Source organism: Lactuca sativa, chromosome 3 (genome assembly GCF_002870075.4).
Source record: "Lactuca sativa cultivar Salinas chromosome 3, Lsat_Salinas_v11, whole genome shotgun sequence".
NCBI lineage: Eukaryota > Viridiplantae > Streptophyta > Magnoliopsida > Asterales > Asteraceae > Lactuca > Lactuca sativa.
Genome location: NC_056625.2, coordinates 119021044 through 119093132, shown reverse-complemented (window position 1 = coordinate 119093132; position 72089 = coordinate 119021044). Strand labels below are relative to the sequence as shown.

The 72089-nt window shown below is 36.3% G+C and overlaps 4 protein-coding genes across 5 annotated transcripts; 3 read left to right on the top strand and 1 right to left on the bottom strand.

Annotated features, from left to right (window-relative positions):
• Window positions 1-15966: 15966 nt before the first annotated feature.
• On the top strand, window positions 15967-19249 carry LOC111919613 (mannose-6-phosphate isomerase 1). Its single transcript, XM_023915176.3, has 5 exons — window positions 15967-16476; window positions 17151-17318; window positions 17387-17566; window positions 17713-17979; window positions 18816-19249. The coding sequence occupies exons 1-5, from the start codon at window positions 16171-16173 to the stop codon at window positions 19152-19154; spliced, it is 1260 nt and encodes a 419-aa protein (XP_023770944.1). The 5' UTR covers window positions 15967-16170; the 3' UTR covers window positions 19155-19249.
• A 2626-nt stretch (window positions 19250-21875) lies between these two features.
• Window positions 21876-23596, top strand: LOC111919615 (40S ribosomal protein S7). 2 transcript variants are annotated; one of them, XM_023915177.3, is made up of 6 exons: window positions 21876-22014; window positions 22532-22624; window positions 22713-22786; window positions 22872-22995; window positions 23066-23248; window positions 23320-23596. In XM_023915177.3, exons 2-6 carry the CDS (start codon window positions 22550-22552, stop codon window positions 23437-23439), a joined length of 576 nt encoding a protein of 191 aa, XP_023770945.1. In that variant the 5' UTR covers window positions 21876-22014; window positions 22532-22549; the 3' UTR covers window positions 23440-23596. The 2 variants fall into 2 exon arrangements, with proteins under 2 accessions (XP_023770945.1, XP_023770946.1); XM_023915178.3 differs by having other exon boundaries at window positions 21949-22010.
• A 10201-nt stretch (window positions 23597-33797) lies between these two features.
• LOC111919616 (uncharacterized) lies at window positions 33798-36415 on the top strand. Its single transcript, XM_023915179.3, has 8 exons — window positions 33798-34169; window positions 34369-34413; window positions 34497-34617; window positions 34715-34763; window positions 34848-34896; window positions 35696-35793; window positions 35879-36011; window positions 36088-36415. The coding sequence occupies exons 1-8, from the start codon at window positions 33828-33830 to the stop codon at window positions 36226-36228; spliced, it is 978 nt and encodes a 325-aa protein (XP_023770947.1). The 5' UTR covers window positions 33798-33827; the 3' UTR covers window positions 36229-36415.
• A 9-nt stretch (window positions 36416-36424) lies between these two features.
• Window positions 36425-38474, bottom strand: LOC111919617 (protein ABA DEFICIENT 4, chloroplastic). Its single transcript, XM_023915180.3, has 6 exons — window positions 38257-38474; window positions 37600-37795; window positions 37391-37491; window positions 37031-37159; window positions 36868-36956; window positions 36425-36656 (listed from the first exon to the last, which is right to left on the bottom strand). Exons 1-6 carry the CDS (start codon window positions 38299-38301, stop codon window positions 36506-36508), a joined length of 711 nt encoding a protein of 236 aa, XP_023770948.1. The 5' UTR covers window positions 38302-38474; the 3' UTR covers window positions 36425-36505.
• Window positions 38475-72089: the final 33615 nt, after the last annotated feature.

Sequence of the window (72089 nt, the reverse complement as noted above, 5' to 3'; positions counted from 1 at the left end):
TTATGACATATTCAGCCCCTCCACCTCTTTTCCTTTTTAAATCAAATCCAAATAATTACCACAGAGCCCCTGTCTTCATATATATTTACAAATTGAGTCCGAAACTTACACTTTTAATCCCCGACTTCTAAATTCGTGACAATTTGACTCCTCGAGACCAACACCTTGCTATATAATTATAAAATTTAGGCTACTATTCATTCATAAATTTATTTATTTATTAAATAAATAATCTGGGTATTACGGCTAGTCCCAAATCAGTGTGTTGGTTAGCCACACACGCACCACTAACGACTTGGCAAAGTGTAAAGTGCAATTTCATGGAATAATATCATTTTCACATTTTTCCTAAAGTAACTAAGATTGAGAGTTTATGAAAACATTTAGTTACTTTATAAGTCATTATACTTATTAATGAGGAATTAGTTTGTCATATCCTACCCGTTCGGCTAACGACCCTCCACCAATGAAGGAAGCAGTGGGTGAGAGTGGACACTCATTCAACCGCCATTTTATAGGCAATTTCCTTATACCCCCTTATAGATTGGCTTCGTGAATGAGACCTACTAACGGTAAGACCGACTCGTCTTATATATATATATATATATATATATATATATATATATATATATATATATATATATAATTATTAATCTTTTAATATTATAATAGTATAAGGGTATAATTTTAAACTTTTAAAACTCTAGGGTTTAGAATTTAAGCATTTCAAAATTAAAACCTTTTAATCAAAATTTAAATTCCAAAACTTGAGGGAAAGTTTTGAAACTCTTCAAAACCTTCTAGATCAAATTAAAATATAATTTAATTAATCAAATAATTTGTCATCATCTAAATTTGACCTAATTCAATTTATGGCAAGATAATTCACATCAAATAATACAAATAATTATCTTTATCATATAAACGAACAATTATCTTATAATTTGACAATTATCTTCTGATTGGATGAGGATAATCATTTCTGTATAATAAAATTCGAATTTTATTAGTCAAAAACATTTTTGGTAATTATCCTAATCCAATTCTGGTCAAAATCCCAAAAAATCTGCCAACCGACGAGCCGACTCGCCGAGTCAAACTTTGGACTCGTCGAGTAGCCCTGACTCGTCGAGTTCATCAAAGGACTTGACGAGTTCATCAACAGATTGTAGAATTTTGACTTTTTCAGCTAAGAACAATTAAGCAATGCATCATATACAATAGAAAAACGACATAGGATCTGGTACCATTGATGGATTTTGAGCATTACATCAATCATATGGCGCACATGCAACCTTAAATCTTTGGATCTAGGTTTTCTCTAATTGTACATGCAATAATCATCCAAAGCTATAACCCTAATCTAGAATGCATAAATCGAAATTTATATCTAAAACAAAGTTAGAATCTTACCTTTCAATTGTAGCTAGCTTGATCTTCAATCTTTGAGAACTTAGCACCTCAAATTTGATGCCTCTAGTATATCATAAACACCACAACCAATGGAAAAATATTAGAGAGAGAGGAAGAGGCACAAAATCGGCTAAAGATCTTCTAGGGTTTTTAGTGGCCGATTTCTGCATGCCAAAGGGTTCCTTATATAGTTGAGAACTAGGGTTTCAGTAAAAACCCTAATTTAGTTGCTTAGTCCTTAAGCAACCAATAGGATCCTTCCAGAAGGCCCCTTTAGACGAATTCTCTATGGACTCCCACATAAATGTTGTTCATCCCTTCCTTATGGACCTTAATCCCAACTTTGTAACTATCTTATAATTACAGTACCAGTCCCCTTAATTCAATTAATCTCTTTTGACCACAAAATTAATTATAAATTAATTCTTGACCAATATTAATTAAATAATATGATTTCTCTTTTAATATATTATTCCTATAATATATTAATAAATCATGATTAACCTCTTTCTCTATAATTCATCCAATCAAGTTGCTATGGTGAAGGCAACTCAAAAGGACCATGCTACTATCGGGTCAAGTACATACTAAATACAGTTATGAGCTTAGACACCTAATCCAACAATCAAACGCTGCCTGCTGCTCAGGGTCCCATCGAAAATCCACCATATTCATAGTCAGACGAGTGAGGGTACCACAATCTTGGAGAAATCTTGAATGAATCTCCGGTAGTACCCTGTCAAACCCAAGAAACTCCTGATATCCGAGGGAGATTTTGGAACCTGCCACTGCATCACCGCCTCGATTTTGGTCGGATCGACCAAAATCTCATCCTGGTTAACGAGGTGTCCAAGGAACTAAACCTGTCACAACCAAAACTCACATTTCGAGAACTTAGCATAAAGCCATTCTCACCTCAAAACCCCTAGAAGCTCGTGAAGATGCTCCTCATGTTGCTATCTGGTTTTGGAATACACCAAGATATCATCAATAAACACGATGACCGAGCGATCGAGCATCGACCTGCATATGCGATTCATCAAATCCATGAATGGCATCACCACGAACTCGTAATATCCATAATGAGTTCGAAATGCGGTCGTCTCCACGTCCTCCTCTCTCGCCCTGACCTGATGGTACCCAGACCTTGGGTCAATCTTGGAGAACCAAGATGCTCCATATAACTGATCAAAGAGATCATCAATCCGTGGAAGAGGATAACAATTCTTCATTGTTAACTTGTTAAACTCCTAATAATCGATTCACATCCGATGTAAACCATCCTTTTTCTTGACAAATAGAATCGATGCTCCCCATGGAGAACTGCTCAGACGGATGAACTGCTTGCCTAGCAACTCCTACAGCTGAGATGACAGCTCCTACATCTCAGGCGGTGCCAATCGGTATGGTGCCTTGGCAATAGAGGCCGCACCTGGCACAAGGTTGATCCTGAACTCGACCTGCCTCTCAGGTGGCACACTGGGTAACTCCTTCGTGAAAACATCAGCGAACTCGCTGATAACTGGAACATCAGCAACCAACACCTGATTCCTAACCTGCGTATAAGCCAAATAACCCGCACACCCGTGCTGAATATACTGATGAGACTTGGATGCAGAACGAAACCCTGAACCCATCCTGGTGGCCTCTCCATAAATAACCAGTTCTCCCCCACATGGGGTTTGAACTATCACCCGCTGCCCCTCACAGTCGATCATGGCACTGAAATGGCTCAACCAATCCATACCCACAATCACACAGACATCCCTCATGGGAATAGAAATCGAATCGATCGGAAAGGATACCCCGAAGATCTCCAGAACACAACCCTGATAAACCGAAGAAGCAGAAATCTCGTGTTCTTTAGCCTATCCGGACCGCTTGCTGGGTATGTTGGCCTTCAGCACAAAGCAAAACCGCCTCAACCCAACCCCCAATCAAACAACCATGTGCCATATTACAGATAATCACATAACAATCTATAGACAACAAACTGATCTAACATATCAATAGCATGTCAACATCCTATCTACCAGGATATTGATCTAACGGATCATAACAACATATTGTTGGATATAGTGTCTAAGTTCATAACTATATTTGGTATGTACTTGACCCGACCCGGCATGGTCCATTTGGGTTGCACTTCACCCGAACAATTTATGGATAATATTTGAGAATAGTACAAGTTATGATTTATTAATATATTATAAGTTCTAATATATTAATATAAGATCATATTATTTAATTAGTAGTGATCTATAATTAATCTAGGATTAATTTAGAGATCATAGATATTACTAATTAAATATGGGCTTCTATATTTATATAGTGTGGGCTAGTGCTTATTTGGAATGGGCTAGGCTTGCATGGAAAAGTCCATGGATACTCCATGGAGCTTTAACCCATGGATCTCATGGAAATGAAGAGACATGGGTATTAGGGATGTAACCCTAATCCACCACACTATATAAAGGAGGCTTTGGTTCTTGAAATCACACTAGTTGACACTTGTTGAGGTGAGGGCAAATTTCAAGATAGTAGTGACTATTCTCTCAAAGTTCCAAGTTTGTGGTGATTTGTGATTTCCACTTGAGGCATCCACACTATTGGTGCTAGGCTCTAAAACTCCAAGCAATCAACTACAACTTCAAGGTAAGTATTTCTTCTAGCTTTATTTGATTCATGTTCCCCATGTCATGCTAGTTAGGATATAAGTCTTGGAAAAATAATTATTTGCATGTATCTTATACAAACATAGATCCAAGGTTTATTAGGGTTGCATGTACACTTAGGAAGTGTTAGAATGCTCAAAACCCATCACATATAACATCCTATCTACTAGGAATACTGATCTAACATATCATAATAGCATATAAAATCCCATCTTCCAGGATACTGATTAAACGGATCATAACAACATATATCATCCTATCTACCAGGATACCGATCTAATAGATCATAACAGCATATAACATCCTATCTACCAGGATACCGATCTAACATATCATAACAACATATATCATCATATCTACCAAGATATCGATCTAATAAATCATAACAACATATAACATCCTATCTACCAGGTTACCGATCTAACGGATCATGCATATATCATCCTATCTACCAGGATACCGATCTAACAGATCATAATAGTATATATCAGGATAACAATCCGAAAAGGGCCCGCCTTGGTGCCTTAGACCCTTGAGTATAGTGAGGATAACTCACCTCGCAACCGTCAACTCGAAAGATAAGCTCAAACTCTCGGATCACCGCCACAAACTCCACCACCTATATTCACCATAGAACCATACTCATAAATTTCCAACTTCCCAAAATGCCCCAAAAGTCAAATAGCCAACCCTTGTTCAAGGTCAAATTCAACGGTCAAGGTCAACATTCCATGTTGACCTGACTCGTCGAGTGCAGTCACTGACTCGTCGAGTCCTTCCAGAACTCGAGCAGTCGTGAAAACCCCCACTGACTCGTCGAGTTTCCCTGCAACTTGCCGAGTCCAAGCGTGTCCAAATGTCAGGAAAAACCCAAGTTGACTCGTTGAGTCACCCCACTGACTCGCCGAGTCCATGCAGAAGTCCTTGTACGACAATCTTCATTAGACTCGTCGAGTTGGCCATGCAACTCGCCGAGTCCCTTCAGTCCATTATCCATTCAGATGCTTTTTAAGCCATGTTAAGGTCCTATAATGCAGATCCAGCTCCCCAAGGCATGTGTATCACGTAAAGTTGCAAACTTTATGTGCATGCAAGGCTCATAATGTCAAAACCAAGCTTGCAATGGAATTTTACACCTAAGGAGAGGCTAATAATTGCTAAAGTTGAAAGCTTTATGCACTTAGAGACCAAAGAGAGTTCAGATTTGAAGTTACAAATTCAGATCTTAGCTCATACCCAAGAATAACATCTTAATAGAAAAGCCCAAATCTTTAACCCAATGAGATCTAGAATGAAATGAGGTCAAGGAAACGACTTGATACCTTCTAAAAGATGCTACCTGAGGTAGATTTCAGATCCCCACACGTTCCTTGCTTCTAGCCACTTGCTCTCCAATCTCTACTCACTAATATCCACATTTCAAAGCTTAAAACACATGAGAGTAAATCACACACACACGTATTAGGGTTTGCTGGACTCTCAAGAGGTTGTGAGGGGGACTAAAGGAGGCTTATGGTCCTTTAAATAGGGTGCAAAACGCCAAAAATTAAGGTTTCATTCTTCAACTCCTACTCGTTGAGTCCTAACTTGGACTCGACGAGTATGTCACTTAAACACGTGGCCCAATTCGCTTCTACTCGACGAGTCAGGGCATCCAAGTCATCGAGTAGACCTTGCAATTTAATGAAAATTAAAGCCATAAAATTATCACCTGAGAGTCGGGGCGTTACAGACATGTTGTGTGTGTGGTTGGGTTGAGGCGAACCAGTGTAGACTGAAGGCCAAGAGACCCAGGGCGTCCCGGATAGACTGCAGGCCTGAGAGGTGTACTAGTCAGGCCGAAGGCCCAGAGAATGGTCCAGATAGGCTGAAGGCCCGGTGAGGCGTTCCGGTCATAATGAAGGTTTTGTGAGCATTTAAGATAGTCTGTAGGCCGGTACGATGTTCCAGTCAGGCTGAAAGCTCTATATGCATGTTGTTTGTTATTATGTTTATGTGGTGGTATTTTATGGGAACTCACTAAGCGTTGACTTACAATTTTTGGGTTATGTCTCAGGTACTTCAGATGACCACGGAAAGGCGAAGGTGTAACCATACACATCCTCTTGTTTATGACTTATGATTTTAGGCAACTCTGATTTTTGGAAAATGTTTTGAAAACAATGATTTGTAAACATTTTATGAATTTTGATTGATTTTAAAAGTTTAAATTTATTGTGATTTTATGGATGTTACATTAGGTTTTGCTTGGAGGTTGAGAGAGTGTGACGGAGGATGAGGGTGACCAACCCTAGCCATCACATTCCATTAAATAGGGTGCAAACACCGGATATTAGGACTTCTCATTAAACCACTGCCACACCGTGGCGTCCTTAAATGAGCTCGTGATATTTCTTGAAATTCCACACCATGGCTCTTTCCCCCAAGCCATGGCAACTCTAAATACTTAGAATTTTGAAATTTGAATTACCTCGGGATTCGGATGTTACAATTTCAGTAACTAGTAAAGCAACAACAAATAATTTTAATAGGTCACGATTTCAATAATTCGATATCAATAAACACACAATTGGAGTAGAGAAGGTAAAATTAATCGATTATATTATAATTCTAGAAAACAAACTTGATTGTGTAATGTTGATCGCAGAAAACTCTTCTACAAAACGATACAAATTGAAGCCTTTTCTTCTTGTTCTTGGTTTTTAACTGTGACTGTAATACTAATTTCACATGTTTATTTGTAGTGGGAGTCGACTGGAATTCCACCATTAGGGACTGGAAAGTGAAAATGGAATGATCGAACTCCCCGATTCCTGTACATAACACTGTATCGGTGATAATGTACAACTTATAAATAATAAATGTGTAGTTTAAAATTTTAGATGGGGCGGGTCATAAACGGATCAGATCAATGGTGATCCAAGCCCGATCCTTTTAATAAAAGAGTTAACAGGTACGCATTGTTAACGGGTAAACAAATAATAAAATATGATCCAACCCCATTAACTTTGCACCGGTTTGAAGCAGAACATGGTTAAAACCCGCTTCGTTTCTAGTTCGACATGGATCCCAATCAAAATAACTCACCAAGTTATTGAAACCGCAAGTCCGATAACACTTTTCCGTTAGATACAACTCCTTGCCAATATCCGAACATAAAATCACCTCAAGGTGATGTTATAAATTTGCTTCAAGGAGGTTCCCCTATCCAACAAACTTAACTTTTTCAACAATCTTATAAGCATTTTTAGTCGTATCAACAACCTTTTCCACAACAATCCTAATGTTGATGATAGGCTGGGTGGAACAAAAAATGCTAGATGTGTAACTTCGTTTCAAGACGTGCAAACGATGTTTCAAATGAAAAATGATTTGAAGATATTGAAAATGAAAGTTGACGGTTAATAGGACAAATATTTGAAAAAAATTTCTCGCAATGAAATAATCAACCCGAGCGAAATATATGAATAGGAGGTAGTTTTTTATGTTTAAATTTTGTCTTTTGTTTTAATTCTTGTTTTTTTTTAATGAATGAAAAGCTAGTTTAAAAAATCTATGTTTTTAATGTGTTTTTGATTCAATTTTAAATAAAAATGATGTGGAGTGGTAGATATACTAAGTGCTTATTGGTTGGATGTGATGATGAGATGACACCGACTACATTAATTAAGAGAGTGTTTGACAAAACAATTTATTGCTTATTAGTTTAGAAAGATGTAACTTATGAAAAAATAGTTTATTAGTGGTTTGCCACAACTATAAGTTGTTTTTATACAAACCCTTTGTTTAACTTATATTGTTGTGGAACCGTTGATAGACTAATAAGCTCATTTGTCAAACACCCCGTAAATAGTTAGCGGCTCCTTGTAGCTTTAGAGGAATACATTCTATAGTCTTGGGAAAATTATAATTTTCTTTTTTTTTTCGTCTAGACCACCGTTCCACCAACCAGTTGTGGGGAAATTATCAATAAACATGTTAGAACGATCATCTTTTATTGTGTTTATTTATGTCGGAAGATGTAATTAAATTTAAATAATACGAAATAGTTATAACAACATAAGAAAATATAATATACTTATTTATAAAGATATATTACCAAAAAATATCATAAAAGTTCAATGATTATATATTATTTATTCCTTATTTGAAAACCAACGGACTACGTTTCAAATATATCGTATATAATTATTCGAGCATATAAAGCCACAAGCAAACTTTAAGTATATATTCTCTTTCATCTTTGTATGATACTACAAATTGTGTTGATTATGTTCTAGTCTTCTAGATGATGTCACTTTCTCCTTTATTTATTTATTTATTAAGCTATTTTGCTACCATATATTATGCCATTTTGAAATTCACAAGAATATGAGTCTATTTAACATATTCTTTTTACAATAATAATCACTTCCCAGTAGGATGATTCAACGTGTAAACAATTATATTTCCACCCTAGGTAGTAGTGTTGTTCATCACTTCAAATCCGATATATTTTGATTGAATTCATCCAATTCGATTATCCATTGGATATCAAATTTTGTTTATCGATTCAATCAAATCTAATTTGGTATAGACAACCGCACCGAACCGAACCAATCCAATTAGATGTTTGATTGAATCCGTTTTATCTCTTGCATATTTTTTATTGGTTATCCAATGCCCAACAAAATTTTATACATTTTTTTATCCAATTAAAAAACCAAACATAAATATAATTATGATAACAGGATAATAAAATTGGATCGATTGAATAGTTTATCATTATTTTTATTGAATAATGATATTGGATATTAAATTGGACAAACGTTGGATCAGCTGGATTTTGTTATCCATTAAATTTCTAAGGTCATAAAAAAACAATTAAATTTTGAAATTTGAAAACGATCCAATCTAATTGTGAGTGGATAGTATAGTCGTCAATTTGTAATTGGATATGTCGGTTTGAATTGTATCACATAATTTTTGCACACCCCTGCTAACTAGATGGACTATTTACATATGATATGTAACATCCGAAAATTTTAAAACTTTTACATAAATCCAAAAACCATCATTTATTACATATTGTTTCTAAAATGGGTTTTACATCAGAGTTTTTCCTATAAATTATAACATGAAATACGAGGAGGTGCACGATCAAGCCTTCATTTTTCCACAATCATCTAAAGTACCTGAAACACAACCAAAACTGTAAGCCCAAAGCTTAGTGAATCCTCCCCAAAATACCAACAAATAACATAACCAACAACAACATGCACATATAAGTCTTCAGCTTGACTGGACCGCCTCACGGGCCTTCAGCCTATTTGGATCGCTCCCGAGCCTTTGGCATGACTGGACCGCCTCGCATGGCCTACAACCTATCATGACCACTCGTCGAGCCTTTGACCTGACTAGACCGCCTCGCAAGCCTAAAGTCTATCCGGGCCACCCTGGGTCTGTTAGCCTTCAGCACAAAGCATGACCGCCTCAACCCAACCACACATACACATGTCAACATATACATAACTCATAAATGAATAATCAATCAACGGGCAAACACAGATCATACAGATCAATAAGCATAACATCATCCTATCTATCATGATGTCAATCTAACAGATCGTAGTAGCATATTAGCATCCTAAGATAACCAGGATAACAATCTAAAAAGGACCGACATTGGTGCCTTCGACCCATGAGTATAGTGAGGAAACTCGCCTCACAAGCAGCACTGACTAATAAGATCCAGCTCTTAAATCTCAGCTCCTGACTCGAATGCCTTCAACCAACATGTGACCATATTTATCAAAACCCCGAAATACCCAAAAATGCCCTCAAAGTCAAACTTAGTCAACGTCTAAGGTCAACAATCCATGTTGACCTATCTCGTCGAGTGCACTTAGCAACTCGTCGAGTTCCCGTAGAACTCGGAAAGTCGGGAAAACCTTACCCAGCTCGTCGAGTTGGCTGGACAACTCGACGAGTTTTCCCCTATTGAGCACATTCGGATGATCCATCGATTCTAGGGACTCTAAGGCTCAGATCTAAACTCCAAATGTGTCTTAAAGGATAAAGTTTCCAACTTTATCCTTTAGGACTATCCCAAATGCTCAAAGGCTCTTATCCAAGGCTTGAAACTCAAAGGCTTAAAACATTAAGCCTAAATCCCTAGAGATCTGGAACCCATTCTTTCCAGGATAGGCCCTCACCTAAAAAACGTCCCAAAGATTGATGTTTTATGGACATGCATGTCCAATGCATGACTTGAAGTCAAAATGGGCCAAAAGGGGAAAAATATCCCCTAAAATCCATGCATGGCATCAAAGCTTGACAAAAACCCAGATCTAACCCACTATGAGGCCTAGAGATTCATAAAGTTGCAACCTTTATGAAGCCTATGCATGCAACAACCAAGAATAAAGAAGGAAAAGGGAAAAAACTTGAGATCTAGCTACACATAAAGATAAAACCGGTCTTGAATACTCACAACAGTCCACAAGAACGCCAAGCTGGAAACCAAAGGCTTTGTTTGCTAGAACCTTACTTCTTTTACACAATCTTCTCATTCTCTGCTCCAAAATGCCATACTAACTCACAATATGAGAAGAAATGAAGATTAGGGCTCACAAGGTCGATATTAGGGTTTGGGAGGCTGATAAGAGATCAGTCTCAAAGACATAAGGAGATTATATAGGGTGCAAACCCTAAAATTTAGGGTTTCTCATCCAGCCGCCAACTCGTCGAGTTGGTCCAAAAACATTCGCGGCCAAAGAGCTTTCTATACGTCGAGTTGAGGTCATCAACTCGATGAGTTCCAAGGGGATTTTGCCTTTCAATAAATAAATTATATACCTGGAAGTCGTGATGTTACATGATACCTCAAAAAAAAAAAAAAAAAAAAGACTCACACACAAAATTATAGGAAATGATTAGACATACAAATACCAGCAATAACTAAAATTAATCTTTGACATCTACTACTCAATCCTTGTTGATCCTATGCCCTAATTGCTTGAAATTTTTATTTGTGTGTAGAACATGTCCTTTAATCCAGAGTTTTGCTCCTTTCTAACGATAATTGTTGAATTGCACTAAAGATAGTTATATCTAATCTTTATAACTATCTCATCGAATTAATAACTGAGATTTGTTTTTTAATTTGACATAAATCCGAAAACACACAATGACATTTATATGATTCTCTCCAAAACTTTTTTTTTTTTTTTTTTTTTTTTTTTTTTTTTTTTTTTTTTTAATAAAAGTCGAAAGTTGGATTCTTTTAAAATGAGAAAAATACAAAATGCATGTTGAGCCTACACGATTGAATGCTCTACCACGTGATGCTCCCTCTCCTCCGGCCACATACAACTTCTTCTCCTAAAGTGATTAAGTGGCTGATTGTTAAACTTTTTGTCACCAAATCTTATTTCGTTAAAAAAACACTTTATTTTTGTTAAAAAAATTGAATATATCAAAATTTGTTTTTTTTTTTCAACAAATAACAACTATAAACTAACCACAACGTTTTTCTTTTGAAAATTATTGTTTAGAATTTGGTTTGTAGATTACATGTGAATCATGTTATTATTCGATCTTAAAATAATTGACTCACTGGTTTAAGAAAATAATTAACTTTTATTGAATCATTATTTTATTTCTGTTTCCGATGTTAGTGTTAAAATAACTTGCATCACTAAGTTAATGGAATTTTGTTATGAAACAAATTACGAAACTCTTGAATTTTGAAAAAGTATGCCAAAATTTAAATCGTATTTGTAGATAATCGAAATATATGAATTTTGGCATGTTTAGTGTGTGTTTTAATAAAAAGAAAAAAAAAAACATAATTTTAGATATGACTAGTTAACTTTAAAAGAAAATCAAAATAAAATATTTAAGATAACACCCATATCATGAAATTTAAAAGTTCTACATCTAGATACACTCTTTCAGGGTCATAAATATGTCACAATGAAAGGTAATTATAATAAATTAACCTTTTATATAGATTTGTCAAATTCAAAACCGAAGACACATTCAAAGTCAAAACACAACGAGTGGTAAAATAGAATATCTAATCGATTTATCTGATCACAAAACCACTTAAAAAATGTGCCAAACACCACATGTGATAGAATATATAGATATACTCGAAAATGGGCCTGAAAGTAGGCCCAATTGCATGATGTCGCCATCAAGTGGGCCCAACCGTCAAAATCCTAATTGCAACTGCCCACGCCATTAGAATACACCATCCCACCGCCACCACGTCCAGTGCACCACCCAGCCGCTAACTATTTATGGCTGCTCTCGTCACACGCCACGTCGGCGATTAAATGAAGTCATAAATACTTCAATCACCCTCAAAGTTTGATCAAATTGCAGTAACTACCCTTCATATTTATAGAGTTTTGATTGAACCCCTATCAAATTGGAGTACCCTCAAAGTTTGATCAAATTGCAGTAACTACCCTTCATATTTATAGAGTTTTGATTGAACCCCTATCAAATTGGAGTACCCTCAAAGTTTGATCAAATTGCAGTAACTACCCTTCATATTTATAGAGTTTTGATTGAACCCCTATCAAATTGGAGTGATATGTAAAGTGATTGATATGGGGATATTAATACAACTAATCATAATTTGAATTAATATTAAAGTTTTTTTTTTCTTTCTTTGGAAAAATACTAACAAGTTTGAAATGAGTAATTATATATCGACTATAATAAGAATTTATGATAAAAATCACATTGTTTGGAATTCTAAATTTAAGAAAAAATCTGGAATTTAAATAATTAGTTTGAAATACGATGAATAATTTTGAAGTTTCGAATATATATATATATATATATATATATATATATATATATATATATATATATTACTAAAATCTAACAAAATGTAAAATAGACATAGAAAAATAAAAATGTAAACAATAAAATTGCTTAAAATAAGATATTTGATTGAAAACTGTGATATTAAAAACACTTAGATGAAATTTTGAGATATTATTAAAAAATAGTATTTTCAAAAAAGAAAAAACTATAAAAAAAATACAAGAATTTCAATAAGAAGTCCAAAATAAGACATTAACTGAAATGATTATTTTTTAGAAACTGAAAAAATGATTATTTTTGTTAATAAACTCGATTATAAAAATTAGTTTTAATTAATATATTTTGATGATTGAGACGGTTGTTGCGATTTTAAAATAAAATAATTGATAATGTCTAGCAAATTGGGTTATACTTTGATAAACTATAAGTAATTTTTTATTTTAATTTCTAAAACCATAGTAAGCATGCTTGAAAGCAAAACATCAAAACGCCATGCAAATACTATATCATAATACTAGTTCGAGATTATTTTTCAACAAGATAATTATGTTTTGAAAGATTACTAGCTGTAAGACCCGTATATTATACGGGTTGGGTAAAACAAAAATTATATATGAACGTTTAAATAAAAATTTATTTAAATTTGAAATTTAAAATTTAAAATCTGAATCTAAAAGGAAACATATTAAATACAATATATAAGTACTAATATTGTAATTTATTGACTACTTTTAATTAAAGCATCTATTAATTGATGTGTAAATTTGATTTGTTAATTAAAAAAAGATAAAAAAAATAAGAAATTGACAAATGGAAAAAATATTTATTAAAAAATACTAAAAAGATGAAATGTGTCAAAGTTAATGTAAAAGTGACACGTGCCAAAAAAAAAAAATGTCTATCTATTAGAGTTAATTTGAATCTCTCAAAACATTATTATCTCGTTGAACCAACAAAATTATTCATTGTAACTTAAATTCAATAATAAATAATTTTGCAATATTTGACAAAATGATTATAATTATAAATTTCATCGGGGCATATTTAACAACGGTAAATCCAGAAAAAAAATCAAGGGTTGTACAATTTTTTTAGGGATTGAACTATTAGAAAAAATTCATTTTCGACGACAGGATCTATCACAAAATCGTTACTAAACTAAAGAATCTACATTATATTCACACCTATTAGACTTTGTGATGGATTTGTAATTGATTTTTGTTCACTAAATTCAAATTTGAAGGGAAATTTTAAGGAGTAGCACATACGACCCCATGCTATATACTAGATCCGCCCATGTTAATAAATAAAACTGAAGAAACATATTCGAAAGAAGATTATTTTTGTAGCAACATAATATTGCATATCCTCACTTGCAATTAAAATGCAAAAAATAATATAAAAATAGCATATTAATTACTATATAATGTTAGGCAACAAGTTTTTAATAGATTATAGAAGTTGTTCGTTTTTAAGAGAATCCAAATTTAAAGAGCAAGCTTTATGCGATAGTATGAATTTAAAACTTTTATTTTAAATAACAAAGCTCGTATTTAGTTTAAAATTTCATGTTTTAAATAACAAACTTCATATTCAGAAGCTTTTAGGTTTTTATTTTATGTTTTATGTCATTTTATATTTTTCAAAAAAATTAAATTATTTTTGTTGAAATCTTTTAAACAAATAAAAGCTAGTCTTGGCTTTCAATTTTCAAATACCAACTAATTTTAACAAAATACCATATATTTTTAAACTTTATGCGATAGTATGAGTTTAAAACTTTTATTTTAAATAACAAAGCTTGTATTTAGTTTAAAACTTCATGTTTTAAATAACAAACTTCATATTCAGAAGCTTTTAGGTTTTTATTTTATGTTTTATGTCATTTTATATTTTTCAAAAAATTTAAATTATTTTTGTTGAATTCTTTTAAACAAATAAAAGCTAGTCTTGGCTTTCAATTTTCAAATACCAACTAATTTTAACAAAATACCATATATTTTTAATTTATCATATTATAAACATGAAAAACCATAGTTGAATAATGAAACAATCATTTGTTTAACGTAAAACACGGTCATGTCCACATTTAACCTCAATGACATTTTTTCCACAAATTCCTACATGATTCTTTCAGTTTGATTGTTTCACTCTTAAAATATAAAAAGTAAACTAAAGTGAGTTTTTATCAAACTCTCAAAATTGAATACTTCAATATACAAAACAAAAAAAAAAAAAAAAAAAAAAAAAAAATCCAATGCACAATTGTTTAAAGTTGACATTTGAATACAACAAACTATGATTTATGAAATCAAAACTTAATTACTTAACGGCGTTACCAGATTATTAAGCGTTTATTAATTTATCATAGTTTGTCATATTAATAAGTGTTTTATAATATAAAAAATATTTATCAACTTAAATAAATAGTTTTTAATGAGTTGTTCTTTTTAATTTATAAAAATATTTATTATTAATAAAAAACCAATTTACATATTACCCACGTTTTAACCCTTAATTTATCAAATATATCATATCAACTATATTTTCTTTGTAAATAATATATAAATATAACTTTTGGTCAACAATTTACATATATAATAAGAACATCATTATATAATAAGAACATCATTAAATAAGTATATATATATATATATAACTTTTGGTCATTTCAAATCAAAGTATCAAACAAACAACTTCAAATCAATCAATTATATTATTGTCTTTTAGGGGTTATTTAATAGTTGCTGATAAAATTAGATTTGACTAAGTTATACACAATTATACGTATAAAAGATTATAAGACTGGACCAGATATTTTAACCTTTGATTCTGAAAATCAAATCTAACCTCTTATCAACCCAAGTTAAAATATATATCAAACAATCATTAAGATTTTAAACAAATCCAAACATTTTTGCTTAACCCCCTTTATACTAAAAAACTTATAATCCATTTATGTCAAAACCCAATCTAGGAGGTGCAAATTTGGTTATGGTGGTAAACCTAAAAGATGATTTCAGCAAATATCTCAACCATTCTTGTAGACTTGTAGATGAGTCTTCCAATGCAAATCTCTTTGGTACTCCCAAGAAAACGATGACTTCAAAACTCCAAAATGCCACCGTCATTCATGGAAACGCACATACATTGACATTCTTAGTTCTACTTTTCCCTCTCTCTACTTCTCTTTAAAAAGCGGTTACACCTCCCCATTTCTTCATATCTACAACAATCTTTCCATCTCCAGAAACGAACGATGGAGGTTAACGGAGACAACCCCGAAAAACACCTTGTGAAGCTCAAATGTTCTGTTCAAAACTACGATTGGGGTCGAATTGGCTACGATTCGAGGGTTGCTAGGCTGTTTGAAAGGAATTGTGGGGGTCAAATTGAGGAAAACAAGCATTACGCTGAGTTTTGGATTGGTACTCATGTTTCTGGACCCTCGTTTGTTGAAGAGACTGATAATGTGAGTTTGAAGAACTGGATTTTGCAAAACCCTAAGGTTTTGGGTGATGTTGTTGTTCAGAAGTGGGGACGTGATCTTCCGTTCTTGTTAAAGGTAATTAATTTTAATCCCTTACTCCTTCATGTTGTTTTTCTGATAAATTTCTAATTGTATCTGTTGTTTATGGAATCAACGTATTTGAATTTCATAAAATCACGAAAGGGAACATGAAATTTTTCAGTCAATTCTTGTTTATTAATGATAAAAACCTACAATTACGACATTAGGATTCTATAATTTGTGCATTTATACAGCGAACGACTCTTATTCTTCTATAGAACACTTACAAATTGCAATCACATCATTTCTATGATTCCATGATCAAATTTGACGCCTTTTCTTCCTTTTTATGCTTACTTACTCCCAATTTACAATCAATTTTTTGAATGATTGCTTGTAAGATTGATAACGATTAACAAAGTGGTCTATAATCGAATACCCTTTTACGAAATCAGTTTAATAATCTATAAAATGGTCAAAAATGGCTTCTCACATTCATCTGCAACAAGCTTTCCAAAATCTTGAATCTTTGAAACCTAATTTTAGAAAATCTGTAACAAATAGATATCCACAGCTCACCTCCAGCTAAGAATCGTGTAGAAGAATGATCAATTATGATAACGTGTAGAATTGCAGTTTCCAATTTCACTAATTTTTACTTTCCTTATTTGGGTTATATATATTTGTTGCCTTACTATTAATAGAAATCCACTGTACACGTGTATCAGGTTCTTTCAGTGGGTCGATCATTATCAATTCAAGCTCATCCAGATAAAGAATTAGCAGGAATCCTTCATAAACTGCAACCAAATATGTATAAAGATGCAAATCATAAGCCTGAAATGGCTTTAGCATTAACTGAATTTGAAGCCTTATGTGGGTTCATTAGTTCTGAGGTAAAATTTTAATTTTTTTTATTCGTTTTATGATTTACTTTCTCATAATTTTCCTTTAAACTTTATAGGAACTTGATCTTGTGCTTAAAAGTGTTCCAGAAATCAATGAAGTGATTGGGAATGAAAATCGGGATGTGAAAGAAGATCGAGTTCTTTGGTCAATTTTTACAAAACTCATGTCAATTGATCGAGAGACAATTTCCACAACATTGTCAAGATTAATTACTCGTCTAAATATGGAAAAGGAGGTATGATTTATTTAATCATCATTCTCGTTTTTAACATTTTTTTTTTAAATCTGAAATTTTTTTGCAGTATAAATGGTGAGTACTTATATTAAATTGATGTGGTTTTACTTACAAATGATTTTATTTTTTTTGTTTATTATTATTAGATAAGGCAGTTAAGTAGTAAAGAAGAATTGGTGTTGAAGCTTGAGAAACAATACCCTAATGATGTTGGGGTTTTAGCCGCCTTACTTTTTAACCATTTAAAATTAAACCCCGGTGAAGCTTTATACATCGGAGCAAATGAGCCCCACGCCTATTTAACCGGTGAGTGTGTCGAATGCATGGCTGCTTCTGACAACGTTGTTCGTGCTGGCCTTACTCCAAAGTATATGGACGTAAAAATACTTTGCTCCATGCTCACTTATAACCAGGTTACTTCACAATCCCTATATTTCTTCAAGGGTATTTTGGGTAATTCACAAATGGTCATGTCATGTAAAAAATTAAAAACCATTGTATTTTGGGAATTTTTTCTGTTTAACAATCATTTATACTGTCTTTTTTCTAATCAAGCCATAAAAGTTTCAGATATTTTTTCCCCCAAATTAACCGGTTTTGGTTAATTTGGAAAATTTTCGATACAAAAAAGAAAAAAAAAATTACTGGTGAAATGTGATATAACAGGACAAAATGGTTAATTTGGAAAATTACTATGAAGAACGTGTGAAATTTTTATTTTTATGGTTTGATTGAAAAAATAAAGTATTATGTATATTAAATTGGTTATACTTCTCTAACATTACAATTTATAAAGTTCTTGTAATATTGGTTAATTTGGAAAATATCGATATAAAAAATAATTAAAAAATTACTTGTGAAATTTGATATAACAGGAAAAAACGGATAATTTGAAAACATTTCTATGGAAAAATGTGTGAAAGTTTTATGGTTTGATTCTACACAATAAAATATTATTTATATTGAATTGGTTATACCTTTTTAATAATGTAATTCATAAAGTTCTTGTGATAAAAGTATCTGGGTCCAATTTGTAAAAAACTAATAAATACAAGGGTTATTCTGAAAATCATCAAAAGTTAGAAAAAAAAAAAAAAGTGTAATGGGTTGAGAAGATGGTCTTGGTGTTTTTAAACACTTAAACTGCACCAAAATATGGTTTTTCTTAATTTTCCATCTAGACAAATACTAAAAATAACAATAAAAAAAAAAAAAATAATAATTTTATGTTTTAAATTAAATCTATCAGGGGTTACCTGAAATCTTGAAAGGGGTGCCTTTAAATCCATATACAAGAAGATACACGCCACCATTTGAAGAGTTTGAGGTTGACCGGTGTGTGTTGACCGAAGGAGCGACGGTTGTTTTTCCAGCTGTCCCGGGGCCCGCAGTTTTTGTGGTTATATCAGGAGAAGGATCAATGCTGACATCATCATCGGAAGAATCAGTGTCAGTATCAGTGTCGGAAGGTTCCGCGTTATTTGCACCGGCTGGAACTGAGGTTTGTGTGAGTACCGAATCAAAGGTGGAGTTGTATAGAGCTGGAGTCAATAATAAGGTTCTTATGAACACAACACCGATGATATAACGTTATTATGTGATATAGTAATGACTCATGTTTTGTATATGGTTTGATAATTACAAAAGTTATATTAAATGAAATAAATGAGATTATACATCGTATCAAGACTTGTGTATTACAAATGAATTGTATTGGCTGGATTTTGAAGACATGAAGTTTAGTTAACCAAGAAAGTAGTGTACGACTATAAACAAACCAATTATACAAATGATTGACAATTGAATAAAAAATAGAATCACTTCTTTGAGTATCACTTTTGAAGCCTTCGGAAAAACAACACCACAAGAAGATACACCCCACCATTTGAAGAGTTTGAGGACTCCTTTTTGGCTTTTTTCTAGATCGAGATAACCGAAATGAATCCACCCAATCAAACAAATCTTGAACCATGTTTACATTAGGCAAAGTAATATCCAAATAAATGAACCATGTACTACATATGGAAATAATTATGGGTTTCCGATAACTTTTTTTTGAAAATTGTCAATAATCTTTTTCCAACCTTTGCACCATGGCCATATTCACTCCATCGAAATGCCTAAAGAAAGGAAATGAAGTTTCCCAACTTTTGCTACTTGTAAGACCCATAAATTACCGACTTTATCGAATGAAGCACCAACACCATAAAGATTTGATTTGCTAATGTTCAATTTAAGGCCATAAACCAAGTAAAAATAAATTAACATCCAAACCCTGTTAGATAAGTCTTCGCTTGACCACTCTCCCAAGAAAAGCATATCATTCACATAAAAAAGGCATGAAAATGATCAAATCACCATTCCCCACCTTTTCGACTCACAACTATAACATCTTCAATGACCACATGATGACCTTCCATAACGAAAAAAAACATTGGTTCTCCTTCTATCAAGCCTCTTTCAGGTTGGAAATCTTACCAATGGTTGTCATTAAACAACACATACGACCTAATTGACCATAAGCAAGCTTAAATCCACCAAACCTATTTGCCCTCTTTACCAAAACCCCAAACCCCCGAAAAAAGTAACATCTCATCCAAGTACTCCCAACATAAGGAGTCATAAATCTTTATCAACAACATTTTTTTTGTACCAATCAACTATCTTATTAACCATTAAAGGGCCATCAAGAATTCGACAACTCTTCATGAAAGCTAACTGTTCAATATACCACCTGAGCAAGTCTACTTGCCAAATGTCTGGAAATAATTTTGTATTTAACCCCAATATACATCATAAATTAGTTATTAGCCTAAAGATATCATTCTTTTTGGAGTTAGTGACATGAAAGACGAATTGAAGCCTATAAGAATTTTTCAGCCTCATAGAATTCCTGCATAGAATTCATAATTTCACACTGAATGACAACATGACATCCCAACATCATTTCATGAAGATAAAGACAAAACCATCCATAATTAATGGTAGAGTTTTCACTAAAAAGAACAAAACCTACACCACCATAAGACCGAACGGTGATAAAAGCAACTAAAACAACAAAGATGATAAGAATGAAGACAATAACTTTTAAATTTCTTAGCTTTTCTTACTTTATAACCTAATAATATGAATTTCTTTTCAGTTGGTTATAAAACGTTACATTAAAAAAAATACATGTTTTCCTAGCCCCGACCTATAATTACTTTTCTTCGGCCTCATCGACCAATTTGATAAACGTTTAAACCGAAGCCCGAAACATTTTGGTCATAAGAGAGCAAGTAAACCCAGGCCTCGTTCAAGGGCCCAATTCTTGCCGAACAAAAATAAACATTAAATATACCTCTATCATTTTTTGGAAATTAAAGACGAGACTCTAATCCTAACATCGAGGGGAAAAATGTTAAGGGTGCAAAGTTCTCATTAGATGTGGCTTATCATTTTGTGATATGTAATGAGTTTAACATTTCCAATAAATAGGAAGTGAGTAGCTCCCATTTTATATAAGACTCATTTGAAAGATTAAACTAGTGAAAGAATTATTGCAAGACCCACTTTGTAATAGATTACTAGATCTAATAGGAGCTTAAACATATTTAATTTTTTTTTGTATTCCTCATGTTTACTTGATCTTTACAATTCCACACATATCATCATAAATGTGTCACTACAAAATTAATTATTAGCCGAAGGCTATCACTTTTTTTTGGAGATGATGAAATGAAAGATGAATTGAACCTATAAGATTTTTTACAAATTCATAGAATCTATAATTTCACACTAAATGACTATATGACATCTCAATATCATTTCATTAAGATAAGACAAAACAACCAATAATTAATGGTAGAGTTGTGTCACTAAAAAGAACAAAACCTAGACCACAATAAGACTGAAAGATAATAAAAGCAACTAAAACAACAAAGATGTTAAGATCGAAGACAATGACTTTTAAATTTCTTACATTTTTGTATTTTATAATAAAAAAAACATGTTTTAAAACAACTAAAAACATTATATTTAATAAAAAACATATTTTCATTGGCCCGACCCATAGTTGCTTTTCTTCGGCCTCATCTATAACCAATTTGATAAACGTTTAAACCGAAAACCGAAACATTTTGGTCATAGGAGATCAAACAAACCAAATCCCGGTTCAAGGGCCCAATTCTAATCATATATATTAATTTTTAATCATATATATTAATTTTTGTTAAATATACGAATTAAAGTAGCCCAAATCCCAAACTCTTTGTATCCAATTCATAAATAATCGACCCAACCCAATAGACACTAGTCTACAACCAAATGGGCCTATACCAGTTCTTTAAAGCCCAGCCCAAATTATACTTGTTGAAATAGCATTATAATAGAGTTAGGGTTTTCATTTCTCTGAGCCGACTCCTAGCATCAGAGGTTACATTCACAGCTGCCGGAGTTTTCCATTGTAGGTGCGTCTTCTCTTATTCGTGGTTTCTTTCCAAAAATTTAGTAGATTTTGTACTGGTTTTATATTAGTGATTGACAGTTGCGTAGATTAATCGTTTTTTCTGCAATCGTTAGTTGTTCAGCGTTGTATACTTTAATTTTATCACACTTGAGTAGTTTGTAGTTTCGATCTGAATCTGTTCTTAACACCGTGTTGATGATTTCGACGGAATTATTTCTTTACACAGGAATTTTTGTAGTATAGCTGTGACTGTTTAAGTGTTTAACGATTTTTGTTTTCATCCTCAATGCTGGTGAAACGTTTATGGTGAAATCGTATCTTAATTGTTAGCTTATACTCTTTATCGATCCGATACCCAAATTAAACGTCTACGAGTTTAGTTTCAAGCCGTTTATAACCTAAATCCTTGAGCTTTGTTCTTATAATGATCACATGTTAAAGGATTTTACTCGGATATATGATTATCAATATACAACGTCACATTATTGTCATCTAATTTGTTTAATTCCTTTTCTCAGTTACTCAGATCCCTGAAAATGTATACTTCAAGGAAGAAGATTCAGAAGGACAAGGATGTTGAGCCCACTGAATTCGAGGAATCTGTTGCTCAGGTAATTCATAATTCACTCTTTCAAAGTTTCAATCCAATCACTTTTCTTCTTTTCTCGAATAATCTCTTCAATCTTTTCCAACTTTTAGGCATTGTTTGACTTGGAGAACGCAAACCAAGACCTCAAGAGTGACTTGAAAGACCTCTACATCAACACTGCCACGTAAGCACACCACTCCCCACAATTCCAATACATTTTTTTTAATCATAATCGATTAATTATAGTTTATCTTTCACCCTTTTTTCAGCCAAATTGATGTGTCTACAAATCGCAAGGCTGTAGTGATTCATGTTCCATACAGATTGAGGAAAGGCTTTCGCAAGATTCATCTGAAGCTTGTGAGAGAGCTTGAAAAGAAGTTCAGTGGAAAGGTAAAGTTTTTATTTTTTTGAGTTTCTTGAATCAATTTAAACTGGATTTAATAATTTAAATAAATTTCAGGATGTTGTTCTGATTGCAACAAGAAGAATGGTGCCTCCACCAAAGAAGGGTTCAGCAGCTACAAGGCCACGTTCACGTACTTTGACAGCTGTCCATGATGCCATGCTGGAAGACATTGTTTATCCAGCTGAGATTGTTGGAAAACGTATCAGATACAGAATTGATGGATCCAAAATCATCAAGGTAATATAATTAATTAATTGTTTTTTGGGTAATGTTTCAATAACTTTAAATGTTTTGTGGTTGTTTTTTAGATTTATTTGGATCCAAAGGCAAGAAATGACACAGAGTACAAGTTGGAGACATTTGCGGGTGTTTACAGGAAGCTTTGTGGAAAAGATGTTGTGTTTGAGTATCCAATCACAGAGGCTTAAAAAAGTATGAATTTGTGTTATTTCATGGTTTCATTTTTGTTGTCTTTTTTAATGTCTGAAGTTTCAACTTAAAAGAATCAGATTATGCTTATTTTCTTTGTAGGAAAATACTGTTTTTGATTGAAAGTTTTCTATTTAGTTTGTTTGGCTTAAGTTATTGGTGATGTTTTGGTTGTTGAACTTGCATTTCGTCTTTTGAAGATGAGAGCCTTTCTTGATAAAAATTAAGGTATCATTTGTTTAATGGCTACTTTTATGTAAAAAAATCTAAAAGAAGTGACATTGCTATAAGGTTCTAGTGGTGTGTTAATTGTGCTAAAAAACTTATCAGTAAGAATTTAGAAGAAACTGTGATTAAAGCACTTATTCTATGAACTTTTTAAAATCCAATCCTATGTCTATCTAACATATCTCAAAACTTCAAAACTATAGCTATTTGTTCTTTTTTGGAAACATTCCAAGAATTGTAAACTAATATGCCTAATATATTTATACCAATTTCATCATAAACAAACTTGATTATCTTTTTTGAAAAACATTTGACAATATCTTTTTAAATTGTTGGAGAAATCAACTTTTCGTTTTTTGGAGATTTTCTAATGTAATGTTATAAATGATCTTATTATGTTATCTAGTTAAACATATAACTAGTTTAACATATAACTTCAAGTCCTCTGTTAGCAGATTTATTTGACTTTGATTATGAAATGGTAATGTATATTTCGATAAAAATCTATAACTACGAATTGTAGCATGTAATTGAATTTCATAATTAGTGTACTCAAGTTATGAAAGATTTAACTAATAGATTGTTTTATTTTTTTTTTCTCAATAGCAAATCATACTTTTGTTGTGTCTTTTGATGAAAACTTTCAATATTACTTAAATGTTCCACAATGATTTATTTTTTATTTTTTTATTTTTTTTTTCTCATTACAAATGCATCTTTTCCGTCTTGTTCCTCTACCATGTCTCCAAATAAGTAGTAACACAAACAATATGCTTTGTCTTTTTTAATATTATACTATAACGATACTTCAAACTATTTCACAACAAAATGTCTCACCTTCTTTATGGGTTTTTTGATTGAAAATCATGTCCCATTGGTTGATAAGGTCCTTTAATCAAATGTTGTCACTGCTAGACTACCGACAATGTCTTCGATTGTAGCCTTCCAACATTCTTGGAGAGCGTCATCATCAATTGCATGAGTCGTGATAACGTGAGGGTGAAATTTGAACGAGTGGGAATGTCAAATGAGGAATTGACGATTGGACTTTCGTGAGGGATTGGGTTGTGAAAAGTGATTAAGTGAACCCTACATTGGTAAAAGAGTAAGGCTAAAATGATTTTTAATTTATAATTTATATTAATTATTTAATATTTTTATTTAGTATATAAAATGTATAATATAGTTTTTAATTAATTAGTTTATGAAATTCGGTTTTTTAGTTCGGTTTGGTCTAAACTTCATGAGACCGAAACTCGAACCAAAAACCAAATTCACAATTTGGTTTGGTCCGGAATCGATTCCGATTCGATTTTGGCTTTCGGGTTTTTCGGATCTAAACCAAATCCCACCCCCAGGTTCATTAGGTTGTGAAACTTGTGGACTTTTATTAGACTTATTTCTTTTAGAAGGTCATCCACCATTTTCATCTCCAAACATTTTGTAACATCCCAAAATTGAGACCCAAATTTTTTTGCTTAATTATATTACTTATGAAAACAGTTTACGGAAAACATCGTTGTTATCATTTCAAACATCAAGTCACAAATCACAAGTCTCAAAAACCATATCATCAAATAGTAAAATACCAAAGTACAATCCTAGGGTTTCAAAGCAGAAATCATATGTGTGCGATGCGTTGCTACACTGCTGGCTCCTTCCCCTTAGCTGAAGAGGTACCTGAAACCAAAACTAAAAACTGTAAGCACGAAGCTTAGTGAGTTCCCCCATCATACCACATACCATACAATCATACATCCTGTCGGGCAATTCTGGGGTGCCTGACCTACCCATGTCAAACCATTATGGGGTGCTAACCTACCCATTTCAAGCCATTTTGGGGTGCTGACCTACCCGAGTCAGGCCATTCTGGGGTGCCTGCCTACCCTCCGGTCTATCTCACCCGATCAAGGGGACTATTTCACCCCTACTACTATCACATAATAACATATCATAAACATGTTGTCAGACATATCTGGGGTGTCCGACCTACCCTTCGATCCTAACGACCGAATCTGGAGACTATTCCCCTCCTCCTACCTTTATCACATAGAACATATCATACTGACACATAGAACTCATCAATAGCAAACTAGACAATTATCACAAAGACAATCATCTCAACTGTAATCAACTACTAGTGGGTCGACCTTGGTGCCTTAGACCCACTTCTACTGAACGGTAACTCACCTCAACGTCGTGTAGTGTCTGCACTGTCCTCGGTGTGAAAATCGACTCTCCCCAACCCCTCAATCCCTACACAACAACTCTTCTAAGTTATCAAATCATACTCATAATCCTTACAAGAGTCACTCAAATCCAAGTCAAAGCCAAAGTCAAATCCTTGGTCAAAGCCAACTTTTGGTCAAAGTCAACCCTCTGGTTGACTCGACTCGTCGAGTTGGCCATCCAACTCGTCGAGTCCCCATATCCACAAAATGCCATAATTCCATCCCTACTCGTCGAGTCTAGTAAGAGCTCGACGAGTTCGCCTTTAACAACACATCAGACTATCTTCAACCGACTCGTCGAGTTCGTCCTTGAACTCACTGAGGTTATCTTCATCCATAAGAAGGTGTTCAGTCTATGACTCGTCGAGTTCCCCTTGAACTCGTCGAGTCCGTCTTCATGTGGCTGGGACATTGCCTTGAACTCGCCGAGTCTGTCCATACACTCGCTGAGTCCTATGATTTCCAGGAACCTAGTGAACCTAAGCAACTGGGAAACCTTCGATCTTAACAGTTGGTCCATAAACAGAAAGGTTTTGGTGGAAATACACCCTGACTCGCCGAGTCCCATGAACGACTCATTGAGTCCCTCTTTGTCCAAAACTATACAGTCGATTATAATGGGTCTTCACGCATCAAAACCATAGATCTGGCCTCTTAGGGTCCATTTTATACCTAAAGCTACAAACTTGATGTACATGCATGGGGTCTTTGGCTCAAAAAGCCATAAAAGGAGGTCTACAAGATGCATGGGGTGTTTATGGCAACAAAGTTGGCACCTTTATGCCATAAAGACCCCCAATACCCTTAGATCTGAAGTGCAACTCTAAGCACACCCACAAAATTCGATTTTTGCTTCTCTATACTCATAAAAAGGGTAGAAATAGCCCCATATCAAAATCTAAGAGATAGATGGTTAAGGTTCCAGCTTTTTACCTTGAATGAGCTGAGAATGAAGTAAAACTTCTGGATCTACTTGCTTCTACTTGAACCTCCAAGCTTTCTTCTTCTTCTCCAACTTCAAACACACACACAAAAAGCACCAAAAAGGCTCAAGAACACAATAAGCGTTTAGGGTTTCAATCTAGGGTTTCTCTGAGTTGGGAGGGTGATGGAGGCTGGTTTGGGACGAGATAAAGTGTTTAAATAGGGTGCAAACCCTAAAAATTAGGGTTTTGTCCAGACAACTCCTACTTGTCGAGTCGGTCTCCCGACTCGTCGAGTAGGTCACTTAAACCCTCGGTCAAAAGTCGAGTCTACTCGACGAGTTGGGCATCCAACTCGCCGCGTCCTAGAGTAAATTGCAACATTACTTGAATTTAAATACGTACCAGGAACCGGGTGTTACAAATCCCCCGCCCCCCACTTATTTTAGACTTCATTCTCGAAGTCTGCTGCTGAATCCGGAAAAAGCTCGGTGTAGTGCTCTCTCATCTCGTCCTTCGGCTCCCCGAGCCCTTGCGATGCTGCCATTGCACCTTCACTAGTTCCACCTTCTTGCTTCTTAGATCCTTCGACTTCCTGTTGAGGATAGATACTGGCCGCTCGATGTAGTTCAAGCAGTCATCCACCTAAATATCCTCCAAAGGCACCACTGCCGAGTCGTCCACCAGGCACTTCCGCAATTGAGAGACGTGAAAAGTACTGTGAATCTGGCTGAGTTCGGCTGGCAGGTCTAGCCTATACACCAGTTTGCCCACCCAGGATGCAACCCTGAAAGGTCCAATGTATCTGGGGCCCAACTTTCCCCGCTTCCTAAACCGGATGACACATTTCCAAGGTGACACCTTGAGGAGCACCATATCCCCAACCTGGAATTCCAGGTCCGAATGACGCTTGTCGGCTTTTCTTCCGACTCTGAGCAGTCCGAAGCCTGCTTCGCACCTGCTGGATCCTCTCCGTAGTCTTGAGTACCACTTCGGTACTCCTCATGACCCTCTGGCCAACATCACCCCAGCATATCGGGGTCCTGCACTTCTTCCCATACAACATCTCAAAGGGAGGACAATCAATACTCGCATGATAGCTGTTATTATAGGAAAACTCAGGCAAAGGAAGGTAAGTATCCCAATTACCTCCGAAGTCTAAAACACACCCCCCCCCCCCCCCCCCCCCCCGTAGCATATCCTCCAAAGTTTGGATGGTCCGCTCACTCTGACCATCCGTTTGTGGGTGAAAAGCAGTGCTGAAATGCAAACGAGTACCCAGCTCGTCGTGAAACTTCTTCCAGAATCTGGAAATAAACCGCACGTATCGGTCCAAAATCACTGAAACTGGCACTTCGTGCCGAGCTACTACCTCTCGGATGTAGATATCGGCCAACTTCTTGGCCGAGATGCTCTCCTGGATCGGTATGAAATGGGCACTCTTGGTCAACTGATCCACGATGACCCAAATCCAATCCACTCCCTGTGCAATCCTGGGAAGCTTTGTGATGAAATCCATAAAGATATCTTCCCATTTCCACAGTGGAATATCCAACGGTTGGGTCTTGACGTGAGGCCTCTGGTGCTCGGCCTTGACCTTCCTGCAGGTCAGGCATCTCTCAACGAACCAAGTTACATCCCTCTTCATGCAAGGCCACCAATAATCAAGACGAAGATCCATGTACATCTTCGTCTCCCCGGGATGGATAGAAAACCTGGATTTATGTGCCTCCTCCATCAATACCTAGCGCACACCTCCATGATATGGGACCCACACTCTACGGTGTAGATTCAACAATCCCTGGGTATCATAATCGAAGGAGGAAACCTGGACCATGATACGCTCACTCTTACGATGTTCCTCCTTCATATCCTCCTATTGGGCCTCTCGAATCTACTCCAACAACGGAGTCACCACGGTCATCCTCATGCAGATGTCTCTGATCGGCGCTGCCTTGCGGCTAAGCGCATCGGCCACGGCATTGGCTCTCCCCGGGTGGTAGAGGATCTCACAATCGTAATCCTTCACCACATTAAGCCACTGACACTGCCTCATGTTCAGATTCAACTGATCCATAAGGTACCTCAAACTCTTATGGTCCGTGTAAATAGTACAACAGACCCCATAGATGTAATGATGCTAAATCTTGAGGGTGAAAACAATTGTCCCCAACTCCAAGTCATGTGTCGGATAGTTCGCCTCATGAGGCTTGAGCTGCCTCGAAACGTAGGTGATAACATGCCCCCTCTGCATCAATACCGTGACCAAACCCGAGATAGATGCATCACAATATACCACAAAATCATCTATGCCCTCTGGTAGGGCTAATATTGGTGCCTCACACAATCTCTGTCTCAGAGTCTCGAATGCAGCCTGCTACTATGACCCCCAATGGAAGACCACGACTTTCGTTGTTAATCGGGTCAAGGGCATGACTATCTTGGAGAAGTCCTGAATGAATCTCTGATAATAACCTGCCAATCCCAGGAAGCTATGAATCTCAGATGGAGACTTCGGGACCTCCCACCTCATCATGGCCTCCACTTTGGCCGGATCGACTGAAATCCAGTCCTGGTTGACAAGGTTCCCAAGAAACTACACCTCGCACAGCCAGAACTCACAGTTGGAGAACTTGACATACAAGGTCTCCCTCCTAAGAGTATCTAATACCTCTCGTAAGTGCTCCTCATGCTGCTCCCGAGTCTTGGAATATACCAAGATGTCATCAATGAAAACTATCACAGAACGATCCAACATCGGTCTACACACGCGGTTCATGAGATCCATGAACGTGGTAGGAGAACTGGTGAGCCCAAAAGGCATCACCACAAACTCATAATGACCATATCATGTCCGAAACACAGTCTTCTACGCATCCTCCTCTCGGACCCTCATCTGATGGTAACCCGAATGCAGATCGATCTTGGAGAACCAAGATGCCCCCTGAAGCTGGTCAAAGAGGTCATCAATCCTCGGGAGTGGGTAACGGTTCTTTACCGTTACCTTATTCAGCTCCCGGTAGTCTATACACATCTGATGCGTCCCGTCCTTCTTTTTCACGAATAGTATCGGGGCTCCCCAGGGCGAACTGCTCGGTCTGATGAATCCCTTGTCTAGCAGCTCCTACAACTGCGTAGACAACTCCTTCATCTCAGGAAGAGCCAATCGATACGGTGCCTTGGCTATCGGAGCCGCACCAAGGACCAGGTCGATCCTGAACTCCACCTGCCTCTCCGGAGGTATCCCAGGCAGCTCTTCTGGAAATAGATCCGCATACTCTTGTACCACTGGCACATCACTCACCGTCGCCTGACCTGCCTCTCGGGTATCCAAAACATAGGCGACATATCCCACACAACCCTGCTGGAGGTAGCGCCTAGCCCTCGCTGCTGAACATAAAGCTGGTCCATGTTGTGGCCTCTCGCCCTGAATCACCAGCTCTCCCCTACCTGGGGTCCTGATCCGAACTAACTGTTGCGCACAGTCAATCACTGCCCCATTAGGGCTCAACCAATCCATCCATATGATGACCTTATTCCCCCTCAATGGTATGGGAACCAAATCTACCAAGTAGCGCTCCTCGTACAACCTCAGAACACAATCTATGAAAACCTCTGACACTCGTACTGACTGGTTGTCCGCAATCTCGACCTCTAGAGGGCAATCTAACATGCCCGAAGACTCAGGAAACCTCTTGCTAAAAGCAAGAGAGACAAATGATCGGGTAGCACCTGAATCAAACAACACCTGGACCTTTCTTTTTAAAATACTGTTTTGGTTCAAAGTTTTCTATTTAGTTTGTTTGGCTTAAGTTATTGGTGATATTTTGGTTGTTGAACTTGCATTTCGTCTTTTGAAGATGGGAGCATTTCTTGATAAAAATTCATGTGTCATTTGTTTAATGACTTGTATACATTGATGATTACAAAAGGATATGGCTATTTTTATGTAAAAAAATCTAAAAGAAGTGACATTGCTCTAAGGTTCTAGTGGTGTGTTAATTGTGCTAAAAAACTTATCAGTAAGAATTTAGAAGAAACTCTGATTAAAGCACTTATTCTATGACCTTTTTAAAAATGATTAGCATAGGTGCTTGGGTCATCGTTCAAATGTAGCATATTCTTTCTTTTTAAAATCCAATCCTATGTCTATCTAACATATCTTAAAGCTATATCTATTTGTTTTTTTTGGAAACATAACAAGACTTGTAAACTAATATGCCTGATATATTTTTACCAATTTCATAGTAAACAAACTTGATTATCTCTTTTGAAAAGCAACAATATCTTTTTTGACAATATCTTTTTAAATTGTTGGAGAAGTCAGCTTTTTATTTTTAGGAGATTTTCTAAAGTAATGTTATAAATGATTTTATTATTTTATCTAGTTAAACATATAACTTCAAGTCCTCTGTTAACAGATTTATCTGACTCATCATGATTATGTAACGGTAATGTACCTTTCAATAAAAATCTACAAATAATAGATTGTTTTTTTCAATAGCAAATCACACTTTTGTTGTGTCTTTTGGTGATAACTTTCAATATTATCCAAATGTTCCACAATGATCTTTTTATTTCCGTTACAATTACAAATGCATCATTTTCCACATTGTTCCCTTACCATGTCTCCAAACAAGTAGCAACACAAACAATATACTTTGTTTCTTTTAATGTTATACTCTAACAATACATTTAACTATTCCACAACAAAATGTCTTAGCTTCTTACGAAATAATTTTGATTGAAAATCATGCTCATTTGGTTGACAAGGTTCTTTAATAAAATATGACCTCCTTATTTCATCAATTTGATTATGATAAGATGCATTTTTTGGCATATCCCCCGTGTCCGAAGGAAGGTATTCAAATCAAAAGTTTGTGGAACTTGTGGTTTTTGAGTAGGTTTATTTAGAGGTGAGAACTGGTTCGGTTTATCGGTTTCTTCGGTTTGATTTTTTTTGTCCAATTTGAAAACCGAACCAAATTGAATTGAAATTCCTCTAAGACCAAATCGAAAACCAAATTCTAATTTGGTTTGGTTCGGTTTAAACTAAGGAAACCAAATATTATCTTTAAAAAAATTACTGTTGCAATTTTTTAAACATAAATTACAAAGTTTTAAACAAAAAAGCTAAAGTTGCAAAAATAAAGATCTAAAGTTTAATACAAAGACAATTATGCTATTGTCCAGTGTCGAACTATAGATTGTAGGTGGCACTGCTAGAGTGGCGATTTCGAGGTGTTGCCACTGCTAGACTACCGACAGTGTCGTCGATTGTAGCCTTCCAACATTCTTGGAGAGCATCGTCATCAATTGCATGATAACATGAGGGTGAAACTTGAATGAGTGGGAATTCCAAAGGAGGAATCGACTATTGGAATTTCCTGAGGGATTAAGCTGTGAAAAGTGATTAAGTGAACCCTACATTAGTAAAAGAGTAAGGCTAAATTGATTTTTATTTTATAATTTATATTAATTATTCAATATATTTATTTAATATATAAAATATATAATATAGTTTTTAATTAATTAGTTTATGAAATTCGGTTTTTTAGCTCGGTTTGGTCTAAACTTCATGAGACCGAAACTCGAACCAAAAACCAAATTCACAATTTGGTTTGGTCTCGGACCAAACCAAAAACCGAATTTGAATATGATTTGGTTTGAAATCGATTTCGATTCGATTTGGCTTTTGGGTTTCTCGGTTCTAAACCAAATCCCACCCCTAGGTTCATTAGGTTGTGAAACTTGTGGACTTTTATTAGGCTTATTTCTTTTAGAAGGTCATCCACCATTGTCATCTCCAAACATCTAATTGTCTTTTGAAAAATTTGCTAATGGAACCCTATATAAACTTGATTTCAAGTTTCAACAATAAATAATCCCTAACTATTAATCTTAAGTCCCTAATTAAATAAACCTAATTGCTAATTTCTAGTTTTTCAAAACAATGCCAAATAATGGAATTTTGAGATAACCTAACAATTAATAATATGATTGAGTGATGTGGATTGCTTACTTGTTTCATTGTGCAAGGTGGGGGAAAGTTTACCGGAGGAAGAGGGTGTCGGATGCCGGAAGTTGGCGACAAGTCATTATTCACTATAGCTAGAAAGAAAAACAGAGAAGGGGAGGGAGAGAGAGAGAGAGAGAAGGGGTGGGGGACAAAATATTCGATAAGTTCTTCTTCTTCTTCTTGTGATACCGAATTCCAATGATTCCATTTTTTTATCTAAGAAGAAAGCCAAGCCGGAAGGGCATTAACAAGTGTTCACATTCAATGATTCTTCAAAACTAAAATTAAAGAGTTGTGTGGTTGTTTCCAGATCTCTGGCCACCTAGTGACCATTGGAATTGCCGACAACACCAAGTCACCACAATGTTGCTACAATAGTGGCAATATCTGTTGATGTTTCAAACCACTCACTATAGATGTGGGAGAGGAAAAGAGAATGATGTGAATTATAAGATGGTGGCAGACAAACCATATGGTAGCCACGTCAGTCAAGAAGCAAAGTCAGCATAACCAACATGGCTACCATGTGTGATATGGCATGATAACTTAGTAAGAAGGATCTATCATACTCGATTTCTCTATTTAAAATATTTTTTATAAGCTTTAAGTTGGTAAAATATGGGTAGATAAATAATATTAGCATAAAACCTTTAAAAGTATATAAATGTTAGGGTTTTTGTGTCATTTCATTAACCCTCGATATAGATAACTTAATATATATTTCTTTGATAACAATAATCTATGGTATTTCCGTATTTGTCACATTTTGATCTAACTAATATTAAAGGATATTGAAATCAAACATTATAGGTGTTAATTGCCACAATAAGATAGCAATGGGGGTTTATATGTTGTCATGAAATCTTAAAGGGTGTATACCAAAAAAATAGATATTCAAAGGGTTCATTTAGAAAACGCTCAATCTCAAACTGTGAACTCTCAACTGATAAAAATGACCCAAAAACATTTTTCTTCAAACCAAAACAATGGCTGCTGCTCATGGCTGTCTTCTCGCAAGCATACCCACTACAAGAATCACCAAAATGCCCCAAGCTATTCTCAGCAAGGAATACAAAATGAAGGTGCCATACAAGTTGAAGCAAGGGCAATCTCGTATTTTCCACAAGCTCCCTTCTGGTCTCAACATGGAGGTTATCTACCAGAAATGTCTGCAAGATGATAAAAGTAAAACAGAGAAATCATGGAATCCACCTCCATTAGTGTTCGTCCATGGAAGCTTTCATGCCGCTTGGTGCTGGGCCGAACACTGGTTGCCTTTCTTTTCCCAAAATGGGTTCGATTCTTACGCCCTCAGCCTTCTGGGTCAGGTTCAATTCCCCCTTCCTCCGAAGTTTCATTTTTAGGGTTGCAATTTTAGCTTTCACCATTTCTATGTACATGAAAATTGAAATTCGAAGGTGAATACTCAATTGGCTCAAATTATCACTAAAATTTATAATCGCGTCGAATTAAAGTGCAAAATTTTCTTTTTATACTCGTTCAAATCACAATTTGGAACATTTCCAGGGTGAAAGCGATGCTCCAGAGGGTTCGGTGGCAGGTTCTCTTCAGGTACTTTTATCCATCATCGCCATTGATAATTCATCTGATTTTTTGCAACAAATTCTGTAATTAATTCGTTGCTTCATCAATAGACACACGCAGCCGATATTGCTGATTTCATCCAGAAACAAACGGAATCATCACCACCGGTGTTGATTGGACATTCATTTGGAGGACTCATCGTCCAATACTACATCGCCAATGAATACTCTGGTTCGTGTTTTTTTAGATGAAGATGAGGAAATTTGAATCTATTCATGTGAAAATTGAAATTCAGTCAATTTAGGTTAGATTTAATTGTGATTTGCAGAACTCGCCGGAGCTGTGCTTGTTTGCTCTGTGCCGCCTACCGGAAATAGGTTGCTGTTCATGTTTTACGATTATCCCCTTTTCTTTTCCTGTTGACACGTGTCACAGCTAACAAGTTCTGTTTTCATGGTCAGTGGCTTAGTATGGAGGTATCTCTTTTCAAAACCTGTTGCTGCCTTTAAGGTAGATATGAATATGTTAGGGTAAAATTGTCATTTAAATTAAATATCCTTCTACACATCTTCATACCCATGTTAAATGGTGAGATGTGTTATATTTAATGAAAGTAATAATATTTTAATTTATTTGTCTCCATTTAAAATGGGTAGGAGAGGAGGATAAATAGGAAGAAAATATAGGAGAATATTTAATTTCTCTTTAGTCAAAATCAGATCGTTTATGTAAGGTTAAAATTGTCATTTAGTCAAAATCAGATCCTTTATATAAGGGTAAAATTTTCATTTAGTCTAAATCAAATTGTTTATGTAAGGTTAAAATTGTCATTTAGTCAAAATCGGATTGTTTATGTAAGGTTAAAATCGTCATTTAATCAAAATCATATCCTTTACTAAATTTGTCATTAGGCAAAATCAGATCCTTTATATAAGGGTAAAATTGTCATTTAGTCAAAATCAGTTCGTTTATGTAAGGTTAAAATTGTTATTTAGTCAAAATCAAATCCTTTACTAAATTTGTCATTTGGTCAAAATCAGATCCTTTATATAAGGGTAAAATTGTTATTTAGTCAAAATCAGATCCTTTACTAAGTTTGTCATTCGGTCAAAATCAGAACCGTTATATAAGGGTAAAATTGTCATTTAGTCAAAATCAAATTGTTTACGGAGGCTAGAAAAAGAAAATAAATCTTTTGTGTGCAAAAACACTTTAATAGAGAAAATAACAACATATAATAGAAGAAAAATAAACACTCATATATAGCTTACCAGATTAAGTCGTTATAATATGTTTGGTGTTTATTTAGGTCACAATGAGCTTAGCAGCCAAAGCTTTTCAGACATCTTTACCCCTTTGCAAAGAAACATTTTTCTCTAAAGGAATGGAAGATCATCGTGTTTTGCGGTTTGTTTTAATAATTTACTTTTTTTTTTATGGATTATTTTGTGTGATGAAAGAAAAAAGAAATTCATTTTGTTGTTAATTTCAGTTATCAAGAATTGATGAGAGAAAGTTCAAGAATGCCATTGTTTGATTTAAGAAAACTTAATGCTTCACTTCCGGTTGCATCATCTGAATTTACTCGACTTCTTGTCATGGGTGCAGCCGATGACTTCATTGTGGTAGTAAATGCTATGTTTTTATGTGTTTTAGGCAAAAGGGTAAAATAGTCATTTACTATGTTTTGATGTTTTATAGGATGAGAAAGGACTTGAGGAGACCGGGAGTTTTTACTGTGTGGAACCGGTGTGTGTTGAAGGTGTTGCACATGATATGATGTTGGATTCTTCATGGGAAAGAGGGGCACAATTGATCTTGTCGTGGATAAAAAGCTTATAATAGTGAAATGACTAAAAGGTCCTTATTGGCACAAGTGGAATTGTAGATTATGTTGGGATAAGGGAGGATTACAAGGTGTTTTATGGAATTAGAGATTTATTTGATTCCGTGTAATGTTGAAGAGTTAATTATGTCAATGCTATCATAAACCCCTAAGACAAATCCTACAACATATTCATGATTAAAATTGTAAAGATTTACACCAAAACCATAACCAATTAGATTAAAAGACTTGAACAAATAAATGCTCCATCACTTGATAGGAAAAATAAAAACATCAATGAATCTCACTTTTTGATTCTCTAAATGTACTAATTAAAGCCTTGGTGATAGCATGAACAAGTATCCCAATTGGACAAAACAACAAACAAAGAGAAACCGAATGCCGCGTCTCAATCTCATTCTCCAATCCATCCTGATACACCTGTCTGTTACCACCAATCAAAACCATAAGTTAACTTCAATCAGTACGACTGTCGTTTCATGTACTGTGTTTGGTATGCATCAGATTGTGTTTGACATGCACCAGACTTATACACAATGGTACATAATTTACAAATTTTCATCCCACCCATAAAGGTGGGACAATGATTGGCTACTGATATCTTGTCTGTGCAAAAGACGTAAATACCCTCATACCTTGCTGCGTAGAGGTCAACGGCTAACAAATGGATCCACGCCGAGGCTAATGTCATCTCATTAGAAAACATCTTAGCTACACCCGGAAGCTGAAAATAAACCATGGTAAAGTTTAAAAATACGCTATTATCATTTATCAAATCATTCGGGCAGAAATTCTTACCTCGGGCAGCCAATATTTGCTTGCGAACATTAACCGAAATGTATCCGGGGTCCACGAAAGATATAGAAGATACGAGTATAAAACCCCAAGCACTACGTATGGTATGCTACTTCTCATACACTTTTTAGTCTGCAAGTTAAAACAATTCAGTGTCTCACATCAGCTAGACAGAGTCCCATGAGTGTAAGTTTAAAGTTTAGTTCTTTATGTATTATGTCAAAAAGAAATATCTATATATAGTTTATAAGATTAATTCTTGTTTTTATAAAGTCAAAAGAAAAAGAAAAAGCATTAAATAGTTATTTCGATACCTTTTTTTTTTTCTTTTTTTTGTTTGCTTTATAACATTGTAAAATTTACCAATTCGGATTTTGGAGCTGCGATCATAAGAGTGTAGAATGGAAGAACAGCAGCAGTTCCTAATGTAAAAGCATCACTCGCTAATTGCATACTAGCAAAACCTACATGAACAAAGATCCAATCGAACTATAAATTGATAAGATTAACAAAGTTTTAGATGTTTAATCGATAAATTATCTCATGATAAACAAAGGGTACGAAAGGATTACATGATGCTTGCAATTTTGAGTTTTTTTGACGCAGATTGAAGCTTTCGTTTGGTATGATTATAGCTCCTGATCCTCTCATAAAACTCCATTGATTTCTTAGCTTGTTTCCGATATGTATTCCGTAAAATTCGGTGTTGATGGGTTTAATAGCGAATGTGGATTTCGAGTGTTTGGATGCAGTCGTTAAGAGGTTAATCTACAACAAAGAGATAACATCTATGAACCCTAAATTGCCAATCGAGTTCAAACATGAAAACGGGAAAGTAAACCAATTCAATTGGGGGAAAAGTACAAACAAACAAGTTATATAAGTATATGAACATCATAACATATATATGCAAAGTGATGATTCAATCTGCAAACACACAATATAAACAGAGTGAAATGGGCACAAATAACTAAATTGATACGAAGAAAGCAAAATGAATCATACCCAGTTGGTAAATTGGAAAACAAATCATGAATATGCAAAGGTGAAGTGATTACAACATTTGCAAATACACAAATTGGCAAAACCAACCAAATTCAGCACCAAGAACGTGAAATAACTCGAACCCAGATCGCAAAAATGGCAAATAAACCATGAATGTTGAAGGAGAATTCGTTTGAACATATGCAGATACACGTAGATACAGTAGAATGGGAAAGAAGCAATACCTTGAGTGCTAATTGATGGTGACAAAGGCAAGAAGAGATAGCCATTATAGATGTAAGAAAGTAAGTGAGATTGAGAGATGAAATGGGTTAGGATTCTTCATGAAGTTGTCGTTATATAAAAAAGAAATTAGAAGTGGTAGTACAATCATAGATACAAAAGAGATGGGTAGTCTTGTTTTCCTTTCGTTTCAGAAAAGAAATGAAAAGTTTTGTCTGTTGAGTGAATATTCATCTCACCCAATTTAATTTAGTTTTCCTTTTATTTTAATGAAGAGAGGATATAGAATTGATTTTGTGTATGAATATTTTAAAAAAGAGAAACAAAATTACATCTTAATTTTATTATGTTATGTGTATTTGTATATGTTACCAAATATATAACTACTTAAAAACATAAAGATTCAAATTTCAAAGGTGCAATCCAACACTATCCGATATCCATGTCATTTTCCAAACAAAATTTGTTATCGCATGTACTTAGTTTTGTAAATTACGATTTTAGTCCTCAAGGTTTGTTGCATCCTCAATTTCATATGGTAACCTCACTTCAAGCCTGATATTTAGTTTTGTAAATTACGATTTTAGTCCTCAAGGTTTGTTGCATCCTCAATTTCATATGGTAACCTCATTTAAAGCCTCAAGGGTTGATTTCATAAAGGACAAATGACAAGTACTCACTATATTACCATAAAATTTTGATTTTGACATAAATTTTTTTTTTTAATTATGTCAATATATTTATAATTTTGTTGCAATATCAACCAAATGACCACTTCTCTATGTTCTCCCGGTAACCATTTTTCCCGAATTGCAATAAAGTCACTAAGTTTACCAAAATTTTGATCTTGACACTGAGTTTCAAATTGCAAGAAAGTCATTATATTACCACAAAATTTTGATTTTGACACCGAGTTCTTTTCAATTATATCACTACATTTACAATTTTTTTGCAATATCAACCAATTGACCAATTCAAAAGATGTTGTGGTTTAGAAGCTCGATTTGTACAACAATTAAATAAAGGTCGGTCCAATGATTCAAACTCACTTACAAGTTAGCAAAAAATGCATAGACACCCTTCCAAAAGATGTTATTATGGTTTAGAAGCTCGATTTGTACAATAAATAAATAAAGAATCCTACAAGGTCGATTTAGTGGTTCAAACTCACTAAACATCTTCTTGATCGACCTTGTAGGGGTCTTAATTTACTTGTTGTACAAATCGAGCTTCTAAACCACAATAATATCTCCTGAAAGGGTGAGTACACCCTTTTCACCGACTTTTAAGTTAGTTTGAACCACTAGATTGACCTTCAGACGTCATTTGTGAAGAAATACTCTGACAAGAATTAAACATTAAACATTATAATAAAAAGTGTCACCTAAATGGGCGATTACACCATTTTTGCTGAACTTTAAGTGAGTTTGACCCACTAGGTCGACCTAAAAAGATATGTGAAATTGGGTTCGATGCAAACCCTATATTTGAAACTCAATCCTACCACATAAGATCGGGCATAGCTTCCACATCACAATATTGTCTTGTCATTTATTTGTTGTAAACAACGAGCTTCTAAACTGCAATAACATCTCCTAAAATGGTGACTATGCCCTTTTCACTGACTTACAAGTGAGTTTGAACAATTATATTGACCTTTATTTATTTGTTGTACAAATCGAGCTTCTAAACCATAATAACATCTCCTGAATCGCTCTGTTGGTTGACATGGCAACAGAATTGAAAATTTAATCATATAATTGAGAAAAAAAAACTCATGTCAAAATCGAAATTTTATGGTAATATAGTGACTTTCTTAAACATTGAAAATCAGTCTCAAAATCGAAATTTTGGTAAACTTAGTGACTTTATTGTAATTTGGGAAAAGTGGTTATCGGGAGAATATGGAGAACCAATCAAGAATGAAAGAGGTAAGTTTATGCACGTGGTTGTGAAAAGCGAGACAAAAAGATGAAAAATAGTGTTATGTATGCAACGTGATTGCATAAGAGTATATAGAGTAGTAGAAGTCCCCTTAACAACCATTTTGAGTAAAGAAATGAAGAAAGATTGGCCATTGCATTGAAAATGCAAAGAAAATAAAAGTAGATAGGTATTTCAGTAAGAGGTTAAAGAAGAAAATAACCTTAGAAATGGGCCGTTAAGTGAGAAAATAACCAAGAGAGTAAGAAAAGATTTCGAGGATGAAATCTCTTTAAGAAGGGTAGATTGTAAGAACCCAAAATTTAGAGAAAGTTGACTTTTAGTCAAATATTGACTAAAGGGTAAAATGGTAAATTATGAGAAAAAGATGAGAAAATGTAGTTGTGACTTCATGAAAATGGACAAGATAAGTTTAAGTCACTTAGAAGAGTTTATATGAGTAAGTTCAAGAGAAAGAATGCATGAGAAGATGTATTTTTGGTCAAAAGGGTAAAATGGGAATTTTATGCTTTTTGGGCCAACTTTATGACTTAATAGATTAAGATTCATATTAAGTCATTGAGATATGACCTAACATAAGTGTAGATTATGTTTCCACCTTCTCGTAGATATAAGGAACATCGAAAACGAGTAAGAAATGAAGAAGATATGAAGGTTAGAAGTTGGGACAAGAATAGTCCCAAAGCTGGAATGGAATCAGCCCAAGGGGATGATGTCAAGCCAGAACCGCAACTGTTGGAATAGTGTCTAAGGCTGCAACTATATTAGACAAGTATTTGACCCGGTTGTGCATGGTCCTTTTGGGTTGCCTTCACCATAGCAACTTGATAGGATGATTTATTAAGAGAGAGTAAATATTATTAATATATTATGAGAATAATATAATGAATAATATATTTGTTATTTGATTAATATAAGTCATAGAATTAATTAGAATTAATTTGGTGACTTAAAGAGATTAATTAAATAAAGGGGTATAAACTGTCAATTGTTTGATAGTTAAGCTTTAGACTGTAAATCCATTGGGATATGCTTTGGACGAATTCTAAGGGTTTTAGGATAGCTAAAATCGTCCATATAGATATCTAAGGAATGGATTTGGATAGCCTTAAGAGAAGATTATCCAATTAGGGTTTAGGTTGTAACCCTTAAGGAGTCTACAAGTATAAATAGACCCTATGACATAGGGAATTCGATACATCTCATAAAGTAAGAGAACCCTGGCCGAATTCCTCCCCTCTCCTCTCTCCTAAATCATTCTTCTTGCTATTGGTGTTTGTAAGCCATTAGAGGAGTGACATTTGTGACTCTAGAAGCTCCAAGACCTCAAGATCAACAAGGAACTCAAAGGTATGATTCTAGATCCGTTTCAATGTTGTTATTTAACCTAATTAGTCATTAGAAGACTTGGATTCAAAGCATGTTTATTAGAAAGCCTAGATCCAAGCATTAGTGTTTTGCATGCGCACATAGGAAAGTTCTTATGGCTAAAACCCATCAGTGGTATCAGAGCCTAGCTTGGTTTTCTTTAAATTGTTGCTTGATTAACTGAAACAAACCTGCAAAATTCGATTTTTAGGTTTCTGAGTCACTGACTCGGCGAGTCCCAAGGTGGACTCGGCGAGTAGGCCTGACTCGGCGAGTCCCCTTGTGCACTCGGCGAGTCCAGGCGTCAGGAATGGCCAGATTTGGGATTTTTTCATAATTATCTTATGGAAACTTACCTTAATCATAATAGATCAATCTAAATCCGATTTTTTGATATATATGACTATTATCTTGATCTAATTAAAGGTATTTATCAACTAATAAAATATTTGATTTCCTTATATGATAATTAATTAATTATTTTAATTATTTTGGTAATTATCTTGAATAAAATCAAATATAGATAATTAGGATATTAATTGTTAATTGGAATTATTTGTTATTTGATCCTCCATGTTTTAAATGTTTACAACCTACCCTCAAGTTTTAAAATTTATATTTGTGATTAAAAGTTTTAATTTAGACAACTTAAATTTCAAACCCTAGATTTTAAAAGTTTTAAAATACAACCCTATACTAATATGATATTACTAGAATAATATATATATATATATATATATATATATATATATATATATATATATATATATATATATATGTATAACTAAATGCTAGTCTTACCGTTAGTAGGCCTCATTCACGAAGCCGATCTATAAGGTGGGTATAAGGTTGCGGCCTATAAAATGGCGCTTAATGGGTGTACACTCACACCCACCGCTTGCTTGATTGGTGGAGGGTCGTTAGCCGAACGGGTAGGATAGGGCAACCTCATCCTCTCATTAAATGTATAATAAGAAATATAAAGTAACTACACATTTTTTAAAATTTCCCAATCCTAGTTACTTTAGGAAAAGTGAATTGATGCAATCCCATGAAATTACACTTTGCACCTTGCTAAGAAGTTAGTGGAGCGTGTGTGGTTTACCGGCACACTAATTGGTTCTAAGAGAAGGTGGAAAAGGGTGATTCATTGTTTATCATAGTTCGATGGAGCGTGTGTGGTTTACCGACATATCGAATAGGTGATCGTTACAATGAAGGCACCATGTGAATTTGCATGGTAATTCACACCCGCTTTGTGATCCTCGGCATCCCAGTCACAAACGAGAGGGGCATATCGAGATTTAAACATGCCATTGAATAGTTTCAATGAATCTCATCCGAACCTAGGAATTCTCAAAAACACTTAGGACTAATAGTTTAAGTTTTGTGATGGAGAATTAGTGAATCGTCATTCACTTACCTTCAATTTATTTGCATGTTAGATTACGGCATCCCTTTTCTAGTATGTAAATGTTATTGTTGGATCCTAGCCCTATTTTTTCTTATTGGGTGATAATTAGGGATTCTTATTCTAATCTATCTTTGTCCTTTTCTAATTGTAGATGTCAAACGCAAGCAACGCTGTTGCTAGTTCTTTCACGTTGATGAGCCTTTGCCAAAAGGTCACCTTCGATGGAACGAACTTTAGCGAATGGATAAGATACATTCGCACCATTGCTCGCTATGAGGATAAGGAGTATGTCCTCGATGAAAAGCTCGAGAAAATCAATCCCGAAGTTGCTACTCCCGCCGAAATCACCGCCTTTGAAACTCATGAGCGAGATTCAACGAAGGTACATTGCATCATGATCGCCACCATGAACTCCGAATTCCAAAAGTCCTACGAGGACATGTACCCGTACGAAATGCACCAAGACTTATTGGAGAGATACCATCAAAACGCAAGACAAGAGCGTTATGAGATTTTCACCAACATGAATTCCACGAAGATGGGTCATGGAGAATCTCTTACCGTGCACCTGCAAAAGATGCAAAGGTATGTCGACCGCCTTCGCAAGTTAAATGTTGACTTCGGTGAGGACTTGGCGATCGACATGGTGCTTCACTCTTTGCCTCCGATGTACAACCAATTTAGGATGACCTACCACATGAACAAAGAAGAGGTCACCCTAAGCAAACTCCAAGGTCTCTTGAGGGTCACTGAGAGCAACTTCAAGGACAAGTCTGTTGCACCTACTCCCAATCCGTCCGCTGCTCCTGTCTTGGCTATTGGTCAAGGGAAGGGAAAGAAGAGGAAAGCTTCATCGAAGAACTATCGCAAGGTGAAAGCCCGAGATGGTGCCTCTTCTAGTGGGACCAAAGTTGATCCCGCTAAGCCCTGCTCTAACCCAAAGGAGGCAGAGTGCCACCACTGCCACAAGATAGGACATTGGAAGAGAAGCTGCCCGGATTACCTGCAAGCGATCAAAGAGGGAAAGATCAAGCCATCTTTCGCAGGTATATACACAATCAATTCTAACAATTCTAATCATGCTATTTCTTGGGTTCTTGATACCGGTTGTGGTTATCACATTTGTTCTAATGTGCAGGGACTAAGAAGAAGTAGGGATGTGGAGCAAGGAAGGATCAATCTAATCATGGGGAACAGAAGATCGTCGCCTGTGACCAAGATTGGAGTGTATTCTTTAGTGCTTAGGAATAGTTTGGTTTTAGATTTGAACAATTGTTGCTATTCGCCAGAAATGGCTAGAAACATCATTTCATTTCATGGTTTATATAGACAAGGATTTAGATTTTCTTTTAATAATGAGAATGGTTCTATTTTGGCTTATCTAAATGGTGTCTTTTACTTTGAAGCTATACCATGTAATGGAATATATGAAACCGTTATGATTGTTGATAACTTAGGAAATGATGTTTTGAATATTGATTCTTCCACTAGTATGGATAAAGCATCCTTGTGGCATTGTCGTCTTGGACATGTCAACAAGAAACGCATAGCCCAACTCCAAAAGGATGGAGTGTTGGAGTCATTCGACCTTAGGGAAGATGACACATGCGAGTCTTGTTTGCTTGGAAAGATCACTAAGTCACCCTTCACGAGTACATGTGAAAGGGGCGAGGGTCTATTGGACCTAATACATACCGATGTATGTGGACCGTTTAGATCAACCACGAAGGATGGGAACCGCTTCTATGTGACTTTTACCGATGACTATAGTAGATATGGGTATATCTACTTAATCAAGCAAAAGTCAGACACCTTTGAAAAGTTCAAAGAGTTCAAGAATGAAGTGGAGAATCAATTGGGCAGGAAAATCAAGAGGCTTCGATCCGATCGAGGAGGAGAGTACCTAAGTCTTGAATTCCACGATTATCTCAAGGAGTGTGGAATAGTTTCACAATTGATGCCTCCTAGGACACCGCAGTTGAATGGTGTGGCAGAAAGGCGTAATCGAACCTTATTAGATATGGTTCGCTCTATGATGAGTCGTGCTTCACTACCAATCTCCTTTTGGGGGTATGCCTTAGAGACTGCCGCCCATATACTTAACCGAGTCCCTACTAAGAAGGTTGCCAAAACACCTCACGAGATGTGGACAGGGAAAGCTCCCTCGTTGGCACATATCAAGGTTTGGGGTTGTGAGGCTTTCGTAAGACGAGATACTCACGACAAGCTTGAACCTCGAAGTGAGCGATGTATTTTCATCGGCTACCCGCAGACATCCTTTGGATATCTCTTCTATAGACCGAAGGACAATGTTGTCTTCGTTGCGAGGAGAGGAGTTTTCCGAGAGCGAGAACTCATAAGCCAAGGAGACATTGGGAGGCAAATCGAACTTGAAGAGATTCAAGAGTCGATAGATGAAGGAACCTCTACCGCTGGCATTCAACCCGAGGAGGAAACTCCGGTTGAACCGATTGACGAATCCTTACCTCTTAGACGTTCCGATAGAGTTAGAGTTCATCCCCAGTTTTATGGCTTTCATATTACTACCGAAGGGGACACGTATATTAGTGATGGTACAATAGTAAATCTTGATGAACCTAATAGCTATAAGGAAGCCATGGCAGGCCCGGAGTCTGTAAAGTGGAAAGAGGCAATGGATAGCGAGATCCAATCCATGTATGATAACTAAGTTTGGAATTTGGTTGATTACGTACCCGGACGTAAGACCGTTGGGTGCAAATGGATCTTCAAGAAGAAGACCGACGTGGATGGGAACGTACACACATATAAAGTGCGATTGGTCGCGAAGGGCTTTACTCAAACTCCCGGAGTTGACTATGATGAGACCTTCTCACCAGTTGCGAAGATTAAATCTATTAGAGTGATGCTAGCAATTGCCGCATTTCATGATTATGAGATTTGGAAAATGGATGTCAAGACCGCTTTCCTTAACGGAAAGTTGGCTGAGGATGTTTACATGGCTCAGCCAGAGGGGTTTGTGGATCCGAAGCATCCGGATAGAGTGTTTAAGCTTGAGAAGTCCATTTATGGACTTAAGCAAGCGTCTCGCAGATGGAATCTTTGCTTCGATGAGAAAGTCAAAGAGTTTGGATTTGTACGAAGCGAAGACGAATCTTGTGTATATGTCAAAGCCAGTGGGAGTATAGTAAGCTTCCTCGTTCTATATGTCGATGACATATTACTCATAGGAAACGACATCCCGACTCTGCAGGAGGTTAAGTCCTGGCTCAGGAAGTGCTTCACTATGAAGGACCTCGGAGAGGCTTCTTACATTTTGGGAATAAGGATAGTAAGAGAAAGAAGTAAGAGACTAATTGGACTTAGTCAGAATACTTACTTAGAGAAGGTACTAAAACGTTTTAGTATGGAAAACTCAAAGAAGGGAGAACTACCGATACAAAGTAATGCCAAATTGAGTAAGACTCAAAGTCCAAGTACCGAAGCTGAGATAGCAGAAATGAGCCGAGTACCATACGCTTCCGCAGTTGGCTCAATCATGTACGCTATGACCTGTACTCGCCCTGATGTAGCCTTCGCTTTGAGCATGGTTAGCAGATATCAAGGGAATCCTGGCAAAGCACATTGGATTGCGGTGAAAAACATCCTTAAGTACCTTCGGAGGACGAAGGAATGGTTCTTAGTCCTCGGAGGGAGTGATGACTTGAAGGTGCGAGGGTATAGTGATGCCAGCTTTCAGACCGACAGGGACAACTACCGTTCGCAGTCGGGCTGGGTCTTTACCCTAAATGGAGGAGCAGTGACATGGAAGAGTTCCAAGCAGGAAACCGTAGCTGATTCAACGTGCGAATCAGAGTACATTGCAGCGAGCGAAGCGTCGAAGGAGGCAATATGGCTAAAGAACTTCATCGGTGATCTTGGAGTTGTACCTGCCATAAAGGAGCCAATGGAGATTTTCTGTGATAACGAAGGCGAGGTTGCCTTAACCAAGGAACCGAGGGATCATGGTAGATCAAGACATATCGACAGAAAGTATCACTTCATTAGACATCGTGTAGAAGAAGGACAACTCGTAGTGAAGAGGATATCATCAGAAGATAACCCAGCAGATCCGCTTACGAAGGGACTGAGTAGGGTTAAGCACTTGCAGCATGCTAGGAGTATTGGGCTGAAGGATGATATTAGCATAGATTAGATAGTATTAGAAACGTGTAATAGATAAATGTAATTGACATTTGATGATTAAATAAAGGAGTTTTATTTATGAGTAATGTTACTATCTTATGTTAATTGTTTAGCTATTGTTTCACTTTGCATGTTTTGACTTCCAGAATAATTGAGTTTATTAGGAATAATCGAATTGTTCAAATGGTCCACAATCGTTCATATGTTGGGAGTAGATATGAATGAAGATTGTCATGAATTGGTGTGTATAATGTCTAAATGGTGTTAGACATAGCAAAAGATTGCTGCAACGTTCATGAGTGCTTATGAACTAGTTTTGAGCATTGGAATAAACTCGCGCTTGCTGGAATCATCTTATGGAATACGATATAAAAGGTGATCGCAAGACGATAATATCATATAGTCTTAAAACCTAGATATATGGTTTGTTATTTGTTAATTGATTGTACATTGATAATACGAAAACGCATCAGTAACTTGGTGTTATAAAACGTATTGTTGTGTATAGTTGGTTAATGAATAAGTAAATGCATATAAGTCGAAGTTTATCTGTAACTTTTATCTAAGAAGGTAAAAGTGATATCTCGGCCGCTCGATGATTTGAATTGACTTATGTGCCGGGCCCGGTCAGAACTGAATTGATGTGTTCGATTAAGTTCTATGTCAAATAAATCAGAGATCGAGAAACCTAAATGCTTGACTAACCATTCCATAGGATTGTCAGCATGATATCTAACAGAGGACTGTACGTTCCCTTATCTAAAGGACAAGATTGATTAGATCATAGTTGACAACGTCTTTGAGAGCTGCGATTGCAAACCGAATTGTACATGTAAATATAGTTACTAGACTTATCCAAGTGGGAGACTGTTGGAATAGTGTCTAAGGCTGCAACTATATTAGACAAGTATTTGGCCCGGTTGTGCATGGTCCTTTTGGGTTGCCTTCACCATAGCAACTTGATAGGATGATTTATTAAGAGAGAGTAAATATTATTAATATATTATGAGAATAATATAATGAATAATATATTTGTTATTTGATTAATATAAGTCATAGAATTAATTAGAATTAATTTGGTGACTTAAAGAGATTAATTAAATAAAGGGGTATAAACTGTCAATTGTTTGATAGTTAAGCTTTAGACTGTAAATCCATTGGGATATGCTTTGGACGAATTCTAAGGGTTTTAGGATAGCTAAAATCGTCCATATAGATATCTAAGGAATGGATTTGGATAGCCTTAAGAGAAGATTATCCAATTAGGGTTTAGGTTGTAACCCTTAAGGAGTCTACAAGTATAAATAGACCCTATGGCATAGGGAATTCGATACATCTCATAAAGTAAGAGAACCCTGGCCGAATTCCTCCCCTCTCCTCTCTCCTAAATCATTCTTCTTGCTATTGGTGTTTGTAAGCCATTAGAGGAGTGACATTTGTGACTCTAGAAGCTCCAAGACCTCAAGATCAACAAGGAACTCAAAGGTATGATTCTAGATCCGTTTCAATGTTGTCATTTAACCTAATTAGTCATTAGAAGACTTGGATTCAAAGCATGTTTATTAGAAAGCCTAGATCCAAGCATTAGTGTTTTGCATGCGCACATAGGAAAGTTCTTATGGCTAAAACCGATCAGCAACATGGTGGGTAGAGTACGACGACGCGATGAGTGTCCATCATGATAAAGATAGGCAACATAATTTGCCCTGCGGTACAGTATATGGGTGTCACGACACGGTGGCCAAAGTAGGCTGCTAGTGGAGGAAGAGCACCACGACGTGGCAAGTAAAATGCTACGGTGTGGAAAGAAAGTTGCATCCATTGATTGAGGTCAAATGTCGTCGCGATGCAGTTACACATTAGAAAAAGAGGCTATTAAGCCTTCATTCTCATCATTTTACACACCTAAACCCTCCCATATGATGCTCGAATGATTTAGAGTAGGAAGAAGGGACAAGACGCGGTCTAAGGTGCATATGGATTGAATTGAATGTGGAAAGCTTCTAAGGTATTAATCTTCTCCATTATTAAGCTGGTCGGGCTTTAATGGTGTTTTGATGAATTGGTTAGATTGCTTGGTTTAATTAGCATGTATATTAAGTATGATGTTATTAATAGTGTTTAAAATCTTTAACCACACTTAGAAAGTGATTCCCATTAGTGGGATCAATCTAATGAAAGTTAGGGTTTGAAACCCTAAAAAATGATTATGTATGAATTGATGCATTAGATGTTAGATTGTAATGATTATGTATGAATTGTGATTCCCATTAATGGGATCAATCCAATTAAAGTTAGGGCTTGAAACCTTAACTAATGATTATATATGAATTGATGCATTAGATGTTAGATTGTAATGATTAGTATGGGATACTTAATTCAATAATTTGATGAGATTAAGAGATAGAGAATGAAAAGTTAGAATGTTGATCCATTAAGTGGTCATTTTGACCTTAAGAGTTATTAATATCTTAATAGGGTAAGACAAGTATTAAGAACTTGTATATGTGTATGATTAGGCCTAAGAGCAAAAAAGATGGATCCATAATGCATCAATGGCAGAGTAGAGGAAAGTGGGACAGTTAGTCTTCACTAACTGACAAGGTGAGTTATTACTCTCACTCACTCTCTTTAGATTATGTTATATATATATATATATATATATATATATATATATATATATATATATATATATATATATATAATCTTGGGGCACTAAGTTAATGTCCTTAAATAATGAGATGAAGAATATACGTGTAGGAACATGTATTGAAGAATGTATATATATTAAGAGTATGCATGAGGTATATGCAAGATACATGTAACAGAGCATGTATGTATACCTAAATTGTGTATGATTAGATGAGAAGGGTATTTGCTAAATACCCGAGAGATAGAAGATGATTCTATGCAGTATAATCATAAGAGTATGTGTGTATGTCTAGACATTATTGGTATTATGTAGAATACCGATATGTTATTAGACTTAGATATAGATGTTGGGTAACATATGCATCAAATACACTCTATAAATAGGCAGCGGAATAATCGAAACAACAAAACGATTTACTTAAGTATACATGCACCCTATGGATCTATGGCTTCATACTATTACTTCTACCCTAGGAAAACCGAAAATATAAGAAGAATACTAACCTCTTTAGCAACCAATGATCTTCGAGCTTGACTCCTTGTGCATGCCACCTTGTTTGGATGATGAGGATCCAAACTAGAATCCCTCTCTTGGTTCACACCCAATAAACTCAAAAGAGTAGAAACAAATATGAACTAGGAGGGATGAACTCACGAAAAGTTCTTCCATAATGAGGGAGAAAGAAGGTGGCGAATACTCAAGCCAGAAAAATGAGCAAGGAGAAATGAATCCCTGAGGCCATATTTATAGCCTTGGATACCTCCTAGGGTTTTATCCTTCCACCCATGTGGGATGGGATATGCTATGAACGAAATTCCCTTTATCCAAAGGGAATTTTCGTCCAACCCCCTTCCTTCTAGGGTTCCGGAATGTTCCCTGATCAATCAACTATTGATTAATTTACATTCAACCATTCTATTAATTAAACTGTTAATTAATTCCCAAATTGTTTTCAATTTGTTTCTAATCAATTATTAAACCATAATAATTAATAAACTAATTACTCCTATTATATATTCTACTCAATTTTGAGTCTTGAGGGCAACCCAAGAGGACCCTGCTATTATTAGAAATATCACCAACTAGTTAATGATCTTGGACACACTTCCAACAGTCTCCCACTTGGACAAGTCAACAACTAGATATGCATGGTTCTATATTTCTCAAATAATCAACAGAGAGTATGCCATCCAATGCATCTGTCGAACTTTGATCTAATCAATATCAGCCCTCAGATAAGTGGTCAACTATTCCTTCATCCTAGTGATATCTGTATGAATTCGAGACATGGATAATGGTCAATCCCAGAATTCAAAATTATGTTTCCCGATATAGATTTGTGACGACTACATCTGACTACTAAATCGAACACATCAATTCTAGTCAGTACCTGTCCAGGTTTTAAGATGTCAGCACCAAATCATCGAGGGGCCCATAGATATTGCTTCTCCTATTAAGGCAGAAGGGACGAATAAAATTTGACTACATAGTCCTTGTCTATTTCATCATATCACACATGAATGCACCCGTTATAGCCATCAGTTACGAATAGTGTTGAAGTACACCAATGCATAACAGAATCATAGAGCAAAGCCCCACATGTATCTCGGTTTGAAGAATAAAAGATATTATCGTCTTAGAATTACTTGTGACTAAATCCATGAAGTAATCTCTAAGTGCGGGTTGTTCCAATGCTTAAATCTCCATTAAGCACTCACAAGTGTTGACACAATCACTATGTTATGCCAATCAAAATGGTCAATCCACCAACACTCATGACAGTCTTGAATCACTACTTACTTCCAAGAGTATGACCGACTGTGGAGGTTTAAATATTTAGTACTCAGGAAGTGGGTTCTAAACATGCAAAAGTGAAACACAATAATAAATAAACAGAAATGATAGCAATCCAGCACTTTATTAAGTCTCTACAAAACAAACATCACTTCTATTACAAATTCATACTGCTCAATGTTTCAAGGATTATCAAACTAAACAACTAAACAACTATTCCATATCTTCAGCAAATCTTATGCCTATAGATCTCGTATGACTATCATGCTTGATCCTTGATAGTGGTTTAGTGAACGGATCGGCTGGATTCTCCTATGACGATACTTTGCTCACAACAATATCTCCATCCTCGACTCGATGTCTTACATAGTGGAACTTTCTAAGTATATGTCTTGAGTTACCATGGTCTTTAGGTTCTTTAGTCAACGCGACTGCACCCTCATTGTCACAAAAGATTTCCAAAGGATCCTTGATGCTCGGAACGACACCAAGATCATCAATGAAATTCTTTAACCATGTAGCTTCTTTTGCACCTTCACTAGCTGCTATATACTTTGACAAGCACGTAGAGTCTGCCACTGTCGACTGCTTGGAACTCTTCCAAGTGACTGCTCCTCCATTAAGCAAGAATACCCATCCTGACTACGAACATGAGTTGTCCCTATCAGTTTGGAAACTTGCATTTGTATAACCTGTAACTCTCAACTCATCCTTACCCCCATATACCAAGAACATATCCTTTGTTCTTCTTAGGTATCTCAGAATGTTCTTTACTGCCGTCTAATGACTTTCGCCTGGGTTGTCCTGAAAACGGCTCACCATACTTAGAGCAAATAAGACTCGGGACGAGTACATGTCATGGCATACATGATCGATCCTATAGCAGAAGCATACGGGACTCGACTCATTCTTTCCTGTTCACCACTAGACTTAGGACATTGAGTTTTACTCTATTTTGTGCCATGTTGCATAGGTAGATACCCTTTCTTGGAGTCCTGCATCCTGAATTTCTTTAAGATCTTATTCAAGTATGTACTTTGGCTTAGCCCTATTAGACGTTTTGATCTATATCTATAGATCCTTATACCAAGTATGTATGCAGCCTCTCCTAGATCCTTCATAGCGAAACAACTCCCAAGCCACTTCTTAAGACCTTGCAATGTCGAGATATCATTTCCTATAAGGAGTATATCATCCACATACAATACTAGGAAGACTACATTACTCCCACTAGCTTTGATATATACGCAGGACTCCCCTTCACTTCTTGAAAATCCAAACTCCTTGATCTTTTCATGAAAGCAGAGGTTCCAACTGCGAGACGTTTGCTTTAGTCCATACATGGACCTTTCAAGCTTACACACTTTATTTGGATATTTTGGATCTATGAAACCTTCAGGTTGTGCCATATACACTTCCTCTGTGAGTTTTCCATTAAGGAAAGCGGTCTTCACATCCATTTGCCATACTTCATAATCATGAAAGGCTGCTATGGCAAGTAATATCCTAATAGACTTGATCTTGGCTACTGGTGAAAAGGTTTCCTCATAATCTATTCCTTGAGTCTGAGTGTAACCTTTTGCAATCGACCTAGCCTTGAATGTGTGCACATTCCCATCCATTCCTGTCTTCTTCTTGAAGATCCATTTACACCCAACTATTTTAGTGCCAGGTGCAAGATCAACCAAATTCCAAACTTCGTTGTCATGCATAGACTGAATCTCGCTCTCCATACTTTCCTTCCACCTAGCAGCTTCAGTGCCTGCCATCGCTTCCTTATAGTTGGATGGCTCATCCATATCAATAAGTGTACGATCACTGATCAATACGTCTGCTTCTGTACTCACATGGAAACCATAGAATTCAGGAGGAAGACGAACTCTATTGGATCTGCGAAGGGGAGGTGGAGATATATCATTTTGTTCAACAGGTTGCTCAGCCTCGGTTTGAGTTTCCTCGACGGGCTGCTGCACTTCAAGTTGAGTGCTAGTGTCTACTAAAGGTTCTTCTTCATTCAATTCTTGAAGCTCTTCAAGATCTATGCGGCTCCCACTGTCCTCTTTGGAAATGAGATCTCTCTCAAGGAAGAATCCGCTTCGAGCAACAAACACCTTGTTCTCTGAAGGCTTGTAGAACAAGTATCCAAACGATTTTTGCAGATAGCCAATGAAGTAACAATTCTCTGATCGGGGTTCAAGCTTGTCATTCGCCTCGCGACGAACAAAAGCTTCTCATCCCCAAACCTTTACATGTGCTAGAGAAGGACGTGTCCCACTCCACATTTCAGAGGGTGTTTTAGCAACCTTCTTAGTAGGTACGAGGTTTAGGATATGGGCGGCTGTCTCTAAAGCATACCCCCAAAAAGATATCGGAAGTGTAGCTCGACTCATCATAGATCGAACCATGTCTAACAATGTTCGATTTCTCCTCTCAGCTACACCATTCAACTGCGGTGTTCTAGGAGGAGACAATTGTGAAACTATACCACAATTCTTAAGATGATCGTAGAATTCAAGACTTAAATATTCTCCACCCCTATCGAATCAGAGCATCTTGATCTTTCTGCCCAATTGGTTTTCTACTTCGTTTTGAAACTCCTTGAACACCTCAAAGGTTTCTGACTTATGCTTGATTAGATAGATATATCCATATCTACTAAAATCGTCGATAAAAGTCACGAAGTATCTTTCTCCATGTCTTGTGGCAGATTTGAAGGGTCCACAAACACCTGTGTGAATGAGATCTAACAAATCCTTGCCTCTTTCACAGTGGCCTGTGAATGGCGCCTTTGTCATCTTGCCAAGTAAGCAAGATTAGCATACATCATCCGATTTGAGGTCAAATGATTCCAAGATTCCATCAGATTGGAGCTTGGCAATGCGTTTCTTGTTTATATGGCCAAGTCGACAATGCCACAAACATGATTTATCTAATTCACTATTAGATGAACCAACATTCATAATTAGTTTATCAATATCACCATCACAAACAATACTTTCATACACACCTTTACAAGGACTAGCTTTGAAAATAAAACAACCATTCTTATAAACCAAAATGTCACCATTATCATTATCAAAAGAAAATCGACAACCATCCTTATAAAGTGCATGAAAAGAAATAATGTTTTGTGCCATATCAGGCGAGTAGCAACAATTTAATAAACTAAGACAAACACCACCACTAAGCATTAGCTCACAGTTCCCAATCCTTGTAACAGCTGACGTGTGCCTGTTTCCCATGATTAGGTTGAGCTCACCATGCTTCAACTTCCTACTTTGTCTTAGTCCCTGCATATCAGAGCAAATGTGAGTACCACATCCTGTATCAAGAATCCAAGAGTTAGAAGTAAATGTGCTATGGAGTTCTATCATGAACATACCTGAGGTGCTAGCCACCTTGACTTTGCCCTTCTTAAGGTCCTTGAGGTATTTAGGGCAACTACGCTTCTAGTGTCCCTTTTCCTGGCAGTAAAAACAAATGGCCTCACTTGGATCTGAAGAAGGAGCTATTTCACCTTGGGCCTTTTTCTTGGGAGGAGGACCAGCCTGTCCGACCTTACCCTTACCCTTCTCTTTGGGTTGAGGCGCCCTTTTCCTTTTGGCAGAACCACGGTCAATAGCCAGCACGGGAGCAGTAGGGTTAGAGTTGTTAGGCTTCTTCATGCTTGCTTCAGCAGTTTTAAGCATGCCATGTAACTCCATCAAGGTCTTGTCGAGGCCATTCATATTGAAGTTCATGATGAACTGAGAATACGAACTAGTAAGAGAGTTCAAGACCATGTCAATGGACAACTCCTTAGGCAGTTCAACACCTAGATTCCCAAGTCTGTCTATGTACAACTTCATCTTATGGACGTGCGCACACACAGAAGCTCCCTCTTGTAGCTTACATGCCATGAGGGATTTAACGATCTCGAATCGTTCTTGCCTTGCTTGCTCTTGAAACATTTCCTCGAGCTGCTGGTTGATATTAAAAGCACCCCATGTCTCAAAGTTCTTTTGGAGACCAGAACCCATGGTTGCTAACATAAGGCAAGCCACTTTGGTCGATTCATCGTAATGCTTGTTGTAAGCAGTAACTTCTTCTGGGGTAGGGTTTTCTCCAAGCACCGGGACATCTTCATCGAGAACATACTCCTTGTTCTCATATCTTAACGTGATCCTCAAGGTTCTGATCCAATCAAGATAGTTGGATCCATCCTCCTTGAGTTTCCCCCTATTAAGAACCGGTATGAGAGAGAAACTTGAGTTTTGAGTTGGAGGAGGAGGAGGAGGGGGAGGAGGCAAATTGTTGTTGTTGTTGTTGTTTGCTTGGTTCGACATCTACAAAAGATAAGACCCCAATTAGTTTGATATAAGTCTTAATTAATAATTACCCTAAATGAATTATTGGATTAAGGCTAGGATCCATGTTTGGCTTCATGATGCGTAAAGGGATGCCATAAACACTCCATAAAGTTATTTAGGTAGACAAAGCTCTTGGCCAATTTCAATCACCATGAAACTCCTAGACCTTTGAGATTCATTGACTGTCAATGGCATGTTCATCTCGGATTATGTTCATCTCAAATTCAATGACGGGGATTCCGCGGATCATTGAATAGATGGAGAATCACCCATACAAAATTGCGTGGTCCCCGGCTCAAGTTACGCTTGAGATTCGCGAGTCTCACATCATTCTCTACTTATACTCTCAAATTGACGTGCCGGTTAACCACACGAGCTCCATCAACAAGTTATAAAGAGAATGTGCAATTTTTACGGACAACATAAGATTCACTTTATTTAAATAAAACGGGATTTTGTTTTATACTTGTATTTAAAATACTTTTAGATTGACCATTATCACTATCAAACCCTTTCGGTAACTCCATTCACAAAATGCAATAGGGCGGTGAGGGTGGTAATCACGAAGCATATTAAAAACCGACCTCATTAGGAATCATAGAGACCTCCTTAAACCCCTACATTAGAACGAGTGAGCCTAGTCGAGGTAAGACCGACAATGTCAATATTTAAAATACGCGAGGACGCATATTGTAATTTTCTTATACATACAATATATGTATCTTACATATATATGGGCCAAATTTAAAACTCTTTAAATCTAGTTGTGTATTATTAATTCAAATTAATTACAAGGATGCAACATAACAATTAATAAAACATGAGGGATTAATATTCAAATTCATAAAACTATATTATAAACAATATTAAAATATTTAAAATCACCATTTAAATAATATTTATCTATTTTCAGATTTACACAATTGAAATTTGACATTTATCCATATTAAACAAAACTTTAGATTTAAAATGGAATAAAAAAACAAAAATCCCGAATCTGCTGAGCTCACGTCGTGAGCTCATAGCTCTCACGTCGTGAGCTGTGATTAGGGTTTCATACATTTCGAATTTTTCAGATCTAATCCAATTAGGTAATTATCCATGCAAGATAAAGTCTTAATTTGTAAAATAAGCAAGATCAAAACCGATAGTTCTGATCTGCCAATGTTCACGTCGTGAACTACCCTTTTCACGTCGTGAACTTAGGGTTTTCATCAAATTACGAATTTTTTAATTAAAATTTCATCATTCAGTTCCAAAGCAATATTTTCAGAAAACATGGATGTAGGGTAATAGTAAGCATGAACCAATGGCTCTGATACCACTGCTGGGTAACATATGCATCAAATACACTCTATAACTAGGCAGCGGAATAATCGAAACAACAAAACAATTAACCTAAGTGTACATGCACCCTATGGATCTATGGCTTCATACTATTACTTCTACCCTAGGAAAACCGAAAATATAAGAAGAATACTAACCTCTTTAGCAACCAATGATCTTCGAGCTTGACTCCTTGTGCGTGCCACCTTGTTTGGATGATGAGGATCCAAACTAGAATCCCTCTCTTGGTTCACACCCAATAACTCAAAAGAGTAGAAACAAATATAAACTAGGAGGGATGAACTCACAAAAAGTTCTTCCACAATGAGGGAGAAAGAAGGTGGCAAATACTCAAGCCAGAAAAATGAGCAAGGAGGAATGAATTCGTGAGGCCCTATTTATAGCCTTGGATACCTCCTAGGGTTTTATCCTTCCACCCATGTGGGATGGGATATGCTATGAACGAAATTCCCTTTATCCAAAGGGAATTTTCGTCCAACCCCCTTCCTTCTAGGGTTCTGGAATGTTCCATGATCAATCAACTATTGATTAATTTACATTCAACCCTTCTATTAATTAAACTGTTAATTAATTCCCAAATTGTTTTCCAATTAGTTTCTAATCAATTATTAAACCATAATAATTAATAAACTAATTACTCCTATTATATATTCTACTCAATTTTGAGTCTTAAGGGCAACCCAAGAGGACCCTGCTATTACTAGAAATATCACCAACTAGTTAATGATCTTGGACACACTTCCAACAATAGATTAAGTACTTAATGAGATAAGTACTAGAAGAGAAAGATTAGATAATATCTTGTTGATATAAAGAGATAGATTGTCCAAGGGACAAGTTTTATGTGATGAGTCACATGACAAAGAAAGAGATGTAGCGATAGATGTTCCTTAGAGAACAAGCGATAGATGTTCCTTCGGGAACAAGAGATAGATGTTTGGTAGGGGAAAAGAGATACAAGGTTTGTAACACCCCAAATTCAGAAGACCTAGAAAGGAAAGAAAAACCTCAAAATAAGGAAGTGACTCGTCGAGTAGTTGGAGTGACTCGACAAGTCGGAGCGCGACTTGGATCGTGGGTCAAGTGACCTACTCGACGAGTCATAGGACTCACTCGGCGAGTTGGTCAGGTTTTGGGAAAACCCTTAATTTGGGCCTTGTACCCTATTTAAGGAGCATTATAACCCTTCATCAGCCTCCTTGATTCTCTCTCAAGACCAGAACAAAAACCTAGTGCCTTCCATGAGTTTGTGAGCCATTGTGAACATTTTTGAGTGTTGTGAAGCTTGAAGAAGAAGGTGATGCCTTGGGGATATAAAAAGAGAATAGTAGATCCAAAAACCTCTTGCATTCTCCTCCATTTTCTGGTAAGAAAGCTTCCACCTTGATCATTATGCATGTAGATCTCTTCTTTGTCACTTTTTTTTGGGGGGGGGGGGGGGGGGGTTTGGTCCAAGAATCCTAGCATGAGAGGAATTGACGTCCCAAGGGCTGGTGTTTTCAGATCTAGCACCAATAAGGGTTGTTATGGCATAAAGGTGCAAGCTTTATGCCATAGGGATTCCCATGCAAGCTTAAGAAGTGTTATTTTGGATTTTTTAGCTCAAAAGGTCATGAGTGTAGGAAAAAGGCAGGAACTTTGCATGGTTATGAGGTGGTTGGGTCCAGATCTATGTTTTGGATGCTTTAAGACCCTCTGAAATCGTCTGAATAGAGTTTCACCTTAGGGGACTCGACGAGTTGCTCTTTGGACTCGGCGAGTATGGATGTGGTTGCCCAATAATCATGTTTCTGTGTAAGGGGGATTGAATCTAGAAGAGGACTCCGCTAGTAAGATCATCGTACTCGACGAGTTCAAGGAGGAACTCGACGAGTCTAAGGCAATCTCCTTAATTTATGAAGGTGGACTCGGTGAGTTCAAAGAGGAACTCGATGAGTCACATGAAGGAGGGTACTGATGTGTTGAAGGTGCACTCGACGAGTAGGATCGAAGTCGAGAGTTTTGTGTGGGCTGTGGGACTCGACGAGTTGGTGGGTCAACTTGGTGAGTTGGGTCAACTCGGAGTGTTGACTTTGATTGTTGACTTTGACCAAGTTTGACCTGTTTTGACTTTTGAGGGTATTGCGGTCTAAGTGTTATTTTAGGTATTGATAGTTCGGGGAGCCGAAGGATCAGCAGTTCAGGAGTTGCTGGATAGCAGTCAGAAGTTTTCAACTAGTCTTCAGCAGTGCAAGGTGAGTCTCCTCACTGTTTGTATGGGTCTAAGGCACCAATTCCGGCCCATTATGTTTATGTTTATGTATAGTAGGAAGACCCGGGGGTTAGCCTTAGGCACTTATTGTTATATGTTCCGGGTTACGACCTGATGTCGGGTGAGGCCCGAGGAAGGTTAGAATGCCAGAGGTCTTTGTGATTCTTGCATGAGTAGGTATGATAAATTCAGGAATGGGGGTCTGATGTTAGGGTAAGCCCGTATTATGATTAGATGATAGTATGTTTCCGGTCCGGGGGTCCGATGCCGGGGCAATCCCGAGGAAGATCCTTATGTTGTATGTTAGATTATACTTGTTGTCTATGGGATACTTGCATGTGCCTGGTAGGGAGGTGAGTGTGGGAGAGGTCCCGTATCTCATCACTAGCTGAGTATGGATGGGGTTCCATATCTCAACATTAGCAGAGTAGGGGCGAGGCCCGTGATAGGAAGGGAGTGAGTGTGGGTGGGGGCCTGTATCCCACTACTAGCAGGAGTATGGACAGGGTTCCACAACTTCAGTAGCAGGACAGGGGCGAGGCCCTAGTTAGGCGAGGCCTTAGATCTAGGAGCTGTTAGAGAGTGTCTATTTATTAGTATGCTATTTGATTGTATGCATGTGTGTAGCGGGCGAGGCCCGGAGACCGGCGGGGCCTAAGGCTGTTAATCGGGTCAACCCGATCGGGTTTCGGGTTAAACGGGTCGGGTTAGTCGGGTTTTCACAAAAAATAATTTAACCCAGCACCCGACCCTATTAAGGTATGGGTTGGTCGGGTTCGGGTTAATCGGGTTTCGGGTTAATAGGGTCGGGTTAGCCGGGTTAATCGGGTTAATACACTAAACACTTAATTGAAACATAATATATATGGTTTTTTCAAGAGTGTAATCTGATATAAATCCAAACCATTTTTTACTCTTTTCTTAACATCAAGAATGCATACAAATTGAAACAAATTAAAAAGAAAAGATCATAGACCTCATGGTTATTACAACATACGAGAAAACATGCATACCACAATAACTAAAAGAGTTCTTCCATTATAAATATTAAATAGATGAACTTTCAATCTATTGTTAACGATCAACACTGTAACATCCCAAATTTAAGACCAAAATAAAATTCTTTTAAATAAAACATTACTTTAACCAAAGACATCATTCCAAAACATAATCTGAGTATAAGTTTTCAAAACACATGTTTATTATCAGAGTAAACGTTCCCAGGCTGACTAATCTATGGTGTGTGCCATGCGATCACCCCGAGCTCCTCCCTCCGCTACCGGAAGTACCTGAAAACAAAACTGAAAACCATAAGCACGAAGCTTAGTGAGTTCCCCACCTTACCAGATACCATGCATAACCACGTACTGCACATACTGGGCCACGCCCGCTACCCGGGGCCTCGCCCCTACTTCGGGCCTCGCCCGCTACAACGGCCCCGCTGCTCCAGGCCCCGCCTGGCTTCGAGCCCCGCTCGGATACAGATCTGTTTCACTTAGGCCTCGCCTGTCACAGGGCCTCGCCCACTAACATATAATAGCACATAAACATGTCACATAACATTACATAAATTGAACATATACTAACAACTCTTGCTCTAAGGCCTCGCCTATCTCTGGGCCCCGCCCGTGTCTTGCTACTGGTGAGGCATGTGACCTCGTCCATACTCCTGCTGATAGTGAGATACGGGCCCAGCCCACCCTCGCTCCTTTCCTAACTGGGGCCTCGCCCCTGCTATTCTGCTACTGAGATGTGGAACACCATCCACACTCTGCTATTGTTGAGATACGGGACCTCACCCACACTCACCTCCCTACCAGGCACATACAAGTATCACACAGACAACAAGTAATAACTAACACATAAACCGCTCCTTGGGCACCCGCCCTCTATCATTGGACCTCGTCCGAAAATCATACCAGCATACTGTGCCTAGGGCTAACCCCCGGGTCTTCTACTCATAACTACATGGGCCGACATTGTGGCCGTAGACCCATTCATACAAAGGGGAAACTCACCTGATACTGCTGAACTGCTGCTGCTAACCCCTTTGACCGCTACCTGACCACTGACTCCGAACTGCTGCTCCGCTAGCTCCCCGAGCTACCAAAATCAACATAACACTTAGTCTAACTGACCTTCAAAGGTCAACCAAGTCAACTCTAGTCAAAGTCAACATCCTGGTCAAAGTCAACCTTCCAGGTCAACCCTACTCGTCGAGTCATCCTACTGACTCGCCGAGTTCATAAGTCCAGAGTCCTTCCACTCACGACTCTACTCGCCGAGTCAGCCCCTGACTCGCCGAGTCTACTGATTCCCGATTCCTGTCCTGTCTAACTCACTGAGTCCTGGCTCGACTCGCTGGCTCGAGACTTAACTCGAAGGGGTTTGGGATCACGCGACCTGACTCGCCGAATCTAAGAACAGAATCGCCGAGCACACGACAATCTTCATCCAACTCGCCGAGTTGTTCATCCAACTCGCCGAGTTCATGCCTATCTTCATCCGACTCGACGAGCTGTTCATCCCACTCGTCGAGTTCCTCCTTATCTTCAAGCTACTCGCCGAGTCCACTCGAAGGACTCGCCGAGTCCAATAAGATCCATTTACATGCAGAGGACTTCCGAGTCATGCATGAACTCCAAACTGTAGATCTACCCTTCCCAAGCCTATTCCCCACGTAAAGTTGCAAACTTTACGTGTAGAGAGGGAGATCTAGGCAAAATGCACCAACAACTAGGGTTTAAGACCAAGAGGCTCCATAACCCACCCAATGGCTGATACTTTACTGGATTCTAGACCATAACAATCATGGATCTGAGGTAGCAACCTCAGATCTGGACTTCAAACTCGAGATTGACCTTAAACATGGCTTAAAAGCCCCAAAACTCATATCCAAAGAAGATCTAAAGGAGGGAAACGAATTGATACCTTCCAATGCTCTGAAATGCTCCCCAAACTTCAGATCCAAAGCCACTCCTTGATGCTTCAAAGATTCCCACTACTTCTTCTTCTTCTAAATCACTCAAAAATGGCCAAAAGCATAAATCATCACAATGGAGGCTTAGGGTGCGGCGTTCTGGGTGTGAGAGGCAGTAATGGAGCCCTAGGAAGAAGATTGAGACGTTTAAATAGGCTCCAAGCCCCGGATTTAGGGTTTTCCTCGCACAGACCAGACTCGCCGAGTCCACTTGGCCGACTTGCCGAGTTGGTCACTTACTCCTCGACCCGGATCCCGCTCCGACTCGCTGAGTCCTTCCTTGGACTCGCCGAGTCCCTCCTAAATTTAGGGTTTCCTTTACTTTCTTGGTTTTCAAAATCTTGGGTGTTACAAACACCATGTAGTTTATTCATGTTTATAGTTAGTTTAAAGTAGAAATAACTATCAAAATAAAATCTTTACTTTCTCAGCCGCTCAAGTAATTTTGAGATGTGGAGGTTTTATATCTTTTTGGACTTCAACTTTACAAATGGGAGTTACTTGACCCTCGTATGCTTCTAGAGTCACAAAAATTTACATTTTCAAAGGATTTGTAGTTTTTTTGTATAGTTCAAGTAGAGAGCAGTGGAATATGTAAAAGTTGTGAATTCCTAACCAGGTTATTCGGGTTGACCCGACAAACCCAATTTTGTAGTTAGGGTCGGGTTTAGGGTTGATTTTTACAAAAAAATCAGGTTTCGGGTCAACCCGAATAACCCGGTTTGGAATTCTAACCCTATTGAACCCGACCCTAATTACCTTATTCGGGTTAGGGTCGGGTCGGGTTAATCGGGTTCGGGTTTTTTTGACACCCCTAGCGGGGCCTAAAGGAGACATATATGTATACCGAGTGGGGCTTAATGCCAGGTGGGGCCTGACGTCGGGCGGGGCCTGATGCCGGGCAAGGCCTGATGCAGCGAGCGGGGGCCCAGTGCGTGGTTATGTGTTCTTGGTTATGCCTGTGGTATGTGGTAGGTTGGGGAACTCACTAAGATTCGTGCTTACGATTTTCAGTTTTGGTTTCAGGTACTTCTGGTAGCGGAGGGAGGAGCTCAGGGTGATCGCATGGCACACACACCAAAGGAGTTTTATCCTGGGATGTTTACTCTGATAAAATGAACAAGTGTTTTGAATGATACTCTGTTGTGTTATATAATCCTTTAGTTATGGTTGAAATGAATTAATACTTATGGTTTTATTAATGTTTTAAAAAGAAGTTTTTGGTCATGATTTTTGGGATGTTACAAGGTTCCTACGGGAACAAGAGTATGTTGCAATAAGTTTCCAATAAATTAGTCAAGGTCATGACTAAATTGATATAACTTTATGTAATAAAAGTAAAGTCCTTTTTGGGTTGCCCTCATAACCGGAAATAACTATAATTGATATTAGGATAAAGATAAAATAATTTGTTATGTGATTAATAAATTAATTCGATATTAATTGGAATTAATTAAAGGTGGAAGAGTTAAATTATAATTGTTCAGTAGTTGAATTGTAATTGTTTAGTAGTTGAATTGTAATTGTTTAGTAGGTTTTCTAGAATCCTCCTGGAAGTTGATAAGGAAATGATCTGAATTGCAGATTAAATCTAATATTTAATTGTTCAAATATGGATTTATCTGCAAATTACCTAAACTATAAATAGAACCGCTTGGCCTTATATTTTCATGGATACACTTCCTAGCAAGATGAAAATCTGATTTTCATCTTGTCTTCTCTCTCTCTCTCTCTCTCTCTCTCTCTCTTTCAAGTTATCGTGTTTTAGGGTTTTAGGTGTGATCCATTAGGGGCGTTGACATTATTGGTGCTTGCTTTCTATGGAGCATTTAAAGAACTCAATAGTTATATAGTTGAATATTCTAAAAGGTATGTTTCCTATCTATGATTTTCGATTATCATAGGGTTTTCGTTTTGTTCATAAAATATGTTGCTATTAATAGTGAAAAGCCATAGAATGTGTTAGGTTGCATGTACTCATAAGTGTTATGTGAAATTCCACAATTACATTGTTATTGTAACCTAAAACCCCTAATAACGGTATCAAAGCCATGTTTGTTCAATTATTAGTGCATAAAGATGAAACTTGAAAACGATAAAAAGACACATGTTAATCGCAGAACATGATGCGCCTAGGGTTTGGCACGACGCTTCTGGCTATTTTAGGGTTTTGAGATTTACATGCCTAAATTCGAATTGTAGGATAATTACTAGCCGTCATTAGTTATTTTATCTGATTAAAATCTAAACTTTAATGCTAGATAATTATAAAACCCTATTCAAATTTTGAGGAATTAAATATAAAAGGAAACTAAATTATTTAATTATTGTAACGCCCCATTTTCTGTCTAGCCATTTCGAAATAGGGTACGTTATTAAATAATTTGAACAATGATTTCATTCAAGGATAACTTGTAAGGTGAAATAAGTGAATTTGATTAGTAAATAGGCATTTATAGATGAAATGAGATGAATTATATTGATTGAATTGTGATTTATTAAATTAAATGACTACTAAGCATATCATTAAGGTCAGTGACTAATGATAATAATAATAAGAATTGGAATATTTAAGTACAAGGTCTAAATGGTAATTATCATAAATCAATTTCTAAGACAATTTAGATTTAGGGTTTAATATGTCAACTTGATGAACCCTAGGGATCATTGCTGCCAAAACCCCAAAACCTTGTTGTCTCATTCCTCAGCAAGAACACAGACAATGTGTCATGTTCCTCAAATTAGACTTGTATATCTTGATTATTTACAAAAGTTGTTTAACTCCTAGCCACTTTGTAACGTTCCAAAATGGTAGTAAAATTTTCATTTTTAAATCATTAAACCCATACAATCATTTCTTCCAAAACCAATAAAATGTATCTTTTAAAACATCAAAGTAAACATTAATAATCAGTGCGGAAAAGTCATCAAGGGATGTTGTGCAGTAGATTCGAAGCCTTCCCTCTGAAACTGGAAGCACATAAAAATTGTTTAAAACACAACCGTAAGCACAATGCTTAGTGAGTTCCCCAAAATACCACATACCATACATACATTACCATGGGCTACCCTCATGGTCATGCATACAAATGCCATGGGCTACCCCTATGGTCTTGTTGGATTAAGGTGTCTAAGTCAATAACTAAATTGGTATATTCTTGAATTAAGAGCAAAATTCTTTTGGGTTGCCCTCATAACTAGTAACTAAATATAATGACTTTTGAAGAGAGACGTTGATTTATTAATTTATTATATGACCAATAAATTAATTAGAAATCAAAATAAATAATTTATTGATATATTATATGATTAATATATTAATTAGATTATATATATATATATATATAAATTTAGAATTAATCGAAAATTAATTAGAATTAATATTGTGATTAATTAGATTAATTGGAAATATAGGGACTAAAGGTGGCAATATTTAAAAGTTGAGCATTGAAGGATTTCATAACCTTTCCACATGAGGGGGACGGTTTTTGGAGGTTCCTAGGGCGTCTTGGAAGCCTTAGGGAGCAAGAAAATGGATAAGGGTTATCTAAGGAAACCTTCCTTATCCCAGACTCTTTACTCACCTATATAAATTCCTTATATGGTTCATTATTTTCGTCCATCCCATAACCCTCTCAAGAGTTGAAATTTTGAGCTCTCTTCCCTTCCCCCAAAAGTCTTCTAGTTACTAAGTTTTGGATATAAACCATTAAGGCACGAGATTTCTGGTGCTTTCTTTCTGAAGTTGTTTAAGAAAGAATTGACGATTATTTACTATAATAATCAAAAGGTATGTAAAGCCTAAAACCTTTTATAAATTTCAAAAATAGTAGGTTATTCCTAGGGTTCTTGATTTCAATTATTTGTTGCAATCAATAGAGAAAACTTAGGACCAATAGGTTGAATGTAAACTTAGGGTTAAGTTTTTCCGCCATATATTTTTGTAACCTATAAAAAGTATCAGTGGTATCAGAACCATAGTTTTCAATTAATATTGCACAATGTTTAATAGATCAAAATTAGGGTTTATGGAAATTAAACCCTACAGGAGGAATTTTCGATTTTTGCTAGGGTTCTTGAAACCCTAGCCTCAACCCTTAGAATTTTCTAAATATGCTAGGTTCTTGAAACCCTAGCTTCCCTAACCTTTTTTACGAAAATTAGGAGCCCTTTTAGGGTTTATCTTGTTTCCTTAATTGTCATTTTAAAAGCCTTATAATTTGAATAATTAAAACCTGATAAACCCAAACCCTATTTTTGAAAATTATGGGGTTTTGGTTTAGGATTAAATTTGAATTATTTTATTAATTGGTTAATTGTAAATAATTATTTAATCCATAATGATTTAATTAATTTAATTAATGTTTAATTAAAAGATAAAGTTAAATCATAACTGGTTTAATATTAATTAATTAAAAGATTTAATTTAAATAATTAATATTTAAACCTCATTTTTTGAAAAGTTTTAAAATATACCTTATATATATATATATATATATATATATATATATATATATATATATATTATTAAAAGTTAAGAACTATATGTATAAGACAAGTCATTCAAATCACTAGTACGCCTCATTCACGAAACCATGCTATAAAGAGGGTATAAAGAAGCGGCCTATAAAATGACCGTTGAATAGGTGTCAACTCTCACCCACCATTCTTCTGTGTGGTGGAGGGTCGTTAGCTGAACGACCTTGATAGGACATAATCTCATTTAAAAAGTATAATGATATAAAATCAATAGAACCTTCTTTTAAAAAATAAAAATAAATCCCACTCTAGTTACTTTAGGAAAAATATGAAAAGTATGTTAATCCATGAAAACGCACATTATGCATTAATATGACGTTAGTGGAGCATGTGTGGTTAACTAGCACACTAATAGGGAATTTAATGAGAAATGATGGGCATCTCGAAAATTATCATTGTTGATGGATTGTGTGTGGTTAACCGACACATCAATGTGAGATGATAAATGACATCAAGATTCTCAAGCGGGTTTGCATGGTTATTCACATCTCATTTGTGATCCTTAGCATCCCAGTCATAAAAGTGAGAGCATAATCCGAGATTAAAAATGCAATTGATAGGATTTAATGAATCTCAAAAGATCTAGGAGTTTCATAAGATTGGAATTGGTAAAAGCCTTACCTACCTAAAAGAGATTCGGATTTGATTACGACATCCTTCTTCAAAGTTCAAATAAAAAATATGTATCCTAGCCTTAATTTAAAATTTGGGTTAATAATTAAGGATTAAAATAAACTAACTTGAATTCTCTCTTCTCCCAAAATTTTAGATGTCTTATGAAGATAGAAATGGTCTTCCGCATTTCTATGGAAATGGTTTTCCTCTATCCTATAGAGATGGTTTTCCAATTTCAAGTCAAGGTGAAAATTGTTTTCCCTTCCTTAGGAAATGATGGAACTAGACATCATCTCTCTTTAAATCTTCCACCTCCTCCTCCTATGACTCTCCCAATGTCACGTTCCCCTCAAAGTTGAAAGATATGAGATTTCTCAATCCCTATTGGCATGTAGACATCAAGATGGAAATGTTGTGTATGTTCTAAAAATGAAATCGTACATAACAAGTTGGATAGAATGGGGGTCATTTTCCCAAGGAAGAAAAGCCATTAATTTGGATCTTTTTTTCACCTCCAAAGTCATATGACTAGTTCATTGAGAACTTTTATATGCGTAATATCGACGTAACTCTAATTGATCTGACCTAAATGTTGATTGTTGTTGAAGAAGAAATGATTAAGAGCACATCTAAAGAGATATGCTTATTGGGTATAATTACAAGGTTTCCATGGACATTGAAAATGGTGACAATGATGACCCATAAAAGATTTCTCCTCCCAACGGAAAGGGGTCGTCCATTTGTTTCTACTACCAATTGAAGGGACATTAGAAACGAAGCTACCAAAAATACATGAAAGATCTTAGAGACAGTAAAGTCAAGTCGCGTGACTTTACTTCGGGTACATCCATTATCTGACTCCATTGTTTTATAAGTTCTTATTCATAGAATCTTAATACATGATGTGATAATCACATTTTAATGGTATTAAAGGAGATAATAGAAAGAAGGAAGCTTGAGCAAGGTGAGCTAAATCTGATCGTGAGAAATGGACTTTAGTCACATGGTTCAAAGATCAAAATTTGGAGTTACTACTAAGGAGTTTGGATAATTTAATAGATTCTATTACTCTTTAGAGATGTCTAGAAACATAGTTTTCATGTTATGCATTGTAAGGACAAGTTCCAAATTTTTTGTTTATTTTCAATAAAAGTGAAATTTTGGTTTATTTGGTTGCCTTATTTTATATTCTCTTACAATGAAATTTATGAAAATGTTGGTTACATTTCTAATAATAACAATATTAATTGTTGATTTGGTTCTTATGATATCGCTTGTGGTATTGTCATAATTAACCAAATGAAAAGAATTCTCATCACCAAGTTTCAAATTGGACAAATTCTTGGAGTCATGCAATTCGAATTGTATGATGCATCAGAATATTGGTCATTAGAAATTTATGACTAATTCATTGATCACATGTTTATGTGAGGCAAGTGAATGACTGATGGATCTAGTACATATTGATATGGACTATTCAGATCCACCACAAATGATGATAACTCTATTCGTCATGATTTACTGATGCTTCAGTAAATACGGTTGTGTTTATGAGATTAAGCATAGTTATGGTACTTTGAAAAGATTCAAATAATAGCATAACGAATAAGAAAGTTCTATTAGGCAGAAAGATAAAAGTTTCTCCAATCTTAAAGGAAGGGAGACTACTTTAGTATCATGTTTTATGATCATCTTAGTGACTATGAATTTATATCACAACTTATCCTCGAAGAATATCTTAGTGCAATTGCATGACTAAGAAGAGGAATAAAATATTGTTGGAAATAGTTCAATCAATAGATGAGTCATACTTCATTCCAAATCAAGTTGTGGAGCCATGCTCTAGTAACTATGAATCATATTTGAAACTCATTTTAAACTAAGAAGTTTGAAAACACCTAGAAATATGTGGAGTAAAAAATGTTTTCTTACTCTAGCACATATAGAATTGGAGTTGTGATGTTTTCATTAATCGAGAAACAAAAGATAAACTGATACCTATTCTATGAAGTGTTTTCTTGTCGAGAATCCACACGAACTTTTGGCTCCCAAGTGACTTTTGTTGTACCCCCACAAACTTGCCCTTATGACCAGAACCCCTAGTTGACAAGTGATGCACACTCGATCCGACTTTACCACACTTGTCCATGATGCGAGTCTCCTCTTCAATGCAGAGGTGCTTCATCAAATCGTCCAAGGATTAGTCCTCAGATTTGTGTATCATTCTCTTTAAGAAGTCTTTCCAGGATGGTAGCAACTTTGTGATAACCGCACCAAGTTGGAATAGTTTTGGAAGTGTGACATACCCAATTTCACGGCCAGAAAAGATCGATTTTGTTTATACTTTATAAAAATCAGAGTACCTTTTTAATAAAAATGTTGCGGAATTTGTTCCTAGAAAAACATGATAAATACGTTATCAAAGCATTTCTGAAGAAATGTATTTTAATTCATTTTAAAACATTTGGGATGTCATCGTCATTACAGAAACATAAGCATAAACAAAACTTACATTCATTATCACTAATGATCTACATCTCCTTTAATCTCTCAGTGTAAAGTAGCTTCGTATCAATACCTGTGATACAAATAGACTGAGTGGGTCAGGTTGGGAAACCTGGTGAGCACATAGGGTTTTCAACCCACAATAGTATAATTATTATGTTTAAACATCAAACAATCAACCCAATTCCCCATCCCCATTATCTTCTCTATTCTTAAAGATCTTAAGAGTCATTTATCCTTCACTCATTCATTCCTAAGGATTATCTTAAGGAATATGAACGAAGTCACATCGTCGCCAAGGTTTATACAACATATGCTAAATCCATAGCTCTCATTTATCAACAGTATTATTCACAGGAATCCACCTGCAATACGTGTCAATGGGGTTTTAGAGTACATCTGATGAATATATAGTTCACACACCTACAGGTTGCGAGCCTGCTAGTGTTCCATGGACCGTCTAGAATAATCCATGGTTGTCATCCATACTCTGCTAGATGACGGGGCCATCGCTTGGGTCATCGATTGGCTCATCGCTTCTCACCATATTTTACCACTCATATATCATCGCTCATCATTTATCTCATCATTTTATCACACATCAACTTATTTCACCTACCCATGTTCTACCCAACATATTCGTAGATATAAAATACATATATAGTTTAAATCATTTAAAACATGTATAAATCATTCATTCAAAATAGATATCAGAAACATAATTAATATGCACACACAACATGTAATTTATATAAAAATACTTCATATCTATGTGTAAGATGAAAGTAACTATGCACTCACCTTATTAGCGTGAGTTGACATAATTTAACTAAAAATGGTTAGGGTTCGTGATCGTCGGGCTCAGGATGCGAAACGCCTTCAGCAAACGAGAGAGAGAGAGAGAGAGAGAGAGAGAGAGAGAGAGAAAATAAATGGTGTAAGGAATGAAAGGGTTGAACTTGCTATTTATAGGCTGTTCTGGGCCATTCCACGTCGTGGCATACCCAGGGTCACGTCGTGAACATCCATGAGTCACCTTGTAGCTTCAACACGTGTTTTCTAGCCCCGATTAGTGTCCCAAACACGTTTCACATCGTGGCCTTAATGTCCACGTCGTGACTTAAGGCGGCTAGGGTTTCTGCCATGTGTCATGCCCTTAGACAGCTGAATCTTTGGAAGGCCATAACTTTTGCATACGAGCTCCGTTTTTGACGTTCTTTATATCCACGTGTAGGTGGATACATACTCTACAGCTTTCTTTTAGGTCACTAAGGCTAAAAATTATTTTATCATAAACTCACTTTTTATGATTCCCGGTGTCGTGAAACTTCGACAGGTCATAACTTCTTCGTTATAACTCGGATTTCGACGTTCTTTATATGTACGGAAACCTTGTGACATATACTACAACTTAGTTAAGATTATTTATTCTAAATAATACTCTATAAAAAAGTCATTTTTGACGCTTATCGTCTCTAAATTGACTAGCCCGAATCTGCGGGTGTTACAGAAAGAGATATGGAAAGCGAGTATAGCTTATTGACCATGAATTTGTGTTCATGCACTTAATCCATGATTGTTTTTTTCATCATTCATTTGGAACTCTAGGTATTTGGGCACAAGGTACTTGTAAGTACCTTCCTCATATGCCTTTTGCTTGAGCTCCAAGGCTTTCCATAACTCTCTTGGATCTTTGAATGATATGTAAAGATCAGAGAGTCAATTAAACATCGAGTTCTTGATGTGACCCACATACAGTTCCTCAGACTCTCTATGCAGAGCCCTTTGCTTTTCCAGATCATAGATGACCTTTCGGTCCACAATCTTCAAATCTTTGGGAATTGGATCAATAGGAATTGGGGTAAAGTTTGGGCCCAACACATACGCAAGTTTCATCACATGAATCATGAAT

Bases quoted from the DNA above. Each gene is read 5' to 3' on its own strand.
- LOC111919616 (XM_023915179.3), top strand. From the start codon at position 33,828: ATGGCTGCTGCTCATGGCTGTCTTCTCGCAAGCATACCCACTACAAGA. The intron at 34,414-34,496 runs GTACTTTTATCC...CTTCATCAATAG, and splicing joins CGGTGGCAGGTTCTCTTCAG to ACACACGCAGCCGATATTGC. The intron at 34,764-34,847 runs GTTGCTGTTCAT...TTTCATGGTCAG, and splicing joins GTGCCGCCTACCGGAAATAG to TGGCTTAGTATGGAGGTATC.
- LOC111919617 (XM_023915180.3), bottom strand. From the start codon at position 38,301: ATGGCTATCTCTTCTTGCCTTTGTCACCATCAATTAGCACTCAAG. The intron at 37,160-37,390 runs GTAAATTTTACA...TTTAACTTGCAG, and splicing joins CAGCTCCAAAATCCGAATTG to ACTAAAAAGTGTATGAGAAG. The intron at 36,657-36,867 runs GTATGAGGGTAT...TGGTGGTAACAG, and splicing joins GTTGACCTCTACGCAGCAAG to ACAGGTGTATCAGGATGGAT.
- LOC111919613 (XM_023915176.3), top strand. From the start codon at position 16,171: ATGGAGGTTAACGGAGACAACCCCGAAAAACACCTTGTGAAGCTCAAA. The intron at 17,319-17,386 runs GTAAAATTTTAA...TAAACTTTATAG, and splicing joins GTGGGTTCATTAGTTCTGAG to GAACTTGATCTTGTGCTTAA. The intron at 17,567-17,712 runs GTATGATTTATT...TATTATTATTAG, and splicing joins GTCTAAATATGGAAAAGGAG to ATAAGGCAGTTAAGTAGTAA.
- LOC111919615 (XM_023915177.3), top strand. From the start codon at position 22,550: ATGTATACTTCAAGGAAGAAGATTCAGAAGGACAAGGATGTTGAGCCC. The intron at 22,787-22,871 runs GTAAGCACACCA...CCCTTTTTTCAG, and splicing joins CTCTACATCAACACTGCCAC to CCAAATTGATGTGTCTACAA. The intron at 22,996-23,065 runs GTAAAGTTTTTA...AATAAATTTCAG, and splicing joins AAAAGAAGTTCAGTGGAAAG to GATGTTGTTCTGATTGCAAC.